This window comes from Pseudophryne corroboree, chromosome 8, assembly GCF_028390025.1.
Source record: "Pseudophryne corroboree isolate aPseCor3 chromosome 8, aPseCor3.hap2, whole genome shotgun sequence".
Lineage (NCBI taxonomy): Eukaryota > Metazoa > Chordata > Amphibia > Anura > Myobatrachidae > Pseudophryne > Pseudophryne corroboree.
The window spans coordinates 323,233,347-323,305,435 of NC_086451.1; positions in this window are offsets into that span (position 1 = coordinate 323,233,347).

A 72,089-nucleotide genomic window follows, 5' to 3' on the forward strand; every position below is an offset into this window, starting at 1 on the left:
TGGCAAGTGGCGGGATTCTGTGATTTCTTATGCCCCTATTGGTATTCTGTCCTCCAGTATCCCAAGCGCTGGGATCCCAATACCATCCCTATCGATTGAGTGGTGTTTTGTTGCATCAGAAATACAAATGATATGAAAACTATAAAAGAAGATGGTTTGCTACTTCATTCGAGTCATCTCAATAATGCCAGGTATCTTGTGCCATAAGATGTATAGGCACTAGGTGTATGCGGACATATCTATATATGTACTTTCTGTTTTACATACTGTATACTGTATGTAACTGACAAATATTTACTCATATGTCCAATTTTTTCTTTCTCTAATGTCTCCCCAATGTCCGATTTCCACAGACATTTATAAGGATCTCTCAAATTTTCATGATTTGTTAGCACAGCATAGAGATTTAAAACTGGCACTTTGTGGAAGCCTGCCTCAAACATATTGATTTAAAGAATGTAACACTTGAAACTGGGTATAACCAAACCACCATCCAGTGTTGGTCACTCCAAAACTGTATTCAAATTCTTTGTAGCTTTTTGGCCCCCCAAAAAAAAAAAAGTTTAACGGAAAAATAACTAGAGGAGGAGAAGATCGATGGGAATGTAATGTTGATCATGTGTACTGTAACTAGGCCAATTTACTGTTGTAAAGTAAAAGTGGGTAATTCACTAGTGCTATTGTTTTTTTTATACGAACACCACGGTACTGTAATTTAGTTTTTGCTTTTGTCATTTGAAAGTTAATTTGATTTGGGAAGTAATTCTCCAGTATCATAATCTGATTGGAATGGTACCAAGCACTAGACTTTGACTTTCAGGCTGTCGATGAAAGTTACATAGATGTATCCCAAAGTGGTATGGGCAAGATGCTGCCATTCAATGCCTTGCAGGTTCCTCAGCTCGCAGGTTATCATTATGTCTTGTGAACTACAGTAACTACTGTAATTATTCCTAAAAACAGTCCCTTAAAAAAAACTGTGGCTTCCTATTCCCCAAGGACCTCTATAAAACATTGTCTACACTCTTTTTAAATCTTAATTTAACATAAAAAATACATTCATATAACTGTCAACAAATTGATACAAGCCATATAATTTATTGTATTTACACCATGCTTGTGTAATTTATTTCTTGTAAATTACAGTTTTTCAATCCTAGAACATGAGCTTTTATTCTCTGTAATTTTCCCCTACTTTGACATTGGGTTATAAATTAATTCAAAACATTTGACAATATTAACAGGCATACTGTGAGCATTTATAAATAAAACTATTGCAAGTACTGAAGTTGTCAATTATATTTTAACCTGGAGTTAAAATATTTCCTAATTTTGTTTTCTTAATTCATTAGTGTTTTCCTTAATAGGAAATCATCTGCCATAGTGTTTTATAGTTGCAGTTATTTGTATTTCAGAAGGACGTTGTAAATTGTGAATTTATAGTAATTCAGTATCCCCATTTACAAAGCAATAGCCTCATAAACGTAAAACTCCTTTGACTCTTATATACTGTACTTTTTAAGGACAACATTGCTTATATTTATCAGATTCAACTTTCTTTTTATGAGAGCAATGTGCTACATACTGTTCGTCATTTTGTATGTAGTAAAGTAATGAGAAAAACTTCAAGCTTTATATTTCAATTCCAAGTTGATCGCAGCAGGATTTTTGTTCGCAATTGGGCAAAACCATGTGCACTGCAGGGGAGGCAGATATAACATGTGCAGAGAGAGTTAGATTTGGGTGTGGTGTGTTCAATCTGCAGTCTAATTTGCAGTGTAAAAATAAAGCAGCCAGTATTTACCCTGCACAGAAATAAAATAACCCACCCAAATCTAACTCTCTCTGCACATGTTATATCTGCCTCCCCTGCAGTGCACATGGTTTTGCCCAATTGCTATCAAAAATCCTGCTGCGATCAACTTGGAATTACCCCCATAGGGGGTAATTCCAAGTTGATCGCAGCAGGATTTTTGTTAGCAATTGGTCAAAACCATGGCCCTCATTCCGAATTGTTCGCTCTGTAATTTTCTTTGCATCGCAGCGATTTTCCGCTATTTGCGTATGCGCAATGTTCGCACTGCGACTGCGCCAAGTAAATTTGCTAAGAAGTTTGGTATTTTACTCACGGCATTACGAGGTTTTTTCTTCGTTCTGGTGATCGTTGTGTGATTGACAGGAAGTGGGTGTTTCTGGGCGGAAACTGGCCGTTTTATGGGAGCGTGTGAAAAACGCTGCCGTTTCTGGGAAAAACGCGGGAGTGGCTGGAGAAACGGGGGAGTGTCTGGGCGAACGCTGGGTGTGTTTGTGACGTCAAACCAGGAACGAAACTGACTGAACTGATCGCAGTGGCAGAGTAAGTCTCGAGCTACTCAGAAACTGCTTAGAAATTTCTATTCGCAATTTTGAGAATCTTTCGTTCGCAATTTTGCTAAGCTAAGATTCACTCCCAGTAGGCGGCGGCTTAGCGTGTTCAATGCTGCTAAAAGCATCTTGCGAGCGAACAACTCGGAATGAGGGCCCATGTGCACTGCAGAGGAGGCAGATATAACATGTGCAGAGAGAGATAGATTTGGGTGGGGTGTGTTCAATCTACAATCTAATTTGCAGTGCAAAAATAATGCAGCCAGTATTTACCCTGCACAGAAGCAAAATAACCCACACAAATCTAACTCTTTCTGCACATGTTATATCTGCCTCCCCTGCAGTGCACATGGTTTTGCCCAACTGCTAACAAAAATCCTGCTGCGATCAACTTGGAATTACCCCCATGGTTTTGCCCAACTGCTAACAAAGTTCCTGCTGCGATCAACTCAGAATTACCCCCCATCAGTGGCGTAACTACTGCCCCCGCAGCCCTCGCGGTGGCTTGGGGGCGAGGGGCTGCGGGGGCGCCACTGATTTACAGCAGACTGACATGCGGACGAGCGTCCGCATGTCAGTCTGCGGTCTCCTTCCCTCCGCCGCTTGTTGGAGGGACACGGAGGGCACAGCGCGTCTCCCTGTGTCCCAGTCCTGCATCATCTCCGGCGGCCGTGGGTCTAATAGGGGGAAGTGCCGTCCGTGAGCTCTAATTGGCTCACGAACCGGCACTTCCCCCTATTAGACCCGCGGCCGCCGGAGATGATGCAGCAGGAGGGACACAGGAGAGGCGAGCTGTGCCCTCCGTGTCCCTCCAAAAAGCAGCAGCGGGAGGGGGGGGGAATATCTGGCACTGGGGCATATATGGCACTGGGGGGGGGAATATCTGGCACTGGGGGCATATATGGCACTGGGGGGGAATATCTGGCACTGGGGGCATATATGGCACTGGGGGGGAATATCTGGCACTGGGGGAATATCTGGCACTGAGGGGGAATATATGGCACTGGGGGCATATGTGGCACTGGGGGGGTATATGTGTACCTGGCACATGGGGGGGGGGCTATATTTGGCACTGGGGCATGTGAGTACCTGGCACCGTGGGGGAATATCTGGCACTGGGGACATATGTGGCACTGGGAGCACAGCCCTAGCAACAAGGGCTACCTCCTAGCAACGAGCATGACACCTAGTGCATGAAACACCTGGCAACGAGCATGACACCCAGTGCATGAAACACCTGGCAACGAGCATGACACCCAGTGCATGAAACCCCTGGCAACGAGCATGACACCCTGAGCATGAAAACCCCTGGCACCGTGCATGGAACCAAGAGCATAACACCCCTGGCAACGAGCATGACACCCAGTGCATGAAACCCCTGACAACGAGCAGGTAATTGAAAAGTAATTAGAAGCCTTACTGTAGGACTTAATGTGTAATGGGCATTACGGTGTGTGGCATAATGTATCACGGACATTGCGGTGTGTGTCATAATGTGTCACAGGCATTACGGTGTATGGTATACTATATCGCGGGCATTGTGATATGTGGTATAATGTCTAAGGGTCATTGCAGTGTGTGGCATAATGTATCACGGACATTGCGGTGTGTGTCATAATGTGTCAGGCATTACGGTGTGTGGTATACTATATCACGGGCATTGTGGTATGTGGTATAATGTCTCAGGGTCATTGCAGTGTGGCATAATACATAACTGGCATTGCGGTGTGTGGCATAGGGTATAACGGGCAGGGCATTGCGGTATGTGTCACAGGCATTACAGTGTATGGTATACTATATCACGGGCATTGTGGTATAATGTCTCAAGGTCATTGCAGTGTGTGGCATAATGTGTCACAGGCATTGTATGTGCTATAATGTATCGGGCATTGCAGTGTGTGGCATAATGTATCATGGACATTGCGGTGTGTGTCATAATGTGTCACAGACATTGTATGTGCTATAATGTATCAGGGGCATTGCAGTGTGTAGCATAATGTATAACGGGCATTGCGATTCCTGTCATAATGTGTCACAGGCATTACGGTGTGTGGCATAATGTGTCACAGGCATTACGGTGTGTGGCATAATGTGTCGGGGGCATTACAGTGTGTGCATATTGTGTCATGTGCATTATTGTGTGCGGCATAATGTCTAAGGGCCATTGCAGTATGTGGCATAATGTATACTGGGCATTACTATAAGGAGGAAAAATGACAAATAATGTAAGGGGCATGAATCAGGATTATTTTTCTTTCCTGTGGTGGCCAACGTATGGGCGTGCAGGTTGCAAAACTGGGGTATAAGGTAGTCTTTTCCTGCAATGCCACGCCCCTTTATGCGAAACCACGGCCATTCCAACGAAACCACACCCCTTTTTTACCGGTAACTTGACTCTGTGTACCCTGATCTCTTTCTTTTCCTGGATGTCCCAGCGCTTTCTTAAACTTAGCATATCTAAAACTGAGCTGATCATCTTCCCTCCCTCCCACATAACCTCACCTCCCACAATTTCATTATCCATTGATGGCACTACTATCTCCTCTAGCTCCTAAGTGCGCTGTCTTGGAGTAATCCTCGACTCCTCCCTCTCCTTCAAAACACACATTCAGTAACTCTCACAAACCTGCCATTTCCATCTCAAAAACATCTCCATGATGACCCTTTCTCACCCAGGATTCTACCAAGACCTTTATCCACTCACTGGTCATTGGATTAGATTACTATAAATCTCCTCCAATCTGGCCTCCCTTAAAAATGCCTCTCTCCACTCCAATCTAACCTCAATGCTGCTACCCATCTCATCTTCCTCACCAACTGTACTACATTCACCTTCCCTCCCTTGCATGATTTCACTGGCCACCTTTCCCATTCAGAATCCAATTCAAGCATCTCATACTAACCTACAAAGCTCTCACCCACCCACTCTTCTCCCTCTTATATCTCTGACCTTATATCTCTTAACATTCTCCCCCATCCTCTTCACTCTGCTAATACACGCCATCTCTCCTTCCAACTGATTACCTCCACCCACTCCTACCTACAAGATTTTGCATGTGCTGCTCTCTATCTGCCTCCCCAATCCAACTCTCCACTTCTCTACAAAGTTTGAAATGGGCTCTCAAGACCCACTTCTTCACCAAACCCAGACAACTCTCCTTCTAACCCTCTTGTCTATACTCACTGTCTACTACTTCCGTGTCACCCTGCTCTGTCAGTCCTTCACCTGTCAGAGCAGGGCCTTCTTTCCTCATGTGCCTTTCCTTTTCTTACTTACACTATCTTATACTCCATACTCCCTTTGATTACACCTAACCCTTGGTTTTCCATACTTGTCCTATATTGTCTTGAACTGTAAGTTTTGTTTTCCTGTTTGATTATGTACTCTGCAATGGGCACTGCAGCTCCCTTGTGGCACCATATAAATAAAGGATAATAATAATAATAATAATAATAATAAAAAGGGATGACAGAGGCTAAGTGCATAGCCCCTTCCTCCCTTTGTTGGCTCTTCCCTCTCACACATGTAGGACCTCTGACTCTGCTGTGGGAGCAGCAAACAGCTAGAATGAAAGACCTTAAACAGGCAGCAGGTAGCATTTGTGTGCTAAGGTGTTATTTTGGGGGAGGAGTGTGTGTCTGGTGCTTCCGTAGTGTTAGCAGTGAATGCACAAGGGGAGGATGGGTGGCTGGGTGCTGCTGGGGTGTTAGTAGTGAATGCAGGTGAAGGAATGTGTGTGTCTAGGTGCTGATGGGTTTTAGTAGCTAAAGCAGGGGATGGTGTCAAGGTTCTCCTGGAGCATCAGCAGTGAATGCAGTAGGGAAGGTGTGTGTCTTGTGCTCCTGTGGTGTTGGCAGTGAATGCAATGGGGAGGGTGTGTGATGTGTGTCAGGGTGCTGCTGGGGTGTTGGCAGTGAATGCAGGGGGGAGAATGTGCATCTGGGTGTTGTTTTGGTGTTGGAAGTGAATCATACTTGATTCTTTAAAAATCTGATGCAGGTGGCCAGTGATGGGGCGAGGCCAGACTATTCATGTCATTAAGCCACACACCCTCACAACAAAATGCTGTTAATTACGTGTACAGTATATGAATAGCAGCAGGGCTAAAATTATGCAATTACATTGAATTGTACCACAATTCGAGGTATTGTTCTACCTGTTCTCCCCACCTCTCTTCACTCCACTTTTTCAGAATCCTGGGCAACTACCCAAAAAAAAATCTGGAGTCTCCTGCAGTTTCAAAGAGAGTAGATAGGTATGAAGTTAATGCAGGGAGTTAGCGTTTGTGTCTGGGTGCTGCTGGGATGATGGGAGTAAAGAGGAAAAGGGACAAATATCTGGGTTCTGCTCGGGCATTAGTAGTGAATGTGGGTGTAGGTGTGCCTATATGCTGCTGGGGTGTTGGTAGTGACTTTAAGTTGGGGGAGTGTGTGACAGAGTGCTGCTGGGATTGGGATGTTGATATTGAATGTGAGTGGAGAGTGGCACCAACAACTAGCTTGCCTCTAGACTCCTGGCATGAATTTGCACCCCGGAGTTAAATCACATTTGTCCATATATTGTAGCACAGTTTTTCACATAAATATCATATTTCATTTTCAGTCCATATGAATGATAAGTGTTTAGACTTACAAGAATATTACTATTGTGGTGTGGACTCAGTGTTGTGGTTCTCTGCAACAAACTAGGTTGAGGTGTTTGTCCCTTAACTATATTTTGTTGCTGAGAATAGGGTCATAAAAGTACTTCACTACATGGATTCTCTGAGGGAGTGCTGTAGTGTATAAGGACAGTCACATGCTATGCAATCAGAAGTCATTGTGGTATTGCAACTAAGCACTGCAGGACTTTGCCTCTTATATTATGTGATGGTTCAAGTTGTATCACACCTGAAACCCCTGCTTTCAAATATAAGTACATACAACAAAATACATGAATGTTTCAGACTATGGAAAATCACTCTCATTGTTATTGCACAAGATCTCTAAAATTACAAACACAATAAAATGCTAAATTATTGCTATATGTGTAATGTAGTAACCTTTAGGTGTAATATAGGTAATTATTGTCTTGCTGTGTGATTAAATTATGGCCCAGATTTATCAAGCCTTGAAGAGTGATAAATTGAATGGTGGTAAAGTACCAGCCAATCAGCTCATACCTGCCATGTTACAGGCTGTTTGGAAAATGACAGTTGGGGGCTGATTGGTTGGTACTTTATCATTGTGCAATTTATCACTCTCCAAGGCTTGATAAATATGAGGCTATGTTCTTATTTTAAAAATTTTGATCACTGGTACAAAAACAAACTTCAAAGAGAAGGCTTTTCAACCTAATCAGATGACCAAATGTGGGTTCTTGTCACTATGACCTGGCAGTAGATAAAGAATACATGTTAAAGTAGTTAATTAACTTAAATCTTAATTATTGATGTTTTAATATCCAACTTACTTAACTGGATAGTTCTCATTCTGGTTGAGAAGACACACCAATTGTGACTGCTCTACGATTATTCTTTAAGTTTGCAGCCTGTAAGTGTTCATATCTAAAATGATCTATTGCTAAGCCATTGGGTGAAAGCTGATTGAAGAAGCTTCAGCACATTATATACATTATAGAAGTACAATAGAATAGAGAGCATTATGTCATGACATGAATTTTAAAATGTGAATGTAAAATATTAGTCTAATGGGAATACTCAAAGCACCTACAAAGGCAAAGAAGAGGAACAAGTGATTTATTGTTATAGGTTAGTAATAATAATGCAATGGTGGCAGAGAATAACAGTTTACTGTATAGTATAAAGGTAAGCAGGGAAACCATGGCAATATTTTATGGAAGTACATGAGGACAAAACAGAAATCCCTAAAAAAAATCTGAGCACAAAGAGCATAATCATGATAAATTCATTTACTGAAGCAAAAAATAAAGACATGGGTATTGCTGCACTTTCTCAGAATATTTCATTTTCTCTGAACTGAATATACAATGTACAAGTCCCCTGCTTTTAAGATCACTACCCTGAACCACAGCCAGATGCTTCTGAGGAAACTGGGTTCTGCCCGGAGAAGCACGTCAAGCTTTTTCCCCCTAACTGTCTCCAGTCACCATCTACCTGAATTCCCTTTTGGACACATTGCACTTTTTTGGACTGAGGGGCCTAATTCAGACCTGGTCACTCGCTAGGGTTTTTTTGCACTGCTACGAACAGATAGTCGCCACCCATAGGTGAGTGTATTTTCGCTTTGCAAGTGTGCAAGCGCATGTGTAGCAGAACTGTATGAACAGATCTTGTGCAGTCTCTGAGTAGCCCAGGACTTATTCAGCCACTGCGATCACTTCAGCCTGTCCGGGACCGGAATTGACGTCAGGAACCCTCTCTGCAAATGTTCCCAAAAAACGGTCAGTTGCCACCCACAAACGGTTTCTTCCTGTCAATCTCCTTGTGATCGCCCGTGCAAATGGATAATTCGCACAAACCCATCACTGAGCAATGATATGCTTTGTACCTGTGTGATGCACCTGCGCAGTGCGGTTCATACGCATGCGCATTTCTGACCTGAATGCAGCGCTGCAAAAGACGCTAGCAAGCAATCTGGTCTGAATTACCCCCTGAGTCTTATCTCCTTTTATACCAGATTACGGATACCTACAGGATTTAAAAGTGGAACCCTCAACGCTTTGCAAATTGTCTACATCTGCCAAGGGATTGCCATGAATTATCCTCATGTGGGTAACATCTTATTTAACTAACTGGTTGAGAAACTATTGTGAGATTACTAAAGTCTTCCTGCTAGTGCATTGCTATCAATTGTGGTGATAATAATAAAGAGACAATGTTGGAGCATTTTTTTATATTTTAATACATTTTGTTATATTTTATGATCCTATCCATCTATTTTTAAATGTATTGAATGAGATGAAACAAGCAACACTGCTTTTATACTATCTATTTTCTAGTATAAAGGTAAGCAGGGAAACCATGGCAATATGTTATGGATGTACATGAGGACAAAACAGAAATCCCTAAAATAATCTGAGCACAAAGAGCATAATCGTGATAAATTCATTTCCTGGAGCAAAAAATAAGGACATGGGTATTATTGTTGCACTTTCTTAGAATATTTCATTTTCTCTGAACTGAATATATGATGTACTGTACATGTCCCCTGCCTTTGAGATCACTACCATGAACCACTTCTAGCATGGACATCACTCTCTTATTGGGGGTAATTCTGAGTTGATTGCAGCAGGAACTTTGTTAGCAGTTGGGCAAAACCATGTGCACTGCAGGGGAGGCAGATATAACATGTGCAGAGAGAGATAGATTTGAGTGGGTTATTTTGTTTCTGTGCAGGGTAAATACTGGCTGCATTATTTTTACACTGCAATTTAGATTGCAGATTGAACACACCACACCCAAATCTAACTCTGCACATGTTAAATCTGCCTCCCCTGCAGTGCACATGGATTTGCCCAACTGCTAACAAAGTTCCTGCTAACGCCTCCTTCAGCACACCTTGCCAAGGTATCCGGCTTTGGAAGCAGCTTTGGAAGCAGCTGCGGGTTTGGTCTCCCCACCAGCCGTCCATATCATCCACAGAGTTCGTAAGAGCAGCCGCGGGCTTGTCTTCCCCGCTAGCCGTCTATACCAACAAACGTCTCTTTACAGTGAATTTACGGCTCCCTCTCCCTTGCGGCATTCGCATCAGTGGGCACTGCAGGATACACCGCCGAGGACGCTCGGCTCTGGACCAGCCCACACAAGGAGAGGTATCAACTCTGTGTTTAATATCGGGTCAACCCGCCTTTGATGTTGTGGGACATACATCCAACTGACCTTTCACTGCATCTTCAGCATTCAGCTTTGTGGTCATTATTCCGAGTTTATTTGCCACTCATTGTTCTGAATATCAGCTGAGCTCCATATTATGTGTGGACTTTCATTTAGAGAACCAATACAGCTGTTACTCCTTTGAATGGGATATATTTATTTGAGGTGTGCTTTTTTTTCTTATAACATTTTAATGTTGCATTGTTACTATTTGATTATTAATCAATTATTTTATATTTATGGTTAATAAATCTATTCTATATACATCGGCTCTCATACCTTTTTATTGTCCTTTTCCCTGATTTATTGCGCAGCTGATTCTTTTGTTCAAATCCAAAATAAGACTTTTGGGCCGTAGACTTCGAAAGGCCAATCCATCGTATAGCTGCCGGTGGAAGACCCCCAGCCGCAGCCTGTGTAGCTGCCCCAATCCGCAAGGAATGGGTCCCATCCTCCGCAGCACCTAAACCTTTTGCCTATAGGCAGCGCCGAGCACAGCTGCAAATTGAAGCTTTGTAAGTGGCACTGCATCCGCATGCAACAATAACGGATCCCCAACTGAAGGGCGCAACAATAGCCACTCCCTCGCCAAGTGTACTGGGCAAGAAGCTTTCTCCGCCTGCCCCCTAAGAGTAACCCAGTGGCCACAGCCAGCCACATCTGTCCTAGGGCGTGCAATTTCACATAAAACAACAGCATCCCTTAGCCAAACATTCTTGAATGTCAAATCGGAAATGGCTGACGTCTGGCTGCTCACAACCAACTCACTAACTCCAAAAGCGGCAAAAAATGCGAAAGCCAAAGGTCGCCTAAAAGCAACAATTCCAGGACAGAGACTGCCAAACTAGGTAACACAACCAATTTAAGCCGAGCAATGGCTAAGCCATAGCAGCCTTGGACCTACTACTCACATAATGGTTCCACACAAAAGCAAACAAATAGTGCTCCAAAGACTGACTTAGTGGACCATTAATGACCCTAACCTTAGACAACTCCCAATCTTGCCTTGGTGCGTCACAAACACGAAGTGTGGGAGGAGCCATGGCCTTGCTAGACAACCCTGCTAAACCGACCCGATGGTCAGCCGGATTAAGGCGGGGACGGAGGAAATGACTGATGCCAACGAGAGGAATGAAAGGAGCAACGAGAGGAACGAAAGCCCCCCCGCCCACTGCCCTTCCAATCCAAGCCGGTGAAAGTGATGCGCTATGAGCCTAGCCATTTACGCGCACTCCCAAGAGAATCCGAATGACCACTTAACAGAAAAGAAAGGGAAGAAGCACTGGCATAAGAGGAATAAGAACAATATGCTCACCATTTCAAGGAGGGCCTGCCACATCTTCGGTCCTCTTCAGGGAACCCAAATCCCCAAGACACGGCAGCCCCAAGAAACCCAACGACGATCACGCCCCACTGCCTCCTGCAGACACCGACACCGTATCTCCACTCAACCTCCGACCCCTCCCTCATTGACATCGCCATTGCAGGACTTGACAACCCTGGAAATACAGACTATGGGGAATAAAAAAACAGGGTACAGCAGGCGTAACAACAGAACCAACAGCAGGCAAAGATGGAAAGGGAAGGGCACCACCCCACTGGGAACCTGGGGGGAGGGACGCAGGGGAGGCCTGGCAGCATAAAGGAGAATGACAGGGGAACCAGCACCGGTACCAACTGCAACATCCGAGAGTGCCCAGCAGGGACCCCGCAGCAGGCCCCGGTCCCAGGGACCCTGATTGTGGGGCTGATAACACCCCCTGCTGCCGACGTGCGTCGGGCAACCTAAACAATGGAGATAAGATGGCTGAGGGGAGCCCCTGTGAGCCACCCTCCTAAAAATGCCTTTCATCAAATGCAAGATGCCCACCTGAGAGACCCACTGTAGTGCCTGGAAGCGGGCTGACACGCTAGCAAATCGCTCCCCGCGTGAAGGACGCCGTTACCCAGTAACATGGTGTGGACGCAGGAGACCCCAGCGCCAGTGGCTGGAGCTCCATCGACTGCGCAGGCCCATGGCACCACACCGCCCCCCCACCCCAACGCTGTGAGTGGCACGGAACCAGCCAACGCCACTGGTGAGTAGCGTCCGCCGCCAGGCGCAGAAGCCGGGGAATGGGAGCGGGAACCGAGGGAGATGACGGGCGGGATACGACGGGCGGGAGACGCCGGGTGGGAGGCACCAAAAGCCGCGGGGGTCCCGGCCACTGAGGCAAGGACACGCACCCGAGGCCACCATTAGCCAGCCGTGGCAAGGGGATAAGCTGCATCCGCAAGCTGGCAGGGGGGGGGATCTCCCAGGATGGGGCATAGAGGGACAGGTGGCATAGCAAGGGAAAAGGGAGAGTGTAGGGAAGCGGAGGCTGGGAGAGGGGGATTAATAAACAGCATGGGACAAAGTAGAAGCAAAAAGGGGATGTAAATGGACCCACATGTACACTACAAGCAGCACCCACAGAGACTGTGTTACTTAGCCTTCCAAATGGCAAAGAGAAAGATGACCCCCAGGACCTGCCTATAAGTACTGCATTATACACCCCTCCTACAATCTCTCTAATAGGCAGACCAAAACACCTGACCACAAATGACATCACTAAGCTAGCACTGCTCTGTCTTTAACTCATTAGTCACAAAAAATCAGGGCGCTTATGTGGCTTCAGGATTAGGCAGCCTTCAGCTTGCCTCACAGTAGTTAACAATAAAAAAGAGACGTTTAACACAGATCCTTAAGGACATTATTCTTGCAATGATTAATTACCAGCAGTTCTGCAGCTATTTAATAGGAACTTCCTATCAAACTATATCTAAGGTTTTTCTGATCAACAGATAAAGGGGATCATTTCGACCAGATCGCTCGCTGCAGGTTCTCGCAGCGAAGCGATCGGGTTGGAACTATGCATGCGCTGGCGCTGCAGTGCGCCGGCGCATGCCAGCCGTCGTTGCCTATCGATCGCCTCTGAGGCAGAGGCGGTCGCTGGGTGGGAGGGGGCTGGACGGCGGCATTAAGCTGCTGTTTAGGGGGCGTGGTCCGGCCAACACAGGTGTTGGGGGGCAGGCCACGGCTGCTGCGTGACGTCCCACGCAACCACTGAGATAACATATTTGCTTGAACAAGTTAGGATGTGTTTAATGGACAGTCGTTTCCCAGTATGAGGGTGGGAAAATGATGGTCCAGGCTCCATATAGCTGCAGGTTGTGCAGCACGTACATTTATAACAGCCGGGTTTGCGTGCTAGAAAGGTTGTCTGAGGGGCAGAATGTAATCTGGTAATATCATTGACCGCAACTAGGTCCTTTAAATTGTGTCCACGTTTAAAACTGGACATGATGGTGGTATTTTTAAAGCTTTTTAAATCTGCATCATTAGTGACAATAGGCCAAAGTTCTCTTGTTTTTCTTACATTATATGAACTGTTTGAATGATACTGCTGAACAAAAACCATCTTGTCTTTAATGTTCTTTTTCGGTGCAGGGGTTAATAATTGTAATCTTGGTATGGCCAGAGCCTTATCCTTTGCTTTAATAAGATATTTATGTTGATAACCCTTAACCAGGAAGCAAAGTATCAAATCATCAATCGCCAAAGAAGCTTTTTGTATAGTATCTGATGTTCGACAAACTCGGATGAATTGAGAAAATGATAAGCTTTTGACTCAGGAAGGAGGGTGTTGACTGGTGGCATGTAAATAGGTGTTACGGTCAGTAACTTTGCGATATACATCTGTATGCAGCTGATTGTCTGTAAGTGAGACCATTACATCTAAAAAGTTGACACACTCATGACTTATAGTGTAAGTAAATTTGATATTCTCATCCTTAGTGTTGATATTATCGACGGCTTCAGCTAGCAAGGTTTGTGGACCTCTCCAAATCAGGAAGAGGTCGTCTATGTATCTGGTGATCCAGATAATACCCTCAAAAAATTATTTCTCCGAGAACAAAAGCTGTCGTTCCTTGCAAAACATGAAGGAGTTAGCGAACGTGGGGGCCACGCAGGACCCCATCGCACAACCCCTTTGTTGCAAATACCATTTGCCATCAAACATAAAATAATTTTGTTTGAGTGTCAACTCAAGAAGATGCATGTAAAAGTCTATGTCAGGACCTGTATAGTTATCACTAGTAGATATCAATTCATGAACTGCGGCAAGCCCCTCCTCATGTGGAATGTTGGTGTAGAATGACAGTACATCCATAGTGCAAAGAATACACCCAGTAGGTAATGATGAAAAATCTTGTATTTTGTTCAGAAATGTAGAGGTATCTTCAAGATAAATCTCTTGTTTTTGCACTATGGGTTGGAGATGTAAATCCAAATACTGAGATATCTTGTAATAAATTGAATCTCGGGGTGCAATTATGCGCCTACCAGGTGTGTTAGTACTGTTCTTATGTATTTTCAGGATGGTATAAAGAATACGAGCAATAGGAAAGTCTTGCATAAAGCTATTACATAATTCCGCCGAGATGATGCTCGCTTGTCTGGCCTCATATAAGATGGAATCTAATTCAGTTTGTATAGGGTGTTGGGTTCCTTATCTATACCTAAATAGACTGACGTATCTGACAATTGAGAATATATATCAGCTTTGTAATCATGAAGATTCATGACCACAACACCTCCCCCTTTGTCTGCGGAGCGGATGACGATGTTCGTATTCTGTCGCAAGTTGAACAATGCAGTTCTTTCTTCTTTGTAAATGTTACTGTATGAAGAGCATGGAGCCTTAGAATGTTTTTTGACTTCCTTATCTAGAGTCCTTGAAAAACCTCTTAAAGAAATGTTGTTTGAAAAAGGATCAAATTTTGATTTGGCTTTAATTTGCAGGGGAATGGTCGACTGTGACGGGCCAGAGGGAGCAGGGGATTTGTAAAAAAATTATTTTATACGTAGATTTCGTGAAAATTTGTAGGAGTCAGCATACCACTGGATTTCATCAAAGCGTCCGGACGGGATAAAAGATAGTCCCTTATTAAGAACATTTAATTCCTGAGTACTAAGAATACGATCAGATTATTTGTAAACCATGGTAATTTCTTGTTCCTTTGCTGCTTTTTTGAGGTTCCTCCTCCACTGGCCCCCATGGCCTTGTGCTGGTTTTCCTGGGATGCCCCGCTGTGCGTGGGTGCGAACCCCTAAACGGGTTTTTGCTGTACTTGATGTGGGTTGTTCATCCAATTCACTTTGTGAGGCGAATTCTGAACTAGAGGTATCAGTGTCAAATGTCCTAGGAGCCCTCCTTCTTTCTCTTAATCTCTTCTGACGTGTGGAATTAGGATTCTGGGGGTCATTCTGAGTTTGCTATGCTGCGATTTGTTGCAAAATGCGCATGCGTAAGGCACGCAGGGCACATGCGCTTAGTTATTTAACTAAAAACTTAGTAGATTTGCTATAGATTCTGCGGTGCTTTTCAGTCGCACTGCTGATCGGTGAGTGATTGACAGGAAAGGGGCGTTTCTGGGTGATAACTGAGCTTTTTCCTGGAGTGTGCTAAAAAACGCAGGCATGTCAGGGAAAAACGCGGGAGTGTCTGGAGAAACGGGGGAGTGGCTGGCCGAATGCAGGGCGTGTTTGTGACGTTAAACCAGGAACTAAACAGACTGAGCTGATCGCAATCTGTGAGTAGGTCTGGAGCTACTCAGATAACTGCAAATAATTATTTATTAGCAGTTCTGCTAATATTTCATTCGCACTTCTGCTAAGCTAAGATACACTCCCAGAGGGCGGCGGCCTAGCGTGTGCAATGCTGCTAAAAGCAGCTAGCGAGCGAACAACTCGGAATGAGGGCCTCTGTACCCAGGCATATACCTATCCCTCCTGGTAGTCTCGCTGTACAACTGATAATTTGTCCCTTTTATATATGACCAGATTTTGTTTTTCATATGTCCACTTGTACTGTGAGTTTATCCAGCCAATCGGATGTTGGTCAGTTTTCAAAATTTCCATATGGGTAGATTCAAATGTTGCTATCTCAGCCTTAATCAAACCTAACTCACGAGATGACTCCTCAATGTTTAGTAGTATAAGGTCGTAGCTGCACTTATTAAGTACAGCTACCCATCTCCTACAGAAGTCCTGGTTAAATTTCCCGATGGTTGGGATTTTCTTAATCCTGAACCCTCTAGGTATGTGCTTGATTCTGTGGTAATCAGAAAGGGTAACTCCATGCATAAAGTAGTCTAACTCCTTTTTCTTTAGTCTGATAATTTTATAGTATAATTACTCATTAGAAATGGATCCTCCTGTAGTGATTAGTAGAGATGAGCGGGTTCGGTTTCTCGGAAACCGAACCCCCCCGAACTTCAGCCTTTTTACACGGGTCCGAGGCAGACTCGGATCTTCCCGCCTTGCTCAGCTAACCCGAACGCGCCCGAACGTCATCATCCCGCTGTCGGATTCTCGCGAGGCTCGTATTCTATCGCGAGACTCGGATTCTATATAAGGTGCCGCGTGTCGCCGCCATTTTCACACGTGCATTGAGATTGATAGGGAGAGGACGTGGCTGGCGTCCTCTCCGTTTAGAGTAGAGTAGAGAGTAGAGAGTCTAGAGACACTTGATTTACTAATTTTGGGGAGCATATTAGGACGGAGTACTACTTGCTGATAGTGTGACCAGTGACCACCAGTTTAATTAATCCGTTCTCTGCCTGAAAAAAAACGATACACAGTGTGACACAGTCACATACCATATCTGTGCTCAGCCTCAGTGTGCCCTCAGTGTGCTGCATCATCTATGTAATACTGTATATCTGACTGTGCTGAGTGCTCACTGCTCACACAGCTTAATTGTGGGGGAGACTGGGGAGCAGTTATAGCAGGAGTACATATTTTAATAGTGCACACTTTTGCTGCCAGAGTGCCACTGCCAGTGCCAGTGTGACTGACCAGTGACCACTGACCACCAGTATATTGTGATCGTCGTGTGGTGTTTTTATTCTATAAACGCATTCTGCTGACAGTGTCCAGCAGGTCCGTCATTATATAATATATACCTGTCCGGCTGCAGTAGTGATATATATATATTTTTTATATCATTATCATCCAGTCTATATTAGCAGCAGACGCAGTACGGTAGTCCATGGCTGTAGCTACCTCTGTGTCGGCAGTAGCTCGTCCATCCATAATTGTATACCACCTACCCGTGGTGTTTTTTTTTTTTTCTATCTTCTTGATACTAGTAGCTTACTTTAGGAGTCTGCAGTGCTGAGCTGACAGTGTCCAGCAGGTCCGTCATTATATAATATATACCTGTCCGGCTGCAGTAGTGATATATATATATATATATATATTTTTTATATCATTATCATCCAGTCTATATTAGCAGCAGGCGCAGTACGGTAGTCCACGGCTGTAGCTACCTCTGTGTCGGCAGTCGCTAGTCCATCCATAATTGTATACCACCTACCTGTGGTGTTTTTTTTTTCTATCTTCTTGATACTACTAGTAGCTTACTTTAGGAGTCTGCAGTGCTGAGCTGACAGTGTCCAGCAGGTCCGTCATTATATAATATATACCTGTCCGGCTGCAGTAGTGATATATATATATATTTTTTATATCATTATCATCCAGTCTATATTAGCAGCAGACGCAGTACGGTAGTCCACGGCTGTAGCTACCTCTGTGTCGGCAGTCGCTAGTCCATCCATAATTGTATACCACCTACCTGTGGTGTTTTGTTTTTTTCTATCTTCTTGATACTACTAGTAGCTTACTTTAGGAGTCTGCAGTGCTGAGCTGACAGTGTCCAGCAGGTCCGTCATTATATAATATATACCTGTCCGGCTGCAGTAGTGATATATATATATATATATATATTTTTTATATCATTATCATCCAGTCTATATTAGCAGCAGACGCAGTACGGTAGTCCACGGCTGTAGATACCTCTGTGTCGGCAGTCGCTAGTCCATCCATAATTGTATACCACCTACCTGTGGTGTTTTTTTTTTCTATCTTCTTGATACTAGTAGCTTACTTTAGGAGTCTGCAGTGCTGAGCTGACAGTGTCCAGCAGGTCCGTCATTATATAATATATACCTGTCCGGCTGCAGTAGTAATATATATATATATATATATTTTTTATATCATTATCATCCAGTCTATATTAGCAGCAGACGCAGTACGGTAGTCCACGGCTGTAGCTACCTCTGTGTCGGCAGTCGCTAGTCCATCCATAATTGTATACCACCTACCTGTGGTGTTTTTTTTTTTTTCTATCTTCTTGATACTACTAGTAGCTTACTTTAGGAGTCTGCAGTGCTGAGCTGACAGTGTCCAGCAGGTCCGTCATTATATAATATATACCTGTCCGGCTGCAGTAGTGATATATATATATTTTTTTTATATCATTATCATCCAGTCTATATTAGCAGTAGACGCAGTACGGTAGTCCACGGCTGTAGCTACCTCTGTGTCGGCAGTCACTTGTCAATCCATAAGTATACTAGTATCCATCCATCTCCATTGTTTACCTGAGGTGCCTTTTAGTTGTGCCTATTAAAATATGGAGAACAAAAATGTTGAGGTTCCAAAAATAGGGAAAGATCAAGATCGACTTCCACCTCGTGCTGAAGCTGCTGCCACTAGTCATGGCCGAGATGATGAAATGCCAGCAACGTCGTCTGCCAAGGCCGATGCCCAATGTCATAGTACAGAGCATGTAAAATCCAAAACACCAAATATCAGTAAAAAAAGGACTCAAAAATCTAAAATAAAATTGTCGGAGGAGAAGCGTAAACTTGCCAATATGCCATTTACCACACGGAGTGGCAAGGAACGGCTGAGGCCCTGGCCTATGTTCATGGCTAGTGGTTCAGCTTCACATGAGGATGGAAGCACTCAGCCTCTCGCTAGAAAAATGAAAAGACTCAAGCTGGCAAAAGCACAGCAAAGAACTGTGCGTTCTTCGAAATCACAAATCCACAAGGAGAGTCCAATTGTGTCGTTTGCGATGCCTGACCTTCCCAACACTGGACGTGAAGAGCATGCGCCTTCCACCATTTGCACGCCCCCTGCAAGTGCTGGAAGGAGCACCCGCAGTCCAGTTCCTGATAGTCAGATTGAAGATGTCAGTGTTGAAGTACACCAGGATGAGGAGGATATGGGTGTTGCTGGCGCTGGGGAGGAAATTGACCAGGAGGATTCTGATGGTGAGGTGGTTTGTTTAAGTCAGGCACCCGGGGAGACACCTGTTGTCCGTGGGAGGAATAGGGCCATTGACATGCCTGGTGAAAATACCAAAAAATCAGCTCTTCGGTGTGGAAGTATTTCAACAGAAATGCGGACAACATTTGTCAAGCCGTGTGTTGCCTTTGTCAAGCTGTAATAAGTAGGGGTAAGGACGTTAACCACCTCGGAACATCCTCCCTTATACGTCACCTGCAGCGCATTCATCATAAGTCAGTGACAAGTTCAAAAACTTTGGGCAACAGCGGAAGCAGTCCACTGACCAGTAAATCCCTTCCTCTTGTAACCAAGCTCACGCAAACCACCCCACCAACTCCCTCAGTGTCAATTTCCTCCTTCCCCAGGAATGCCAATAGTCCTGCAGGCCATGTCACTGGCAATTATGACGAGTCCTCTCCTGCCTGGGATTTCTCCGATGCATCCTTGCGTGTAACGCCTACTGCTGCTGGCGCTGCTGTTGTTGCTGCTGGGAGTCGATGGTCATCCCAGAGGGGAAGTCGTACTCGTAAGACTACTTTTACTACTTCCACCAAGCAATTGACTGTCCAACAGTCCTTTGCGAGGAAGATGAAATATCACAGCAGTCATCCTGCTGCAAAGCGGATAACTGAGGCCTTGGCATCCTGGGCGGTGAGAAACGTGGTTCCGGTATCCATCATTACTCAAGAGGCAACTAGAGACTTGTTGGAGGTACTGTGTCCCCGGTACCAAATACCATCTAGGTTCCATTTCTCTAGGCAGGCGATACCGAAAATGTACACAGACCTCAGAAAAAGACTCACCAGTGTCCTAAAAAATGCAGTTGTACCCAATGTCCACTTAACCACGGACATGTGGACAAGTGGAGCAGGGAAGGCTCAGGACTATATGACTGTGACAGCCCACTGGGTAGATGTATGGACTCCCGCCGCAAGAACAGCAGCGGCGGCACCAGTAGCAGCATCTCGCAAACACCAAATCTTTCCTAGGCAGGCTACGCTTTGTATCACCGCTTTCCAGAATACGCACACAGCTAAAAATCTCTTACGGCAACTGAGGAAGATCATCGCAGAATGGCTTACCCCAATTGGACTCTCCTGTGGATTTGTGGCATCGGACAACGCCAGCAATATTGTGTGTGCATTAAATATGGGCAAATTCCAGCACGTCCCATGTTTTGCACATACCTTGAATTTGGTGGTGCAGAATTATTTAAAAAACGAGAGGGGCGTGCAAGAGATGCTGTCGGTGGCCAAAAGAATTGCGGGACACTTTCGGCATACAGGCACCACGTACAGAAGACTGGAGCAACACCAAAAATGCCTGAACCTGCCCTGCCATCATCTGAAGCAAGAAGTGGTAACGAGGTGGAATTCAACCCTCTATATGCTTCAGAGGTTGGAGGAGCAGCAAAAGGCCATTCAAGCCTATACAACTGAGCACGATATAGGAGGTGGAATGCACCTGTCTCAAGCGCAGTGGAGAATGATTTCAACGTTGTGCAAGGTTCTGCAACCTTTTGAACTTGCCACACGTGAAGTCAGTTCAGACACTGCCAGCCTGAGTCAGGTCATTCCCCTCATCAGGCTTTTGCAGAAAAAGCTGGAGACATTGAAGGAGGAGCTAACACAGAGCGATTCCGCTAGGCTTGTGGGACTTGTGGATGGAGCCCTTAATTCGCTTAACAAGGATTCACGGGTGGTCAATCTGTTGAAATCAGAGCACTACATTTTGTCCACCGTGCTCGATCCTAGATTTAAAACCTACCTTGGATCTCTCTTTCCGGCAGACACAAGTCTGCTGGGGTTCAAAGAACTGCTGGTGACAAAATTGTCAAGTCAAGCGGAACGCGACCTGTCAACATCTCCTCCTTCACATTCTCCCGCAACTGGGGGTGCGAGGAAAAGGCTCAGAATTCCGAGCCCACCCGCTGGCGGTGATGCAGGGCAGTCTGGAGCGACTGCTGATGCTGACATCTGGTCCGGACTGAAGGACCTGACAACGATTACGGACATGTCGTCTACTGTCACTGCATATGATTCTCTCCCCATTGAAAGAATGGTGGAGGATTATATGAGTGACCGCATCCAAGTAGGCACGTCAGACAGTCCGTACTTATACTGGCAGGAAAAAGAGGCAATTTGGAGGCCCTTGCAGAAACTGGCTTTATTCTACCTAAGTTGCCCTCCCACAAGTGTGTACTCCGAAAGAGTGTTTAGTGCCGCCGCTCACCTTGTCAGCAATCGGCGTACGAGGTTACATCCAGAAAATGTGGAGAAGATGATGTTCATTAACATGAATTATAATCAATTCCTCCGTGGAGACATTGACCAGCAGCAATTGCCTCCACAAAGTAGTACACAGGGAGCTGAGATGGTGGATTCCAGTGGGGACGAATTGATAATCTGTGAGGAGGAGGATGTACACGGTGATATATCGGAGGATGATGATGAGGTGGACATCTTGCCTCTGTAGAGCCAGTTTGTGCAAGGAGCGATTAATTGCTTCTTTTTTGGTGGGGGTCCAAACCAACCCGTCATTTCAGTCACAGTCGTGTGGCAGACCCTGTCACTGAAATGATGGGTTGGTTAAAGTGTGCATGTCCTGTTTATACAACATAAGGGTGGGTGGGTGGGCCCAAGGACAATTCCATCTTGCACCTCTTTTTTCTTTCATTTTTCTTTGCGTCATGTGCTGTTTGGGGGGTGTTTTTTGGAAGGGCCATCCTGCGTGACACTGCAGTGCCACTCCTAGATGGGCCAGGTGTTTGTGTCGGCCACTAGGGTCGCTTAGCTTACTCACACAGCTACCTCATTGCGCCTCTTTTTTTCTTTGCGTCATGTGCTGTTTGGGGGGTGTTTTTTGGAAGGGCCATCCTGCGTGACACTGCAGTGCCACTCCTAGATGGGCCAGGTGTTTGTGTCGGCCACTAGGGTCGCTTAGCTTACTCACACAGCTACCTCATTGCGCCTCTTTTTTTCTTTGCGTCATGTGCTGTTTGGGGAGTGTTTTTTGGAAGGGCCATCCTGCGTGACACTGCAGTGCCACTCCTAGATGGGCCAGGTGTTTGTGTCGGCCACTTGGGTCGCTTAGCTTAGCCATCCAGCGACCTCGGTGCAAATTTTAGGACTAAAAATAATATTGTGAGGTGTGAGGTGTTCAGAATAGACTGAAAATGAGTGGAAATTATGGTTATTGAGGTTAATAATACTTTGGGATCAAAATGACCCCCAAATTCTATGATTTAAGCTGTTTTTTAGGGTTTTTTGAAAAAAACACCCGAATCCAAAACACACCCGAATCCGACAAAAAAAATTCGGTGAGCTTTTGCCAAAACGCGTTCGAACCCAAAACACGGCCGCGGAACTGAACCCAAAACCAAAACACAAAACCCGAAAAATTTCCGGTGCTCATCACTAGTGATTAGATACTCTGGGAAGTAAATATCATGTGCTTCCGCTTCAGATATGCTAAGTGTCTCCCCAACTGGGAGTGGCATATTACGATAACCGCTGCCATCATGCAACATGTTGCTTGGTGACAAGCCAGGAAATCAACACACACCCATGTATTCTTATGCCAGTGAGAACATATAAACTCCACACCAATTTTGGTTCACCGTCGGAAAGTAAAGAGGCCGGTTGCCTTGCTGGATGGAAGGAGAGCAGTATGGCACAATCCACACAGAAATCCAAACACCATAGATATATAGCAGGTTGCTGGCACTCCGGTTCCCAAATGAAAATACTGACCTGGTGCCTTCAATAATCAGCTAGCAGCAGATAACACATATATCACAGGATAGCGGCACTCCAAGGGACTTACAATGATACATCAATAAAGGAGGCGATATAATGCCTTGAAGCCGGTTAACATTTCAGCTATATGGAGCCTGGACCGTTATTTTCCCACCCTCATACTGGGAAATGACTGTCCATTAAACACATCCTAACTTGTTCAAGCAAATATGTTATCTACTTTATCCGTTGTCCATGTGGTCTGCTATATATTGGAAAGACAACCTGCAGCTTTAAAGAAAGGATGGCAACACATAGGATGCCAATTAGACATGCACTGGTGGGATCGGATTCTGAACAACCGGTCACCAGACATTTTAAAGCTTTCCAACATAGTCTGGCGACCCTACGTTATAAAATAATAGACCTTGTCCTACTGAATGTTAGAGGTGGGGACAGAGCAAGAAGACTGTTACACCTCGATCTACAAATGGTTAATGGTATCAATCATGCGATCTCCCTAAAACTCTAAAGCAGCTAATTGTCTACCATAGGAACCAACACCTGTTCCTTAAAAGCATACAAACACAGGAAAAAAAAGACAATCTGCGCTAAGGGTGAAACTTCTCAAATCTCTGTTTCAATTGTAATGTACTGAGTGTTTCATAATCCTCTGTGATCCAATCCAGTATTCTGGTCACCTCCTATATCAACATCTTTCTGTCACGATCTTTTAAACCTCTCAGGGGATGTTTTGAGTGAAACAACACTACTTACATATTATTTCACTCTTGCATGCGATGAAAGGTTTCTTTACACACCGTACACCACACTGGCCCCTTCACTTCATTGAAGCATTGAAGCTTTGTAAGTGGCACTGCATATGCATGCAACAATAACGGATCCCCAACTGAAGGGCGCAACGATAGCCACTCCCTCGCCAAGTGTACTGGGCAAGATGCTTTCTCCGCCTGCCCCCTAAGTGTAACCCAGTGGCCACAGCCAGCCACATCCGTCCTAGGGCGTGCAATTTAACATAAAACAAAAGCATCCCTTAGCCAAACATTCTTGAATGTCAAACCGGTAATGGCTGACGTCTGGCTGCTCACAACCAACTCCCTAACTCCAAAAGCGCCAAAAAATGCGAAAGCCAAAGGTCGCCTAAAAGCAACAATTCCAGGACAGAGACTGCCAAACTAGGTAACACAACCAATTTAAGCCGCGCAATGGCTAAGCCATAGCAGCCTTGGAACTACCACTCACATGATGGTTCCACACAAAAGCAAAGAAATAGTGCTCCAAAGACTGACTTAGTGGACCATTAATGACCCTAACCTTAGACACCTCCCAATCTTGCCTTGGTGCGTCACAAACACGAAGTGTGGGAGGAGCCATGGCCTTGCTAGACAACCCTGCTAAACCGACCCGATGGTCAGCCGGATTAAGGCGGGGACGGAGGAAATTACTGATGCCAACGAGAGGAATGAAAGGAGCAACGAGAGGAACGAAAGCCCCCCGCCCACTGCCCTTCCAATCCAAGCCTGTGAAAGCGATGCGCTATGAGCCTAGCCATTTACGCGCACTCCCAAGAGAATCCGAATGACCACTTAACAGAAAAGAAAGGGAAGAAGCACTGGCATAAGAGGAATAAGTAACAATATGCTCACCATTTCAAGGAGGGCCTGCCACATCTTCGGTCCTCTTCAGGGAACCCGAATCCCCAAGACACGGCAGCCCCAAGAAACCCAACGACGATCACGCCCCACTGCCTCCTGCAGACACCGACACCGTATCTCCACTCAACCTCCGACTCCTACCTCATGGACATCCCACCTGCGGGACTTGACAACCCTGGAAATACAGACTATGGGGAATAAAAAAACAGGGTACAGCAGGCGTAACAACAGAACCAACAGCAGGCAAAGATGGAAAGGGAAGGGCACCACCCCACTGGGAACCAGGGGGGAGGGACGCAGGGGAGGCCTGGCAGCATAAAGGAGAATGACAGGGGAACCAGCGCCGGTACCAACTGCAACATCCGAGAGTGCCCAGCAGGGACCCCGCAGCAGGCCCCGGTCCCAGGGACCCTGATTGTGGGGCTGATAACACCCCCTGCTGCCGACATGCATCGGGCAACCTAAACAATGGAGATAAGATGGCTGAGGGGAGCCCCTGTGAGCCACCCTCCTAAAAATGCCCTTCATCAAATGCAAGATGCCCACCTGAGAGACCCACTGTAGTGCCTGGAAGCGGGCTGACACGCTAGCAAATCGCTCCCCGCGAGAAGGACGCCGGAACCCAGTAACATGGTGTGGACGCAGGAGACCCCAGCGCCAGTGGCTGGAGCTCCATCGACTGCGCAGGCCCATGGCACCACACCGCCCCCCCCCCCCCCACACCGCTGTGGGTAGCCCGGAACCAGCCAGCGCCACTGGTGAGTAGCGTCCGCCGCCAGGCGCAGAAGCCGGGGAATAGAAGCGGGAACCGAGGTAGATGACGGGCGGGATACGATGGGCGGGAGACGCCGGGTGGGAGGCACCAAAAGCCGCGGGGGTCCCGGCCACTGAGGCAAGGACACGCACCCGAGGCCACCATTAGCCAGCTGTGGCAAGGGGATAAGCTGCATCCGCAAGCTGGCAGGGGGGGGGGATCTCCCAGGATGGGGCATAGAGGGACAGGTGGGATAGCAAGGGAAAAGGGAGAGTGTAGGGAAGCAGAGGCTGGGAGAGGGGGATTAATAAACAGCATGGGACAAAGTAGAAGCAAAAAGGGGATGTAAATGGACCCACATGTACACTACAAGCAGCACCCACAGAGACTGTGTTACTTAGCCTTCCAAATGGCAAAGAGAAAGATGACCCCCAGGACCTGCCTATAAGTACTGCATTATACACCCCTCCTACAATCTCTCTAATAGGCAGACCAAAACACCTGACCACAAATGACATCACTAAGCTAGCACTGCTCTGTCTTTAACTCATTAGTCACAAAAAATCAGGGCGCTTATGTGGCTTCAGGCTTAGGCAGTCTTCAGCTTGCCTTACAGTTGTTAACAATAAAAAAGAGACGTTTAAAACAGATCCTTAAGGACATTATTCTTGCAATGATTAATTACCAGCAGTTCTGCAGCTATTTAATAGGAACTTCCTATCAAACTATATCTAAGGTTTTTCTGATCAACAGATAAAGGGGGTCATTTCGACCCGATCCCTCGCTGCAGGTTCTCGCAGCGAAGCGATCGGGTCGGAACTGTGCATGCGCTGGCGCAGCAGTGCGCCGGCGCATGCCAGCCGTCGTTGCCTATCGATCGCCTCTGAGGCAGAGGCGGTTGCTTGGTGGGAGGGGGCTGGATGGCGGCATTAAGCTGCTGTTTAGGGGGCGTGGTCCGGCCAACACAGGTGTTGGGGGGCAGGCCGCGGCTGCTGCGTGACGTCACACGCAGCCGCTGAGAGCCGGGGAGCGACGAGTAGCTCCCGGCCAGCATGCTAAAGCTGCACTGGTCGGAGCTACTCTTGAAGTGCAAAGGCATTGCCGCTGTGCGATGCCTTTGCACTTCTACGGGGAGGGGGGGTGGCACTGACATGCGGGGCGGACTAGCCCTGTGCTGGGCGTCCTTTCGCATGTCAGTGTGAATGATTGTAGCTGTGCTAAATTTAGCACAGCTACTATCAACACGGGATGACCCCCAAAGATGAGGAGACTTCATGAGGAGATATCATCCAATCTAGAAATCCTATAAATAAGGAATTGTACTATTAAACAGTTGAACTTAAATGAGAAAGCTTAATACTTACTTCCAGTATAATCTATAGATTATGATATTTATCTAAAGAAGGGAAACTAATCTTGTCGTCATAGTTTGAAGGCTCATTAATTTAATAACTAACACCCCTTAAGTCACCATAGACAAAACGCATTAGGGTGGAAAAAAAATATATATATATATCTTTCTTATTGATATATATTTTATGTTGTATTGACCTTGTATGATTTAAGAAGTGAATGGGTATACAAAAGAACCCCATGACTAACTGACATCGCTTTATATGTCTTAGAAAATGTCTATGTAATATGAACTTTTACTTGTATTTTAAAATAAAGAGAATATTTCTTATTATTTGGGTGTGACTGTATATAAGGTGATTAAAGCATCCTCACTCCATATCCACAATAGTAATAACTATTACATTTGAGCTCTCCTCAAAAAGTATATATATATATATATATATATATATATATATATAGCAGCTTGCTGGCACTCCGGTTCCCAAATGAAAATACTTCCCTGGTGCCTTCAATAATCTGCTAGCAGCAGACAACACACAGGATAGCGGCACTCTAAGGGACTTACAAGTAAACATCAATAGAGGAGGCGATATGATCCCTTGCAGCAGGTTAATGTTTCAGTTTAATAAAAACTTTCATCAGAACAATATGCTGTGTCAAAGAAACATACCTGTATACCAAGAAAACACCCGGTGAGACAAGCAGCGCGGACTCCGACTGCGGCTCCGAACAGGTGACGTCACGTGAGTGCAACGTGCGCTGTGCAGCGCCTCTTCCGGTCACGCCGTATCCTAGAGACAAACTAAACAAAACAAACCGTCACCATAGCAACAAGATAGCAGCTGCTATACATAATCGTGTCAGACTATACACTAATATAATTAAGCTAAATATAACTTAATAAGTCTGATACAAGCTAAGAACAAAAGCTATCAAGGTTAGGTATAAATCAATAATGGAACATTACAAAAAGCTACTCCAATTTAATTGCTCATTTAACCCCCTGGGCACAACAGTGTCCAAGGAGTAGATCTAGCGTGCCTCGAGGTGTAACAGTCTTCTTGCTCTGTCCCCACCTCTAACATTCAGTGTGACATGGTCTATTATTTTATAACGTAGGGTCGCCAGACTATGTTGGAAAGCTTTAAAATGTCTAGCGACCGGTTGTTCAGAATCCGATCCCTCCATGGCATGTCTAATTGACATCCTATGAGTTTCCATCCTTTCTTTAAAGCTGCAGGTTGTCTTTCCAATATATAGTAGACCACATGGACAACGGATAAAGTAGATAACATATTTGCTTGAACAAGTTAGGATGTGTTTAATGGACAGTCGTTTCCCAGTATGAGGGTGGGAAAATGATGGTCCAGGCTCCATATAGCTGCAGGTTGTGCAGCACGTACATTTATAACAGCCGGGTTTGCGTGCTAGAAAGGTTGTCTGAGGGGCAGAATGTAATCTGGTAATATCATTGACCACAACTAGGTCCTTTAAATTGTGTCCACGTTTAAAACTGGGCATGATGGTGGTATTTTTAAAGCTTTTTAAATCTGCATCATTAGTGACAATAGGCCAAAGTTCTCTTGTTTTTCTTACATTATATGAACTGTTTGAATGATACTGCTGAACATAAACCATCTTGTCTTTAATGTTCTTTTTCGGTGCAGGGGTTAATAATTGTAATCTTGGTATGGCCAGAGCCTTATCCTTTGCTTTAATAAGATATTTATGTTGATAACCCTTAACCAGGAAGCAAAGTATCAAATCATCAATCGCCAAAGAAGCTTTTTGTATAGTATCTGATGTTCGACAAACTCGGATGAATTGAGAAAATGATAAGCTTTTGACTCAGGAAGGAGGGTGTTGACTGGTGGCATGTAAATAGGTGTTACGGTCAGTAACTTTGCGATATACATCTGTATGCAGCTGATTGTCTGTAAGTGAGACCATTACATCTAAAAAGTTGACACACTCATGACTTATAGTGTAAGTAAATTTGATATTCTCATCCTTAGTGTTGATATTATCGACGGCTTCAGCTAGCAAGGTTTGTGGACCTCTCCAAATCAGGAAGAGGTCGTCTATGTATCTGGTGATCCAGATAATACCCTCAAAAAATTATTTATCCGAGAACAAAAGCTGTCGTTCCTTGCAAAACATGAAGGAGTTAGCGAACGTGGGGGCCACGCAGGACCCCATCGCACAACCCCTTTGTTGCAAATACCATTTGCCATCAAACATAAAATAATTTTGTTTGAGTGTCAACTCAAGAAGATGCATGTAAAAGTCTATGTCAGGACCTGTATAGTTATCACTAGTAGATATCAATTCATGAACTGCGGCAAGCCCCTCCTCATGTGGAATGTTGGTGTAGAATGACAGTACATCCATAGTGCAAAGAATACACCCAGTAGGTAATGATGAAAAATCTTGTATTTTGTTCAGAAATGTAGAGGTATCTTCAAGATAAATCTCTTGTTTTTGCACTATGGGTTGGAGATGTAAATCCAAATACTGAGATATCTTGTAATAAATTGAATCTCGGGGTGCAATTATGCGCCTACCAGGTGTGTTAGTACTGTTCTTATGTATTTTCAGGATGGTATAAAGAATACGAGCAATAGGAAAGTCTTGCATAAAGCTATTACATAATTCCGCCGAGATGATGCTCGCTTGTCTGGCCTCATATAAGATGGAATCTAATTCAGTTTTGTATAGGGTGGTGGGGTCCTTATCTATACCTAAATAGACTGACGTATCTGACAATTGAGAATATATATCAGCTTTGTAATCATGAAGATTCATGACCACAACACCTCCCCCTTTGTCTGTGGAGCGGATGACGATGTTCGTATACTGTCGCAAGTTGGACAATGCAGTTCTTTCTTCTTTGTAAATGTTACTGTATGAAGAGTGTGGAGCCTTAGAATGTTGTATAACTTCCTTATCTAGAGTCCTTGAAAAACATCTTAAAGAAATGTTGTTTGAAAAAGGATAACATTTTGATTTGGCTTTAATTTGCAGGGGAATGGTCGACTGTGACGGGCCAGAGGGAGCAGGTGATTTGTAAAAAAATTATTTTATACGTAGATTTCGTAAAAATCTGTAGGAGTCAGCATACCACTGGATTTCATCAAAGCGTCCGGACGGGATAAAAGATAGTCCCTTATTAAGAACATTTAATTCCTGAGTACTAAGAATACGATCAGATTATTTGTAAACCATGGTCATTTCTTGTTCCTTTGCTGCTTTTTTGAGGTTCCTCCTCCACTGGACCCAACGGCCTCGTGCTGGTTTTCCTGGGATGCCCCGCTGTGCGTGGGTGCGAACCCCTAAACGGGTTTTTGCTGTACTTGATGTGGGTTGTTCATCCAATTCACTTTGTGAGGCGAATTCTGAACTAGAGGTATCAGTGTCAAATGTCCTAGGAGCCCTCCTTCTTTCTCTAAATCTCTGCTGACGTGTGGAATTAGGATTCTGGGGGTCATTCTGAGTTTGCTATGCTGCGATTTGTTGCAAAATGCGCATGCGCAAGGCACGCAGGGCACATGCGCTTAGTTATTTAACTAAAAACTTAGTAGATTTGCTATAGATTCTGCGGTGCTTTTCAGTCGCACTGCTGATCGGTGAGTGATTGACAGGAAAGGGGCGTTTCTGGGTGGTAACTGAGCGTTTTCCGGGAGTGTGCTAAAAAACACAGGCATGTCAGGGAAAAACGCGGGAGTGTCTAGAGAAACGGGGGAGTGGCTGGCCGAACGCAGGGCGTGTTTGTGACGTCAAACCAGGAACTAAACGGACTGAGCTGATCGCAATCTGTGAGTAGGTCTGGAGCTACTCAGATAACTGCAAATAATTATTTATTAGCAGTTCTGCTAATCTTTCATTCGCACTTCTGCTAAGCTAAGATACACTCCCAGAGGGCGGCGGCCTAGCGTGTGCAATGCTGCTAAAAGCAGCTAGCGAGCGAACAACTCGGAATGAGGGCCTCTGTACCCAGGCATATACCTATCCCTCCTGGTAGTCTCGCTGTACAACTGATAATTTGTCCCTTTTATATATGACCAGATTTTGTTTGTATATGTCCACTTGTACTGTGAGTTTATCCAGCCAATCGGTTTGTTGGTCAGTTTTCAAAATTTCCATATGGGTAGATTCAAATGTTGCTATATCAGCCTTAATCAAACCTAACTCACAAGATGACTCCTCAATGACTAGTAGTATAAGGTCGTAGCTGCACTTATTAAGTACAGCTACCCATCTCCTACAGAAGTCCTGGTTAAATTTCCCGATGGTTGGGATTTTCTTAATCCTGAACCCTCTAGGTATGTGCTTGCTTCTGTGGTAATCAGAAAGGATAACTCCATGCATAAAGTAGTCTAACTCCTTTTTCTTTAGTCTGATAATTTTATAGTATAATTACTCATTAGAAATGGATCCTCCTGTAGTGAGTAGATACTCTGGGAAGTAAATATCTTGTGCTTCCGCTTCAGATATGCTAAGTGTCTCCCCAACTGGGAGTGGCATATTACGATAACCGCTGCCATCATGCAACATGTTGCTTGGTGACAAGCCAGGAAATCAACACACACCCATGTATTCTTATGCCAGTGAGAACATATAAACTCCACACCAATTTTGGTTCACCGTCGGAAAGTAAAGAGGCCGGTTGCCTTGCTGGATGGAAGGAGAGCAGTGTGGTACAATCCAGACAGAAATCCAAACACCATAGATATATAGCAGGTTGCTGGCACTCCGGTTCCCAAGTGAAAATACTGACCTGGTGCCTTCAATAATCAGCTAGCAGCAGATAACACATATATCACAGGATAGCGGCACTCCAAGGGACTTACAATGATACATCAATAAATGAGGCGATATAATGCCTTGCAGCCGGTTAACATTTCATTTATATGGAGCCTGGACCGTTATTTTCCCACCCTCATACTGGGAAATGACTGTCCATTAAACACATCCTAACTTGTTCAAGCAAATATGTTATCTACTTTATCCGTTGTCCATGTGGTCTGCTATATATTGGAAAGACAACCTGCAGCTTTAAAGAAAGGATGGCAACACATAGGATGCCAATTAGACATGCACTGGTGGGATCGGATTCTGAACAACCGGTCACCAGACATTTTAAAGCTTTCCAACATAGTCTGGCGACCCTACGTTATAAAATAATAGACCATGTCCTACTGAATGTTAGAGGTGAGGACAGAGCAAGAAGACTGTTACACCTCGAGCTACAAATGGTTAATGGTATCAATCATGCGTTCTCTCTAAAACTCTAGAGCAGCTAATTGTCTACGATAGGAACCAACACCTGTTCCTTAAAAGCATACAAACACAGGAAAATATAGACAATCTACGCTAAGGGTGAAACTTCTCAAATCTCTGTTTCAATTGTAATGTACTGAGTGGTTCATAATCCTCTGTGATCCAATCCAGTATTCTGGTCACCTCCTATATCAACATCTTTCTGTCACGATCTTTTAAACCTCTCAGGGGATGTTTTGAGTGAAACAACACTACTTACATATTATTTCACTCTTGCAAGCGATGAAAGGTTTCTTTACACACCGTACACCACACTGGCCCCTTCACTTCATTAAACGTGGGATAACTTACATTATATTTCTCTCCCGCGTACACATGAAGGTATCTTTAGCACTCCAAGGATACGTCAAAAAAGCTTTAATCTTCTAAAAAACCGCCACAACGTAGCATATCATAAAAGTCTCATAAAATACCAGAACAGTCTGTTAACAATTATATAAAACTTGGATCAGTCGGCTTGATCTTGAGGAAGGAGAGCAACGTCTCTGAAACGCGTTGATTATACCCGTACCTTCAGGAACGGCAGTCAAAACAGGAGAGGAGTCGAGTCAGCAGATCCACCAGCCGCGTGTATCCGCTAGCTGCAGAGGCGGATGCTAAAGCCAGTACATCAGGAGACCACAGGAGGGCAACAACCCAGCAGCAGGACCGCTACCTCCGCCTTTGTGCAAGGAGGAACAGGAGGAGCACTGCCAGAGCCCTGCAAAATGACCTCCAGCAAGCCACAAATGTGCATGTGCCTACTCAAACGATCAGAAACAGACTCCATGAGGGTGGTATGAGGGCCCGACGTCCACAGGTGGGGGTTGTGCTTACAGCCCAATACCGTGCAGGACGTTTGGCATTTGCCAGAGAACACCAAGATTGGCAAATTCGCCACTGGTGCCCTGTGCTCTTCACAGATGAAAGCAGGTTCTCACTGAGCACATGTGACACACGTGACAGGGTCTGGAGACGCCAAGGAGAACATTCTGCTGCCTGCAACATCCTCCAGCATGACCGGTTTGGCAGTGGGTCAGTAATTGTGTGGGTGGCTTTTCTTTGGGGGGCCGTACAACCCTCCATGTGCTCACCAGAGGTAACCTGACTGCCATTAGGTACCGTGATTGGAGATCCGCAGACTCCTTGTGAGACCATATGCTGGTGCGGTTGGCTCTGGGTTCCTCCTAATGCAAGATAATGCTAGACCTCATGTGGCTGGAGTGTGTCAGCAGTTCCTGCAAGATGAAGGCATTGATGCTATGGACTGGCCCACCCATTCTCCAGACCTGAATCCAATTGAGCACATCTGGGACATCATGTCTCGCTCCATCCACCAACAGACCACATTTCAACACAACAGACCTCCATTGCACCACAGACTGTCCAGGAGTTGGAGGATGCTTTAGTCCAGGTCTGGGAGATCCCTCAGGAGACCATCCGCCACCTCATCAGGAGCATGCCCAGGCATTGTAGGGAGGTCATACAGGCACGTGGAGGCCACACACACTACTGAGCCTCATTTTGACTTGTATTAAGGACATTACATCAAAGTTGAATCAGCCTGTAGTGTGTTTTTCCACTTTAATTTTGAGTGTGACTCCAAATCTAGACCTCCACGGGTTAATAAATTTGATTTCCATTGATAATTTTTGTGTGATTTTGTTGTCAGCCCATTCAACCATGTAAAAAACAAAGTATTTCATAAGAATATTTCATTCATTCAGATCTAGGATGTGTTATTTTAGTGTTCCCTTTATTTTTTTGAGCAGTATATATATATATATATATATATATATAAAAATAAATATATATATACATACATACATACATACATACATACATTATATCACATCTATACCCATCCTATTTTTCTTATCTAGAATAGACAGCAAAATCTCAACATGTTACAGGAAGCCTACTAAGTGCACCAACAAAAGATATTTAACTGTTTTTTTTTTTTTTTAGGGTTAAGGATTATTCTGCAGTATAATATAGGGAATATGTAAACAGGTCAAAATACATACTACCATTTATATGTATATCTAAAAATGTGAGGGATTGAGAAGCTACTGTACCTAGTATAATATCTTTGAAAGAATCTACTATATATATCTATGATTAGTTGTTATTATCTGTAACAATGTACAGTTATTAAATTATACATGCATCTATTGTGAGCTGTTCCACAGGAAAAACATACAAGACTAGTTTCCGGAGAACCATTTCAGAGGTTACAATTGTCATTTGCAAGATTACAAGTGTTGGTAATGTTCAACAAATGTCACACTTTATACCTTGAGTTAAAAGTTATACAGTAAAGAGAAACACTTAAGTATTTAAAGTAAACCACAAGATGTGTATCACAATTTATTTAGGCCTTATCCAATCAGACCCATAACACATACTAATAAGTAGCTTGAGTAGAGGCACTGATAACAGCTTGTTAACCCCCTCACTAGTGGAATAAAGGGAGGTTAAATAAAAATGTAAATATATATTGTGACATTAAATTATATTATTATATATTATAATAATAATAATAATAATAATAAATCTAATCTTGTTAATTTAGTTCAAAATAATGCATCTTAATAAAAATGTAAAATACTGTTTCCACATTGCTTGAATAAATAAGTATTGCCCTTTTTTGTCTAAAATAATTGTCAACAAAGAAACTTTTTCAGCTTAATACTAAAGGTGGGTAAACACTAGGCGACGTGCTCTATGAACGACGTTGCCTAATAGTTCTTTGACGACAGTACAAATTGAGCTGCATGCACGGCCAACAGCAAGGATCATTAACAACCCGCGGGGCCGCACACCGCTCGGCGGCAGCAGCATACACATGTGCAAAGAAAGTGAACAACGTCACTCAGGAAGGGTGAAAATGAGTGACGTCACTCATTTTCTCGGCAAGTGTGTATGCACCTTTACAGTACCTGTACTTTTGTTACAACCATACACAGTTCAATGAAATCTAAAGTACATAAATAAATAATTACATAAATAAATAAATAAATAAATAAATACAAGTTGACAGGCTGCTACCTGCTCTGTACTGCCCTGGAAACAAAATTAATAAAAATTAGGTAGTCTGGCTAGTTAACAGCCCATCAGTCATCTAAACAAAAAAGGATATACAGTACTGCATACTGTAGATCCTAAGTGTATTCAACCATTCAATACCACCAAATCTCCATTGTACTTGTGTTACTTTTTGTTCAGGTACTGTAGGTAAATATGTTTAATCTGAGCTTTTCTGAAAAGAGAATAAAACTTGTTATTCAATACACAATATTCTTTGATAGAAATTGTATATTCATGAAATACTCAGATCCTCATTTGAAAGTTCTTTAGACTAGGGTTAAATAAATCATAAAAAAATATTCTTCATGTAAACTGGAGGATCAAATTTCTGCCACCCTTTAAAAATTAATTCTTACCATACTGGAACGTATTATGTAATTATTGTAGAGAAATAAATCAGCAACATAGCAGTGTGAGTGGCATGTCCTACAGTGTGCTCCATTGATCACCTCACTGATCTTTAGATACCCCAAGGAGGGATCCCTATTAGCTGGGTCAAAGGAAAAATCAGACCTTTTTAAAGATGGGTTTTCAAATGCTTGATTGTGTAAGAAAGCAAAAAATAATTTCTCACTACAATAAAGCTATAAGATATGATTTTGTTGTTTGTAGTCATTTTGTTTTACTGTAAATAACATTCATTTGTGTTACTAAGTACTGTTTTTTTCACAGAATTTGACAGCAGATAAGAACCATTTGTCCCTTTTAGGGTGTGGATATCAGGTTTAGGAGATAGGGTGTATTAGGGGATCTGGGATTTGATGTTTGGTTAGGGTATTAGTGTAAGTAAGGGAATTAGGATCAGGATTTGTATTAAGGGTAGGGGTGTTAGTGTTAGGGTAGTATAATTAATTGTGAGGGTTACGATTTTAGTGTTAGGGTTTAGGATTAAGAGTGAGGGTTAGTGTATTAGTGTTAGATTATTAGTGTTTGCACATAATGTAATATGTTCTCTAAAAACAGTAAATAAAATTATCAATTATCTAGTAATAATCATATAGAAGTAGCTACTCTGGAGAGTTTGGGCAGTCACACTGTAATATCTCTTAAGTGTAGAGAGGAAATTGTGCAGCATATATTTCTCATGTAGTTCCTCTCCAACCCTGCACTGCATGATAGGAAGCTGTATGACTGACCACTGCCACCTGCTGCCGCATGATAGCAAAAATAAGGTACTACAGGTAAAATTGTCAGAGCGCAAAAGAAGAGGCAGTACATAATTCTAAGTGGTATAAGTCAGATATATAGCAGAAGGGTGCCTAAGCAAATTTAAATAATGGAGCACACTATAAAGCTACCATGCAACATAAAAAACTACACACATAATATGGACAACAATGGAAGTGCACTTATCCATGCATACTCTTATATTATTCAGATGTACAGCTTAATTCTGGAAATTACTAATTGTCTTGTTTGTTGGGGGTCATTCCGACCCAATCGCTCGCTGCAGTTTGTCGCAGCGCAGCGATCGGGTTGGAACTGCGCATGCGCCAGCACCGCAGTGCGCCAGCACCGCAATGCGCCAGCGCATGGCAACTTTCGTTACCTAGCGATCGCCTCTGAGACAAAAGCGGTCGCTAGGCGGGAGGGGGCTGAACGGCGGCATTAAGCCGCCATTTAGGGGGAGCGATCCGGCCAACGCAGGCGTGGCCAGACCATTGGGGGGGCGGGCCATGGCGGCTGCGTGACATGTCACGCAGCTGCTGCGGCCAGCAGAAGCAACGAGCAACTCCCGGCCAGCCGCAGGAGCTGCGCTGGCCTGGAGTTACTCCTCAAATACAAAGGCATCGCCTCTGTGCGATGCTTTGTATTTGTGTGGGGGGGTGGCACTGACATGCAGGGCGGATTAGCCCTGTGCTGGGCGTACCCCCGCATGTCTGAGTAAATGATCGTAGCTGTGCTAAATTTAGCACAGCTACGATCAACTCGGAATGACCCCGTTAGCAGTTGCTAGTAAATATTTATGATTATGGAAAAGCTCTTATTAGTAAAAATGGAAGTTAAATGTTGGAATATTTGTGTGCAGGTGTTGTGGTATGACAGAGTGAGTGTACTCACCAGAGTCAGCAAACAGCTCAGTTCTTAACCAGTGGAGTGGTTTATTGAAGTAGTAATATGAAGGTACAGTTACACAGACATCTAGCGGGATGAGGTGAAGATGCCGGCTGTCAGGATCCTGGGCACTGAAATCCCGCCGCTGGAATCCTGATGCCAGAATCCCAACACCGGAACTCCGAATGGGCCAGGAGACCGAAACTGGAATCCCAACTGCCGGCATTCTGACCATAAGTATGTCCTCAAGATTAGGTTTAGGCATCAGGGGGGGTAGGCTGCACGGGGGCAGGGGTTAGAGTAAGGCTGTGGGGAGGGTGGGTTAGGCAACCCCGGTGGAGGGTAGGGTCAGACTGTGGGGATGGGAGGGTTTGGGTTAGCCAGTGGGGATTGGGGGGTAGGATTAGGCACCTCCGGGGGGTGGTTAGGGTTAAGCACTAAAAGACATTTACTAACCACATATTTGTGTAAAGGTGTACTAACCAATCATCAATGCATACACTTGCCAAAACCGGTTTAATTCTGCCTCTGATCAGGCAGCTACAGTGACTACTTCCTTCAGCATGTGTTCCAAAGTCATCACTAGGTGTGTGTTGCTAAGCCCTACCCACTTCTCTGATGCTCAATCCCATCAGCCCTTACGTGAATTCAACCCTGAAATGCATAACTTCCTAATACAGTACATACTCATACAAGTGCTCCAATGAAGTAGTGCTACTGTGTCCACTAGTAAATAGAATTATAGATGTGAATGTGCTGCTGCCTGAAACACTGCAAGATTATTCGTTAACATCTTTATGGCAATTCCTAAAACAAGTATCTGGCAGTATTACATCATTAAAAACAGTCCTTCTATTAAACCAATTAGTGAGGCAGTGATGTGCTGCTGTCAGTGATGCAGTGATGTGGTGCTATGAGTGAGGTAGGGGTGTGCTGCTGTCAGTGAGGCAGTGAAGTGCTGCTGCGGGTCATGTGCTGCTGTCAGTGAGGCAGGGATGTGCTGATGCCAGTGAGGCAGGGATGTGCTGCTGTCAGGGATGCAGTGATGTGCTGCTGTCAGTGATGCAGGGATGTGCTGCTGCCAGTGAGGCAGGGATGTGCTGCTGTGAGTGATGTGCTGCTGTCAGTGAGGAAGTGATGTACTGCTGTCAGTGATGAAGGGATGTGCTGCTGTCAGTGAGGCAGGGATGTGCTGCTGTCAGTGAGGCAGGGATGTGCTGCTGCCAGTTAGGCAGGGATGTGCTGCTGTGAGTGATGTGCTGCTGTCAGTTCATTAACAGTGAGACAAGCAGAGTTCAAGGATACAGGTATGGGATTCAATTGGGTAATTCAAGCACAGGTCAAGAGCACTAGTCCTTGTGACAAACAGGCAGACTTTTAATAGACAGATATTTGATAGCAGCACAGAAAACATTGGAGAAAGGTAATGAAAAATAGGGGTAAATGTATTTTCTCTAATGTCCTAGAGGATGCTGGGGTCCATTTAGCACCATGGGGTATAGACGGGTCCGCAGGAGCCTTCAGCACTTTAAGACTTTTTTACAGTGTGTACTGGCTCCTCCCTCTATGCCCCTCCTCCAGACCTCAGTTTAGAAAATGTGCCCGGTGAGACTAGACGCACGCTAGTGGAGCTCTATAGAGTTCTACTGGAAAATACTTTATTAGGTGTTTTATTTTACAGGGAAGCTGCTGGCAACAGCTTCCCTGCTTCGTGGGACTTAGGGGAGGAAGTAGGAACCAACTTCTCATTAAGTTTCATGGCTCTGCTTCCGCTGACAGGACACCATTAGCTCCTGAGGGGTACTGAACATAGCCCAAGCCTGACTAGCGCTTACTCCCACAACACTGCCGCCACCCCCTAGCACAGCCAGAAGTCAGAAGAGTGGTGAGTCTATCACCGGAGACCTACAAGAGAGAGGCCCTCCGGTCATCGTTGGCGGCAAAAAGGTACAGCGCAGCGGCGGGACACTGCGCGAGCATGCATCTCAAAACACACATCTCTTCACAACAGGGTGCAGGGCGCGGGGGGGCACCCTGAGCTGCATGAAAAATCCTTACTCTCACTGGCAAAACGGTAAATACATGTATAGCCTCAGATTTACAAACCCCAGCCAGTATAAAAATAATTTTGCTGAGGAAGGATCGCGCCATTACAGGGGGTGGGGCTTCTCCTCAGACTTGCCAGACACTCATTTAGCACCATTTTTTTTTATCCTGCAGATCACAGAGAGAAGCTGACAGATGCTATTTTCCACCTCATAACAACGCTGAAACAAGTACCAGGGTGTTATAGAGAGGGGGGAGTGTTATTACATTAGGTGAGTGTGCATAATATTGAAATAAATCACTGAAGGTTTTGTATAATAAATATACATGTACAATTCTCTTCATAAAGGGCGCAGTGTGTGAACTGGCAAATCTCTCTGCGTTTCTCTGACAGATTTTAGAGTGGGTCTGTCACCGATAGCTTCCCTGGGTGATTATGGTGTGAAAGTGCACATTTGTGACATGTCAGACAATGGAGAGAGCTCTTCCCCTGAGGAAGCCATTTTATATACGCAGGAGTGTAATGTGGTGGCCCTTTCTTCACAGAAGGAGCCAGAGTTGGTGAGAAAATTACAAAGTAGTATGTCAAAGCTTTCTAGAAAATTCTCTGAGTCTGAACAACAGACAAAATACTGGATAAAGTCAGTGGAGGATGTACTATTTGCTGATCCCTCCACGTCATCCACACAGGACCCCTCAAGTACCCGAAAGAGATCACTTGTGCAGATTATGCAAGGTGACACAGACACAGATTCCGACACAGGTGTCGACACTGGGGATTTGAGAGGGGTGGACCCCAAGTTAGCAAAAAGCATTCAATGTATGATAATTGCTATTAGGGAGGTGTTAGAGATTACAGCAACAACACCTGAACCGAAGGAAAATGCTTATTTTAATTTAAATAAGAAACCGGTGATAACTTTTCCTCCTTCAAAGGAATTGAATACATTATTTGAAAAATCCTGGTCTAACCCAGAAAAGAAATTTCATATTCCAAGAAGAATACGTTTAGCGTACCCCTTTTCTGGGGAAGACAGGAAAAGATGGGGGTCACCCCCCATGGTAGGCACCTTAGTTTCTAGGTTGTCTAAGAAAATCATTTTACCTGACCCAGGGTCGGCTTCATTAAAGGAGCCTGCTGACCGTAAGTTAGAGATGACCTTAAAATCCCTTTATATGGCTACCAGAACGTTACTCAGGCCCACCATTGCTTGTGCATGGGTAGGTAACGCTATTGAAAAATGGTCAGACAACTTGCTAGCAAATATAGACACAGTTGATAAGGATGATATGGTCTTACCTCTCGGTCACATAAAGGATTCTGCAGGATACTTAGTGGAAGCTATGAAGGATATTGGTTTATCAGGATCAAAATCCTCAGCTATGGCGATGCAGATGCAGAATAAAAAAGGAATATTGAAGCGCTTCCCTATAAGGGTGAGGCGCTATTTGGGGACCAGCTGGATGCCATGATTTCAACGACTACCTCAGGTAAACCAGTATTTCTTCCTTATGCAGTGGCACCTGCAAAGAAAGCATATCATTCGCATCCGATGCAGGCCTTTCGGCCCAACAAACACAAAAAAGCAAAAGGTACCCCCTTCTTCGCAGGAAGAGGGTGGGGAAGAGGTAGGAAACCTACAACAGCATCATGATCGCAGGAGCAGAAGTCAGCCGCTGCTTCTGCTAAAACCACATGACGCTGGGGCTCCCCTGCGGGAGTCCGCTCATGTGGGGGCACATCTAAAACTCTTCAGTCAGATCAGGGTACAATCAGATCTGGATCCTTGGATACTACAAATAGTATCCCATGGTTACAAGTTAGAGTTTCAAGATCTCCCCATGCCGATTTTTCAAATCAGCCTTACCAGTTTCTGTTCAAGACAGAAGAAATATAATGGAAGCAATACAGAAATTATGTCATGATGACGTAATTACCTTAGTCCCTTGACTACAACAGGAAAAGGGATTTTATTCAAGCCTGTTTGTGGTACCGAAGCCGGACGGCTCGGTCAGACCTATTTTAAACCTAAAATCTTTGAATCTTTACCTAAAAAGGTTTAAATTCAAGATGGAGTCCCTGAGAGCAGTAATCTCCAGCTTGGAGGAGAAGGAATTTATGGTGTCGGTGGACATCAAGGATGCTTACTTGCATGTTCCCATTTACCCTTCACATCAAGCATACCTGAGGTTTGCGTTTCAGGGCTGCCACTACCAGTTCCAGACATTGCCATTCGGGCTCTCCACAGCACCGAGAGTATTCACCAAGGTGATGGCAGAGATGATGGTTCTCCTCGCAAGAAAGCAGTCAACATAATTCCTTGCCTGGACAATATCCTGATAAAAGCAAGATCCAGGAAGAAGTTAGTGCAGAACATTGCACTATCTCTGATGGTGCTTCAACAGCACGGTTGGATCATAAACTTTCCGTAATCACAGTTGGAACCGACGATGAGATTATAATTTCTGGGATTGATACTGGACACCGAGGTACAGAAAGTATTTCTACCGATGGAAAAGGCTCTGGAAATCCAGAAGATGGTCAAACAAATTTTTAAACCAGCATGTGTGTTGATTCATCAGTGCATCCGCCTGCTGGGGAAGATGGTAGCAGCCAACAAGGCTCTACAGTATGGCCGATTCCATGCCAGCGTGTTCCAGTGGGATCTACTGGACAAGTGGTCCGGATCGCATCTACACATGCACCAGAGGATACTCCTGTCAACAAAAGCCAGAATCTCGCTCCTGTGGTGGCTACGCAGTTCTCACCTCCTAGAGGGACGCAGGTTCGGGATTCAAGCCTGGATCCTAGTGACCACGGATGCAAGTCTCCGAGGTTTGGGAGCAGTCAGGCAAGGGGAAAGCTTCCAAGGAAGATGGTCAAGTCAAGAAATACTTCTTCACATAAACATTCTGGAGTTGAGATCTGTTTACAACAGCCTTCTACAAGCCGCACATCTTCTTCAAGATCGTCCCATACAGATCCAGTCAGACAATGTAACAGCAGTGGCTTACATAAACCGTCAGGGCGGAACAAAAAGCAGAGCGGCAATGGCAGAGGTAAAAAAATACTCATCTGGGCAGAAAGACATGCAAGAGCTCTGTCAGCAATCTTCATTCCCGTAGTGGACATTCCCGAAGTGGACTTCCTCAGCAAACACGATCTCCATTCGGGAGAATGGGGCCTCCACCAAGAAGTATTTGCAGAAGTAGCAAGTCGTTGGGGTGTTCCTCAAGTAGACATGATGGCATCTCGTCTCAACAAGAAGCTTCAGAAATATTGTACCAGGTCAAGAGACCCACAAGCAATAGCATTGGATGCACTGGTGACCCAGTGGGAGCTCCAGTCCGTGTATGTGTTCCCTCCACTTCCACTAATACCAAAAATTCTCAACATCATAAGAAGAGCAAAAGTTTGGGCGATCCTCATTGTCCCAGACTGGCCAAGGAGGGCTTGGTATCCAGATCTTCAGGAGTTACTGATAGAAGATCTTCAGCCTCTTCCTCTTCGCGAGGACCTGCTTCAGCAGGGGCCATTTTTGTTTATCAAGACTTACCGCGGTTATGTTTGATGGCATGGCTGTTGAGCGCCAGATCCTAGCCCAAAAGGGTATTCCCAACAAAGTCATTCCCACACTTATTCAGTTCAGGAAAGGAGTAACATCTAGACATTACCATCGTATTTGGAGAAAATATATATCTTGGTGTGAATTCAAGAATTCTCCAACGGTGGAGTTTCAATTAGGATGTCTTCTCCTATTTCTACAGGCTGGTGTGGATGCAGGTTTAAGATTGGGATCTATCAAGGTCCAAATTTCGGCCTTGTCCATTTTCTTTCAGAAACAGTTGGCTTCCCTTCCTGAGGTTCAAACGTTCGTGAAAGGGGTTATGCACATCCAACCACCATTTGTGCCTCCTACGGCACCATGGGATCTTAACGCTGTGTTGCAGTTCCTTAAATCAGATTGGTTTGAACCTCTGCAAGAGGTTGAGTTAAAGTTTCTCACTTGGAAAGTGGTCATGCTGTTGGCCTTGGCATCCGCAAGACGGGTGTCTGAGTTAGGGGCCTTGTCTCACAAGAGCCCTTATTTGATCTTTCATGAAGATAGGGCTGAACTAAGAACGCGTCAGCAATTTCTTCCAAAGGTTGTGTCTGCTTTCCATATGAACCAACCTATTGTGGTCACAGTGGCTACTGACACCTCAGCTGTTTCAAAGTCCTTGGATGTGGTCAAAGCTTTGAAGTCTTTTGTCACGGGAACAGCTCATATAAGGAAAACAGAAGCACTGTTTATCCTGTATGATCCCAACAAGATTGGGTGCCCTGCTTCTAAGCAGATGATTGCACGCTGGATCAGATGTACGATTCAGCATGCTCATTCCACAGCAGGATTGCCGATACCGAGTTTGGTAAAGGCCCACTCTACGAGGAAAGTGGGTTCTTCCTGGGCGGCTGCCCGGGGTGTCTCAGCTTTACAGCTTTGCCGAGCAGCTACTTGGTCAGGGGCAAACACTTTTGCTAAGTTTTACAAGTTTGACACCGTGGCTGCTGACGACCTTAAATTTGGTCAGTCAGATCTGCAGGAACATCTGCACTCTCCTACCTATACTGGGAGCTTTGGTACATCCCCATGGTACTAAATGGACCCCAGCATCCTATAGGACATTAGAGAAAATAGGATTTTAATATACCTACCGGTAAATCCTTTTCTCGTAGTCCGTAGAGGATGCTGGGCGCCCGCCCAGTGCTCCTTTTTCCTGCATTATATTTTTTCTTCTTACACAAGTTATCACGTGTTAATTTGTTATTCAGCAGTTGCTGTAAAGTTACTCATGCTCATTGGCATGTTTTGAGTTGTATGCCATGTTGTGCGGCATGGTTGAATGGGGTGAGCTGGTGTGAATCTCGCCACTAGCTTAAAGTAAATCCTTCTCTCGAAGTTTGTCCGTCTCCTCGGGCACAGTTCCTATACTGAGGTCTGGAGGAGGGGCATAGAGGGAGGAGCCAGTTCACACTGTAAAAAAATCTTAAAGTGCCGATGGCTCCCGTGGAGCCATCTATACCCCATGGTACTAAATGGACCCCAGCATCCTCTACGGACTACGAGAAAAGGATTTACCAGTAGGTATATTAAAATCCTATTACATCAACGTGGATATTGCTGCTATAACACTTGCTGCTTCGCCTCATTACCAAGGCGAAGCAGGAAGCCAATCTGACAAGATGTACTAACATCTTGTCTGCTGAAGCAGGGGAGTGTAAACTTCCCCCGCTGCTGATCCCCCTGCAGAGCACACAGCGCATCAGCTCAGTGATTATTTGCTGTGTCTCCCAGCCCTGCCGGCTACACGATGCACGGTGCAAATGACGCAGCCCAGAGTCTGGATGCCTCCACAGCCAGAGATAGCTCTGTCACTGCTGTGGACATTGGGAAACGCCACCTGCAGCTGAAGATATTGATAGCTGCAGGTGTCGGAACGGTCAGCACACATTGTCCTGGATATTGTCGCGCTATCTTATAGATAGCAGTGCTGATATGGACAGGGGTGCTTCAATGAGCCCACACCACCACTGTCATAAATGGGGTAGAAGCGGTATTAGTGCACATAACGTGCGCTGATACCACTTCTGCCCCTAACAAAGGATAATACATTTACCCCCATAACTCTAATGTTGCAGCAACCAGAGTGAGGTTTAAATAGTCAACCCAATCTCAAATCTCCTGCCACAGCAGTCAACTGACTATCGATTTTTAATGTTAGCAGAAACCAAGCTCTTATACACAAAGGGTGTACCAGCATCAGTATAATGCACTCCTCTACTTTCAGCAAGAGGCTGGGAAGATGAGGCTAGCTGGAGAGGTGATATACTGGGCTGAGTAATTAGGCACCGAAAGCATTTTATGACAACTCTTCTAATGTGTACTATTGTGACTAGTCAGATCATTCTGTTTTCAGCTCAAACCGCAACTATGTTTGTATCCCAATTTTAATTCTGGACAAAATGGATGAATAGCCATGCTCATCTTATTGCGATGTTGCAACACGACTTGCTGCACAGCATGGTAGGCTGCGACTAATCACAGCCGGCAATCGCTCCATTAATTCCTTCCTTTTGGAGTTAGTGGAGCGATTGCCAGCTGCAAATAGTCGCAGCCTGGCATGCCATGCAGCAAGTTGTGTTGCAGCAGGTTGTATAGCAGCAAAGATGAGCATGGCTACATCGGTATCACGGGTCGGTTTTGGATCAAGTTAGGGCTTGGTCCATACTTGCCTACCTGACCCTCTCCATGAGGGAGAAAATGCTCTGTACCTGGACTTTCCTGGTAATGTATGATTGCCATCACCTGTGGTGAGCTAGTTAATTGATAAGAAAGGTGTTTCACCACAGGTGATGGCAATCATACATTACCAGGAAAGTCCAGGAACAGAGCATTTTCTCCCTCATGGAGAGGGTCAGGTAGGCAAGTATGGCTTGGTCTCTCTGTGTATATAAATGCTACTCTCAAGGATGCAACAGAGCCAGTATTTATACAGTATAGTAGTCACCACTCTTGTTATATCAAAACATGGCTTCTTAATTTGGTCCCTCAAAAATTTTGTGATTAGCAAATCAATCTTAAATCCTTGAAAATGCAATTTAATTCTAAAAGTATCGGTAAGAATATTAAAAATCTTAATGCACCCTTTTGTGACATTACTTTGTTATTAACTAAATTATATATTGTACCTGGGTAATAGAATTTTCTAAAAAATCTAATTATTTTGGACCCAGATGATTTTGTCAGTCCCTGGGAAGTTGGTCAAAAATACACACAGCTTGAGTGACCTCAGCTGTCTCAAATGAGGTACTGGAGAGAGCTTTTAAAGTCCATTAGCCAGCTGGAGACCTCAGATCTTTCTACGTAATTGGCAAAGGCTAATATATTGTGACAGATGGGGAAAGGCAGAGATACCAAAATATGTTATTCCAATTAAACCACACTTCGAAAAGAATGCTCTAAAAGATTTTTTTTTCCATTTTCATAAACAGGAGATACTTCTGTTCACATAAACTTTATAAGCATTACAAAACTGTGTACCTTTAATTAAGTTGAATAAATCTGTTTTCAGCCTGGTAGGCAATTAAATAAAATGTTTAGAATAGTACATAATAATTTGTCTAATCTAAGAAACATTTGAATGTAAAATGGTTGAATGATATTTGAAATCACAGTATTTCAGGTTTTTTTTTCCCCAGAATAAACTTCATTTGAAAAAAAATTAATTTAGAACCGTTTTTAATGAACTACCCAAGCTTGCACATATCACAAGACCTCTATATAGCACAATCATATCATATTCTGTCACTGGTCAATAAGTGGGTCCCACCAATGCACTGTAGAAAATATAGGGAAAAAAACACAAATATTATTTTATTTTCAATGTGTCTCTAAGCAACAAATATAGCATTGCAGGCAATTCAAATTTCCTTGAAAACATTTTAGTTGATTGTTTGTTTGATATAATGATCAAATAAATAACACTTATATACAATTATTCAAGTTCGGCAAGAGGAAAATTATAAAGTAAATCTTGTATCTAATATACTCCTGCAGTACTTCCATATATTAGCATCTTGACACATTTCCTCAGAATCACTTGTGAAATCTGATCTAGCTTTTCACTAGTTTGAGTAATTATTTTTAAATGTTCATGATATCTAGATTCATTATATTAGATCCACAGTATGTAACAACACCTGAGAGAGCTTCAAATAACCAAACACTGCTCCACACCTAATAGTAAATGTATATTTTGCAATTGAAACATACATTTCACAAAATTGGGAGTAAGTATATTTGATGTACACCTGATTTTTGCTATTTTGCAAAAAAAATTACTAAAAAAATTATCAGCATTTAAAGTCATAAATTTAGCATTTAGTATATTAATTTCACATCTGTGAATTTGGACTCAAATGCATTCAACTTAAACATGACCCTCATCATAATTAATACGTGAAGTAAGAACTGGGCACAAGGGGCCTAATTCAGATGCGGCCGCAAAGCAGCTATTGTACGCAAATCGGTCGATGTTTCTTTCAGCGCTTGCATCTGAACCACACTCCTCACATGCAGTTATCGAATTTCAATGGAAGTCGCACCAAGGAATTAGTCTCAAAGTGAGTGAAAGGTAGACAGCATTTGGGGGTGGAAATGCGGAATGATCAGATAAACGCAGGCGTGTCATGGATGTTCAGATGGCATTTTCTAGGCATGTATAAATTAGCAGTTGTGATCCTACTTGCTACCTGAGAGCCCTCTGCATCCCAGGAGAGAAGCTCAGCCTTCGGGTTTTTCAGAGGTACTCAGACTCTGCGACATTCCCCGATTTGTGATGATGGCACTGATGCGTCACCAGACGTTTGTCGGAGGACGAAGAAGATGCAACAGCAGTGGGTGTCCCCATGCTCCTGTTAGCTTCTGCCAATATTAGCATAAAATCGCAATTAAGAAAGTCAAAAGATACAGTACTGTAGCAACAGCAATGGCAAGAACAACCACATCTGAATCAGGCCCAAGGTGTTCTCACTTGTTCCCACTACAGTAGTTATCTGGCACAGATATAAAATGAAGGAAAGCTAAATAAATAAATGTCTTGTACATGTAGAATTTACAACACATTGGTAAATATTGGATAACAATTACATTTATTAAACTATGGGGGTCATTCCGAGTTGATCGCACGTAGCAACTTTTTGCTGCTCGTGCAATCAACCTAACGCCGCCTATGGGGGAGTGTATTTTAGCATAGCAGGGCTGTGATCGCTTGTGCAGCCCTGCTATGCTAAAAAAGTTTCAAGTAAAACAAGACTAGCCCTGCAGCTACTTACCCAGTGCGACGGATCCAGCGATGAAGGTCCCGGCTGTGACGTCAGACATCCGCCCGCCAAACGCCTGGACATGCCTGAGTTGGACTCACCATGCCTGGAAAATGGTGAATATCCGCCCTGGAACGCCTCCCGCCTGTCTGTCTTCTTGCAATCGCCGCTGCAAAAATAACAATAGAGAATAAAGACAGAAAGTCAACAGAATATTACACTGGCAGATTTAACTAGAGATGTGCGGCGGGCACTTTTTGGTTTTGTGTTTTGGTTTTGGATCTAAATCCCCGCTCGAGTTTTGAATCTGGACTGGATTTGCCAAAACCACCCTTTTGGGTTTTGGTTTTGGATCTGGATGATTTTTCAAAAAAACATAAAAACGGCTAAAATCACATAATTTGGGGGTCATTTTGATCCTACGGTATTATTAACCTCTATAACATTCATTTCCACTAATTTCCAGTCTATTCTGAACACCTCACACCTCACAATAATGTTTTTAGGCCTAAAGGCTGCACAGAGGTAGCTGGATGACTAAGCTAAGTGACACAAGTAGGCGGCACAAACACCTGGCCCATCTAGGAGTGGCACTGCAGTGGTAGACAGGATGGCAGTTTTAAAAACTAGGCCCCAAAGAGCACATAATGCAAAGAAAAAAAGAGGTGCAATGAGGTAGCTGTATGACTAAACTAAGCAACACAAGTGGGCGGCACAAACACCTGGCCCATCTAGGAGTGGCACTGCAGTAGCAGACAGGATGGCACTTTTAAAAACTGGGCCCCAAAGAGCACATATTGCAAAAAAAGAGGTGCAAGATGGAATTGTCCTTGGGCCCTCCCACAAACTTTTATGTTGTATAAAAAGGACATGCACACTTTAACAAACCAATCATTTCAGCAACACGACTGTGGCTGAAACTATTGATTTATTTGAGCCCCCCACCATAATAGTAGCAATTAATATCTCCTTGCACAAACTGGCTCTACAGTGGCAAGAGGTCGCCCTCATCCTCAGATTACCCCCTTCAGTGATTACATCCTCATCCTCTCAGAGAAATAATATTCAAACAAAACAACATAATTTAGGTATCAGTGGACTGCTTAAGCTTTTACCCAAAGTTTCTGAACTTGACAATGACATATGATGAATGCGCTGCAGGTGACGTAAAAGGGAAGATGTTCCTAGGTGGTTAACGTCCTTACCCCTACTTATTATGGATTGACAAAGGCAAGAGATGGCTTGACACCTGTTTTCCGGATTTGTGGAAAAATAATTCCACACTGAAGAGGTAGGTATTTTGCCCATCCATGACAATGGGCTTTTTAATCCCATGGCCAACAACTGTCTCCACTGGTGCCTTATTCAAACAAACCACATCATCATCAGAATCCTCATCATCAACTTTCTCCACAGCACCAGCTGCACCCATAGCCTCCTCATCCTGGTGTACTTCTACAGTGACATCCTCAATCTCAATATCAGGAACTGGACTGGCAGTGCTCTCCCAGCAATTGCAGGGGGCATGCAAATGGTGGTAGAAGCCTCCTCTTCCTATACAGTGTTGTGAAGGTCAAGTCTAGACATCGCATCCGCAGACAGTGCCAGCACCCCTGTATTTCCACAACACCCCTGTAATTTTACAGCATACAAGACAGGGCCAGTGTACATTGATTTTCACTGTACCCTAGAACAATTACAGCATACAAGACAGGGCCAGTGGTCATTAATTTTCACTGCAAGCTAGAATAATTACAGCATAATAGACAGGGCCAGTGTACATTGATTTTCACTGTACCCTAGCATAATTACAGCATAGAAGACAGGGCCAGTGTACATTGATTTCATCTGCACCCTAGAATTATTACAGCATACAAGACAGGGCCAGTGTACATTGATTTTCATTGCACCCCAGAATTTTTACAACATACAGGGCCAGTGTAATGTTATTTGAACAGCAACACCCCCATATTTTACAGCATACAGCAGTGTGCTTTTAATTTTTAACAACTGCACCCCTGAATTTTTATAGCATACAGGGCCAGTGTAATATTTGAACAGCAACACCCCTACATTTTACAGCATATAGCAGTGTGCTTCTAATTTTTAACTTCACCTCTGACTTTTTACAACATAGAGGCTCAGCAGCACCCCAACATTTTACAGCATACAGGAGCAGTGTGCTTTTATTTTTTAACAACTGCACACCTGAATTTTTAAAACATACAGGGCCAGCAGCACCCCTATTTTTTCAAGCATACAGGAGGACAGTGCCCCTGCACCCTGTACAACATTATGACAGCCAGGACAGCAACACCCATGTACAGCTGCAGCACATGAAACACCAGTGACAGCCATAGACAGCACCCCTAACACAGCACAGGTGCACCACAGTGACTGCAGCTTCACCCCTGCAGGGCACACACTAACTCCACCCAATGCCACCACCCACACAGAAAGACAGACATCTGTATCCCTCACTCTCCGAGTCCAGAGTGAAAATGGCGGCAACGTGCGGCTATATGGAATACAAAACCCGCAAGATTCCGACAGCGGGATTATTACGTTTTGCCTCATTCTGGTTTACGAGTCTGGCGGGAAGTCCCAAGTCAGTCTTGGATCCGGGCTCAGAGCATGAAGATTCAGTGTGGCTCGGTTCTCATGGAACCAAATCCGCTCATCTCTAGTTTTTGATTATTTTGTCTATCTGTAATGAGGAGCCTATGCTTTATTCAACTTTTAGTACTGTTCATGTGTTAGTTAATGAATAATTACATGTATATAGTTATATCTGACAGTTTACATTGCAATTCTGTGAGTTCAAGTTCCAATGATACATTCAATCAATGCAATTCCCGTATCTCTTTTATTACTTGTTGAATAATACAGATGGATCTGCCCTCATCTATAGTGGCTCCATCGCAAACATGCACTCCCATCACGACTAGGCAATCTGGCACCTAGGCACGCTACAGAAGTGCACTGGGACCCTCCCATTACAGCAAGTGGAGCGCATGCATGCCACAGGCATGTGCGCGGCCCAGATTCTGTAGTAGGCACACCTAGGCAGGTGCGCCCTGACACAGATGGAGCCATGATTAGCGTGTCTCCATCTGTAGCTACATCAGAAATAATTAATAAATGCCAACTTGCAGAATGGATGGATTCTTGTAACACTACTATAGTAACAACAATTCCGTTGTAGAAGTTTGTACAATGAGCTGTTCTAGAAAATTAGATTAGTGGCAGTATCATTCTTCCCGCACTAGTGTTGCAATCTGTTCAAACGGGAATGTGCATTTTACTTTGTATTGATCACAAACTGATACTTTTATTTGATTGGAATTAGTAACATCTGTAGTGTTATATTTTACACAGTATCCAGATATACTTGATTGATATTTCTGGATTCTCCACAGTGTGTTTTTCCCTGTACAGTAGTGTGTAAAATTGTTTCTTTTTCTCTTCTATAATCAAGCATATATTAATAGTTATTTCGTGTTCATTTTATGTGAGACATATAAGTAAAGTTATGCTATTATTACTATTAGTAATTTTCTGGTTATCATGAGGACTCAGTAATGTAATGCTGGTGTTAAGGGTTGCCCACTTCTGGCCCTCTTAGTGAGATAGCAATGGTGTATTAATAGAGATATTCTTTGACATTAGCTTGCTAGCGATGTATACACATCCCGCTCTATTTATGCAATCTATTTACCTGACATTTGTTGTATACCATCTGTTTAATTTATAGCGATATAGTAAGACCAGAGCGCTCCTCAAAAAACAACCATTAATATTAAACCTTTTAGGCTCTTATTGGTAAGGGGCCTTTTTGGGGGAAACTGCCTAAGATAAGACACTTGAATTGGATAATACTTCAATAATAATAATATTGTGGTTGGAAAATACCACATTATTCAACAAATAGCACAGGAGGAACTCATATATATAAATATAGATGAAGTCCAGATACTGGTGGACGAAATGCGTTGGGACTGCCTGCTGATACCTCCATTAATGGACAGATAAGCTCTCTATATGTTTTTAATCTTGTACGTGTGTTTTTCAGCAATTGTATGTCATTGCTTTTATTAAATTTGTATGTTTTCACCTTTCACTACTGAGGCTGCTAAGTGTTTCTTGGGAATAGCTTGATCCCTAATTTGCCTCATGATAACATGCAGTGATATCATACAATATTTGTATATGGTACACACTATGTTTGCTATTTTTTCTTCTTTTTCATACTTCATGTTCTGAACGATGGTCATCTGACTGAAGTTCTTCTAACCAGATAAGTGTATTGGGTCTATATGATCTTCATATTCTATTGTATGCTCATCTGAATCATTACGCTTTTGGGCGCTTCTATTCACCATTTCTTATATATATGTGTATATGTGTGTGTATGTGTATGTATATATATATATATATATATATATATAAAATTATAAAATATCAGTAATACAAATAGATTGAACCTCAATTCACTAGACAAGAGCAATAGCCCACCTCACCCTATTCAGTTTTCCCATTTCCAGCATAGTTTTTGAAACAAAAGGGTTTACTGTGACTTTTGAATCACCCTGTATATCTGGATAGTGTGTGGAATATAACACTACAGATATGACTAATTCCAATCAAATAATAGTATCAGTTTGTGATCAATACAAAGAAAAATGCACATTCTAGAATGAACAGATTGCAAAACTTGTGCGGGAGGAATGATACCGCCACTAATCTAATTTGCTAGAACAGCTCATTGTACAAACTTCTACAACAGAATTGTTGTTACTATAAATAGTTACAAAGATAAAGTAACTTCATTCATGAGGTGTTACAAGTATCCATTTATACTGCAAGTTGCAGTTTATTAATTGTTTCTGATGTAGCTACTATTCAACAAGTAGAAAAAGAGATACGGGAATTGCATTGATTGAATGTTTCATTGAAAGTTGAACTCACAGCAATACAAAGTTAACTGTGAGATACAGTACAACTATATTCATGTAATTATTCATTAACTTACTAACACATGAACAGAACTAAAAGTTGAAGAGAACATAGGCTCCTCATTATAGATAAAGTAATCATAAATTGCCATTTACAGCAAGTTGATATGTGAAACCTGACAGTGTAATATTCTTTGGATGTTCTCTCTTTATTTTTTATTGTTATTTTTGCACATTTATTATTCTGGGTTTCTTTATATTTCGCTAGTTTTAATGAGCATACTATTACAAGTTAAATTTATATATTAGTGATTACTTCTAATGATATGACTTATAGTTATTGTAGAATTTGAAGAATCCGTGAGTACCCCATTAAGGAATACTTTCTTTCTTTTTGGTCTCAAAAGACAGAGGAGCAGATTTATTAAGCTTGGTGAAGTGATAAATTGGAAGGTGATAAAGGATCAGCCAGTCAGCTCCTGTCATTTTTCAAACCCAGCCTGTGACATGGTAGTTAGGATTTGATTGTTTGGTGCTTTATCACCTTCCACTTTATCACTTCACCGAGCTTAATAAATCTGCCCCAGATTGACCAAGATGTAAAAAAAAAATATATGTAACAAAATTATGGTGTAAATTAAAGGTAGGAGGGCAGATTTTTTTATGTAGTGTAATTATTCCCGGAATATGATGTGGTGTCAGATAAGTTCTAGACAACAAAAAAATAAAAATACCCCTATTCTAATTTCCGGTTTAAAAAAGTAAGACCTTATTCTGGTGTTGATGGGAACATACTACGTAAAGTACTCTTTGGCCAACTTTACACCAGGAGCATCAAAACTATGGCCCATGGGCCAATTGAGGTGGCTCTTCACCCCTGCAATTCAGCCCCCTGACTGGCTCAAGAAAGGTAAGATTGTCCCAAGATAAGTAAGAATGACCCTTTTACCATTGGAGTCCCAATGTGGCTGACATACTGTACAGTACATTCATCAAACTCTGAAGCCCACTAAGCCCCACTCCTTCCTATTGTAAAGAGGGAATCATTTGGATCCTTCCACCTCCTCAAGCTCTCTACTGTATGTGTGCACCAAGTAAGTTCATGCAAGTACAGTTACACTGCGTGTCAGGGTAAACTTTCATTACTGCTAAATAACAACAATAGGGTGTATTTTAAAGATTGTGCGACAGATGCTTTATAGAGCAGCTCTCCTGGTGCCATACCAATACTGAATGGAAGCCTGCCATAACTTGAGGTACTTAAATTCAGTGGGGAAACAACATGTTACACTGAATAGAACCCTAAAAAAAATGCAGGTGCACACTCTAAGCACTATGAATACTGGTAACCAAAACAATTATAAATGTTTTGATTACCAGTATTCTTATTGCTTAGAGTGTGCACTTGCATTTTTATTCCTGCATGGTACTACAAGTATCAGATAACAGATGGTGAGAAAAAGGATTGTCTAATATGGTGCCATATTAGACAATCCTTTTTCTCCCCATCTGTCATCTGTTTCATTAATTGTTATAGGCAGCACCCCTGAGATCTTAAGAGAATCATATCAGGACTACAAATTCACGGAACTAATAGAATTAAACTTGTGCAGAAGTTCCCTTCCTTTTCTGCTTCACTACAAGTATCAGCATGGTAACACCTATTATGTGTTAAATTAGGGGTGCATTCCAGCCCCCCACCCCGTTCCTCAGTATTTGTGTATATGATGTACCCTTCAAGATATACCCTTGAAAATAGTGACTCATTCTGCCTGGACTAGAATAACTCCCATCTACCCTTAAGTGATTTATTTTAGTTTAGGTCCTTACATTGCAGTTAACATATTAGAATAGACACTGTTATAGGTAAGTCCTGGATTAATTTATGTAAGTGTCAGTATTAGGGAAGTTAGCGACTCACCTGATGACATGCTGTGTTGGCAGGCACCTTATTTGTATGCCATGTTAATTGTAGAGTTAGTGTATATAATTATTTTGATTATTAGAATTTTTGTACTGTGAGTGTGCACCTGCATTATCTTTTTTTCTGCCTGGCACTACAAGTCTCTGTAAGGTTACACCTCTTATTATGTTTAAAATTAGGGTGTGCAGTTGTCACTGTTTCCAATTAGAGACTGATTTGCCAAGATAATATGACATAATTAATTCTTATGAAAAGTATATGGTAAAAGTGTGTACAGTATTTTAAATAAGAACCCTTTTATTGTAATGTGCATTCATTACTGTATCTCATGTTATTTTTCTTTGTAGATTTTCTAGTCTATTTGGTTTTATCCTTGTAGCTAGCTGATGAAAAGTGTATCCTTGAGGCTTATTTAAGCTGAGGTTCAAGTATTATAGTACTTTTGCTTAAATGATACCGATACTGTTTACTTATTGATTTTTGTATGTGTGTTGTCCTTTGTTCTCCTGGGTTGTCCTTGGACAACACAGAAATGCTTTTACCACAATACTTAAACCTTAGTACAAGCCCACGCTCTAATATTAAGCCAAAGTCCAAAATTACACTTCTAAAAAAAAAATGCCCTTACACAGTGTACTTTTGAGAAATATTTGTGTTTCTCAGGACAATTTTATTTGCGGTTATTTGGGATACAGTTGCCAGTCATGCTTTGTAAGTCAGGAAGAAGGCCCAGCGGTGTCTAAAAGCATGCCTAAAAGCTGCACACTTACACTATGTCTCTATGAAATGTATTTATGCTTTCAATCCCTAATGCTTACATAAAGATTATATACTTTTGGAAAATGGTTGCCATGTTACATATTTGTTCTTTGCTCTAAATTCCTCAATTGTGTTTGAAGTTATTGCAGATTAAATTGTTAGAGTTATTTATAGATTAGACTTGAATGAGCAGTATTATAGATGTAACATAGGTGGACTGCAAGTGTTAGTATGCATGTCCCTACAGAGTCAATTGTCTTTTTGTCACTTTACACATTCACATTTTGGACCACTATCCCCCTAATTGAACTAATAATATAGATTAGAAAAGAATAGAATATATGACAAGAGCAAACTCATATTAGAAACATGGTATTTTTGTTAATAAATCTCACATTGCTGAAAAAAAGTATTTTACTGTACATGATTATCATTATTAGTGCAAACAGTATCAAAGATTGCAATACAATTGGGCAAAGTTATTGCACAGAAGTACTTTTCTTTATTCCTCCATGGAATATCCACAGTACAATATCTTTAAATATATGAATAGTAGGCAAAGGAAAATCCCAAGGTTAGACAGGCTAAGCCAGAAATAGCACTTGCTGTTTTTTTACATCAGCAGAAAGTAGTTCACACTGAACATAAAGTCACAGAAGGCAAAGAACAACGAATATACATATTCACTTAAATACATTATTCAGCATTGTATGATTCTATGGCAAAATCCTGCTGCCTGAACAGGAAGGCCCTGCTTTTACAATGTTGATTTTGTTATTTAGTTAGCAAACTATTAAGCGACACCATTTCTGAGTGCATTTACATAATTTACATCACATAGTGATTAAAATATGTTTCTCCGGCTGGGTCCACAGGTTATCCACAGGATAACATTGGGATATGCCGGTGCGACAGCAGAAATGGCACCCCAACAGTCACCAGCTTTCTGGCATCCAAGGATGCATCGGGGCTTCTCCATATAATCCCGTCCACTGACTCAGTCAAATCCGTTTTTTGTTTGGTGCGGCTGAAGCTTTTATTATTTTATTTTTATAGTCTTACTATGTTTTTTGAGTGACTTTTCTTAACAGTGTCTTAAACACATGCTAGAAAGAATCACTCCAACAGCTCTCCACCGGGTCGCAACAATGTGTACCTTTGCGGTACAGTGCTGTCTCGGCGGGCGTCTGTGTTGGATGATTCTAGCAGGTCCAGCAGACATTACCAGGCTGTGGTCGGAGCATGGGGAGAAGGTAAGTCATCGGCTTCCTCTTACTAGGGGGTTCCGGACACAGCTTCACTGTATTGGAGGAGACTACAAACAGTGGTTGATGTGCCACCACTCTTAAGTGCGACAGCGCTATGCTTTAGAGATCATAGGTGCGAGGACTAGGTTGAGGCCGCGATCCTTGGAGTTTAAGTCAATGGGGGAGTTAACCGCTCTCCTGGTTGCCCCTCCCCCAAGTTCATGACCAGTTTCCGCGCGTCTCCCGTCAATGAACTAATGACCTCACTTCCGTCTCAGACACAACCACGAGGGTACTCGGCCGCAGCTTAGATGCTGCGGTTGTGTACACTAGAGTTGCTGCCTAGACCGAGTCGCAGACCATAGTGTCTGCATACACTTATCGTTCACTGAGCATCTGTGTCCATTAGTGAGTGTCTGTGTCTCTCATCAGTTATCAGAGAGGCAGTGTACACTAGTAGCGTCTGAATCCACTCAGCGTCTTTCGAGCGTATTGAGCGATCATGGAAGTGTGGTGAGTCTCCCTGTATCCCACTCTGCTGAGAAAGGGTTACACAGTACTAAAATTCTTTCTACTTGTTAGTATGAATTGTTAATTTTGGTACACATTGCATATGAGGCCTGTACAGTACTGTTGTTTTCTGCATAATAATGTCTGAAATACTTGTTATAAGAGCTGTTAAAAAAACACAATTACAGTAATTGTACTCTTACTTACTTGTAAAGTAATGTTTGTGATTGATTATATTCTCATATGACAATGTCTAAAATTTAACATGTGACTGACTGCTAGTTTGATGGCTGACTTTTATATGTCTGTCAGTATTGTTTCTGAACCTCAAATCAGGTACACGGATTTGTGCTCAGATTGATATCACTTCTATATCTATATAAGTGATTTTCAGTCACAAAAGAGTGTAGTATTTGTAAAAATTGATTATTTATCTTGTCTGTGAGTGGCAAAAGTGATGAGGAAACTTTATCAGGCCCTACACCCTTAACATGCTTATCTGGTATAGTGATTTTGCATGGAATAGCCCAGTATCTTACTTATGAGGGGCAATGCCCTGCAAGAGGGGAGTGGTCACACAGACCTTGTCTGCAATTGCTGGCAGATTAGCACCTGCAGTTCCACCCCCGGGAATAGGTTACACTATTAACCCATACATGCAGCTTTCTCCTTATGGTGTCAGCAGTTTTTACAGATAGCAAGGCTATTAAAACCAGGGTAGAAACATCCATGTTACAGACTACACAAGATGAATTCAAATACCCCATATGATGATCAGATATAGCTGACCTTATTGATGCATGAAGGCTATTATGTCTCTGGAAGAATCAGCCAAAGCAGTGTCAAAATCTAAGGCACATGCATTTAAACAGTTCTCCAGTGATGCAATTGCAGTGCGTTGTACTTATAAGACAGTGTCTGTTGAGCAATGCTAAAGGTTGTGAGTTCAAGCCGGGCCTGGAGCAGCTTTGTTAACTGTTTTAGGGATTCTTACTATCCCTTTCCAGCTGCAGACTGTTCAAAAAGAGAAGTTCCTCCTAGAGTAGATGCACATGTTGTTCGACTTGTTTGTAAATCTATTTTATCATTGCCAGCTACTTCACTAAATGATGTCACAGATAGAAGAGTAGTTTCTTTAAAAAAAATATATTTTCTCTCTCAGGGGCAGTGACAAGGCATGCTATGGCTTTAGCCTGGATGGCAAGGTCAAAGGTAGAATGGGGGAGGAACTAGAGAATGGCCTCTCCCCTCCTACCAGGGAGCGGGAGTCTTATCTAGGCCGTATAAGACAAGCTGCGCAATATTTGAAAAAGCAGCAATTGATATGGGTACGATTGCTTCTAAAGCATCAGCCTTGACAGTAGCCGCATGTAGAGCAGTTTGGCTACGCACTTGGAAAGCGAATGCAGAATCCAAGAAAGCTTTTGAAGCGTTGCCTTTCACTGGTGATATTTTGTTTGGAAAATAATTGACAGATATTCTAGAATCGGAAGCTAAATCCAAAAAAGTCAGATTTCCGGCTAGTTGTAACCCTAAGACTAGGGGTGCAAAATTTCGGCCATTTCGATGGCAAGGCAAAGCAAAAGCGAAAGAGGAGTCTAAACAACCCCAGTTCAATAAATCTGCCAGGAGTAGGAAGCAATGGGCTAGTAGAAGGCCAGCTTCCAAGCCAGAACAGAAGCCATCAGTCTGAGGGTACGGGCCTCCGCCTGGAGGATTCCAGGGTTGGGGGCCGACTCCTTCAATTTGCACACATATGGCAGCAGTCGATGAAAGATGCTTGGGTGCAGAAGGTGGTATCTCTCGGTTATGGTTACCCCTTCAGGAGGCAGCCTCCTCAGAAGTTTTTTTGCACCAGTCCATCTCAAATAGAATCAAAAGCCAGGGCCTTGCAAGAAGCAGATCAGAAATTGCTTCAGTCTGGTGTAATTGTCCCAGTACCCCGACACAATGGGGACAGGGTTTTTACTCCAATATTTTCTTGATTCAGAAACCAAATGGGTCGTTCCGACCAATCCTCAATCTCAGAATGTTAAACAAATACATTTGGGTTCCAGGGTTTTACATGGAGATGTTACACTCCATAGTTTTGGCCATGGAACCGGGAGATTACATGGTATCTCTAAATATACAGGATGCTTACCTACATGTGCCCATAGCACGGTCGCATCAATGTTACCTCAGGTTTGCTATCCTCCAGCAACATTTTCAGTTCCAAGCTTTGCCCTTCGGGCAAGCAACAGCGCCAAGGGTGTTTACCAAAATTATGGTGGTTATGGCAGCTTATCTCCGCAAGCAGGGGATAATAATATTTCCATACCTCGTTGACCTTTTAATCCTAGCACAATTGCAGGAATTACTTTTGAGACATCTTCAACAGACAATAGTTTGTCTACAAAAACACGGGTGGATCATAAACTGGGAAAGGTCGTCTCTGAATCCGTCACAACGGATGGTTCATTTGGGGGCCATATTGGACTCAGGTCTACAGAGAATTTTCTTAGCAGAGAAAAAGATATCCAAGGTGCAGGTAATGTCTCAGGAGTCGTTGCACAGTAAGACAATGTCAGTCCATGAAGCAATGCGACTGTTGGGTCTGATGGTGTCAACCTTCGACATGGTGGAATATGCGCAATTCCACTCCAGGACTCTACATCACCTTATTCTGACCAAATGGAATGGAAATTATAAGACAATAATAAAAAAACAAACAAACACAGATATAAATCTCCCGGTAAACGTAAAAAGGTTTCTAGCTTGGTGGCTACAGACGAACCAGTTAAACAAGGGGAGACCCTTTTGGATAAAGGAATGGCAAGTCCTGACAACAGATGCCAGTCTTCAGAGCTGGGGAGAGGTGCTCGAAATCCTGTGGTTCCAGGGAAAATGGACCATAAAGGAAAATCACCTGCCAATAAATCTGTTGGAAATAAGGGCCATATATATATGACTCTAGTTCAGGCAAAGGACAGTTTGCAAGGAAGTCCAGTCCAAATCCACTCAGACAATGCAACATCAGTAGCGTACCTCAATCATCAGGGAGGAACTCACAGCAAAAGACTGGTGGAGGAAGTAACTCACTTACTAAGGTGGGCAGAGCTCCAACTTCCAGCATTGTTAGCAGTGTTTGTTCCAGGAGTACTGAACTGGGAAGCAGTTTTTCTCAGTCGACACACCATTCAGGATACCGAATGGGCAGTACATCCAGAAATGTTTCAGACCATAGTAAACAGATGGGGTCTGCCAGAGAGAGATCTCATGGCATCTCGTCTGAACAACAAAGTTCCATTATACGGATCAAGAACAAAGGATCCTGGAGTGATCCTTGTAGATGCACTGTCAGTGAATTGGAAGTTTCATCTGGCATATCTGTTTCCTCCAATCTCCCTGTTGCCCAGGGTAGTGAGAAAAATAAAGCAAGCAAAGGGAGCCATAATTCTAATAGCTCCAGCCTAGCCCAGAAGGTATTGGTACACAGATCTATTAATGATGTCTGTGGAAGCTCCAATACTGCTTCCTCAACGTCCAGGTCTACTAATGCCGGGTCCTTGTTATCACAGCCATCTGGATCGTCTGTCTTTGACGGCGTGGTTATTGAGACCTCTATCCTTGAAGCTAGAGGATTTACAAAACAAGTAATTCAAACTATGCTTAGAGCAAGAAAGCCTTCTTCAGCTCGTAATTATCATCGAATATGGCAAGTCTATATTCATTGGTGTAGTGAAAAAAGTTTGAATCCAAGATCTTTTAAAGTATCCAGGATTTTGGATTTCCTTCAAGCAGGATTGGGTAAAGGGTTGAAAGTAGCTTCCGTGAGAGTTCAAGTATCAGCATTAATTGTATGGTTTCAGAGAAAGATTGCTGACTTACAGGATGTGCATACTTTCTTTCAGGGAGTTTTACACATTCAACCTCCATTTGTTCCTCCTGCAGCTCCCTGGGATTTGAATCTAGTTCTTAAAATCCTTCAGGGACCTCCGTTTGAACCACTTAAGAGAGCAGATCTTAAATGGTTGACGGCTAAAGTGCTCTTTCTACTGGCAATGGCGGCAGCTAGAAGTGTCAGATTTAGGAGCACTGTCGTGTAAGTCTCCTTTTCTAATATTTTTTCCAGATAAGGCAGTTCTCAGAACAAGATCTGGTTATCTTCCAAAGGTGGTTTCAAAGTTTCACCTTAACGAGGAGATTGTAGTCCCAGATTTTCAGGTATCGGGACTTTCTGAGGGAGAAGCGTCGCTGGACATGGTCCGGGCGTTAAGAATCTATGTAGATCGTACTAGTGCCATCAGAAAAACAGATTCTCTCTTCATTCTCTACGGATTTCATAGAAGAGGATGGCCTGCTAGTAAACAGACGCTGGCAAGATGGCTCCGAATGCTAATTTCAGAAGCTTATTCTCATGCTGATCTCCCTACTCTGGTTAATGTCTCTGCTCACTCTACATGTAGGTAGGTCCTTCATGGGCAGCACAACATGGTGCTTCAGCAGAACAGATTTGTAAGGCAACCACATGGTCTTCCATTAACAATTTCATTAGACATTAGTCCATGGCTACTGTTGCCTCTCATGACACTGAATTCGGGTGAAAGGTTCTCCTGTCTAATCAGGAGCATCCCCACCACTAAAACTGGCTTTGGGAATCCCAATGTTATCCTGTGGATAACCTGTGGACCCAGACGGAGAAATAGACATTATGGTAAGAACTTACCATTGATAACATGATTTCTCCTATGTCCACAGGTATCCACAGGGGTCCCACCCTGATGCACCTGATTTGAGGATCTTTACAATCACTAAACCTCTTCCCTCTTGCATGGAAGGGTGTGCATGTGTGTTCTTATCGCCTGAATAGGTTTTTACCTGATGCTCCTGCCTAAATTGCTGTGGAAATAACTGATTTGACTGAGTCAGTGGGCAGGATTATATGGAGAAGCCCCGATGCATCCTGGGAGGCCAGAAAGCTCGGGACTGTTTGGTGCCATTTCCGCTGTCGCTCCGGCATATCCTAATGTTATTCTGTGGATACCTGTGGACATAGGAGAAATCACGTTATCAACGGTAAGTTCTTAACATAACGTCTATTTTTCAAACTGTTTATAAGACATATTGCCCAGCACATCACAGTGATAATACATGTTACCTGCCTAGGTGACCACCTAGATAAGAAATCCCATAAATAGTAATGAGGAGGCCCTCAAATAGCTTTATACATGTGAAGTAAAGGCACATCAGTCAGAAAGTCAGCTGATGAAAATTAGGTTATCAAGCTAGTTATCCAGTGTTAGGACTGGTGTCATGGGATGTTAGGGTGTAGAGATCAGTGAGAGTAAGTGAAACATTTTAGGTAATAAAATCCTGCACTCTCATCAGTGTATAATAGATTACTGTGCTCTAGTGCCCTCCAACAATACATTAATGACACATACTTATACCCCAAGATAATGACCTCCTGTTAACACTTACCTGGAAGGTTCAACTGTCTGTTACTGTTGTGATCCATGCATTAAACATGCAATGTCGCTCAGTCAGTGACATCATCCAGCAGAGCCCTACAGGAATGGTCTGTGTGATCGGTTATAACATACATAAAATCTTGCAATATATGTGCAAATTACAGTACATCAAACTTCTTAAAAAATAAACCAGAGTACAACATAACAAACAATGAAAACAACATTCTATTGCAACAAATTGTCTTTGGCTGTTATTTATTGATACTAAAAGAAGTTTATAATTCATTTCATATCTATGGTCTGAAAATGACACAGTAAGTATATATATAATAAAATAAGTAATGTGTGTGTATATATATATATATATATATATATATATATATATATAAACAAATAATGATAAAGGCAACGAAACAGGTATCGGTGCATTACTGCACGCGGGTCCTGGGAAAGATGGTGGCTTCTTACGAAGCAATTCCTTTCGGCAGGTTCCATGCCAGAATCTTTCAGTGGGACCTGTTGGACCAATGGTCCGGATCGCATCTTCAGATGCATCGCCTAATAACCCTGTCTCCAAGAACCAGGGTGTCTCTGCTGTGGTGGCTGCAGAGTGCTCATCTTCTAGAGGGCCGCAGATTCTGCATACAGGACTGGGTCCTGGTGACCACGGATGCCAGCCTTTGAGGCTGGGGGGCAGTCACACAGGGAAGAAATTTCCAAGGACTATGGTCGAGTCAGGAGACTTCCCTACACATAAATATTCTGGAAGAGCGTGGTACCCGGAACTTCAAGAGATGATCTCAGAGGACCCATGGCCTCTGCCGCTCAGACAGGACCTGCTGCAGCAGGGGCCCTGTCTGTTCCAAGACTTACCGCGGCTGCGTTTGACGGCATGGCGGTTGAACCCCGGATCCTGAAGGAAAAGGGCATTCCGGAGGAGGTCATTCCTACGCTGATTAAAGCCAGGAAAGATGTAACTGCAAAGCATTATCACCGCATATGGCGGAAATATGTTGCTTGGTGTGAGGCCAAAAAGGCCCCAACAGAGGAATTTCAACTAGGTCGATTTCTGCATTTCCTACAAGCAGGAGTGTTTATGGGCCTGAAATTAGGCTCCATTAAGGTACAGATCTCGGCTCTGTTGATTTTCTTCCAGAAAGAACTAGCTTCACTACCTGAAGTTCAGACGTTTGTGAAAGGAGTGCTGCATATTCAGACCCCGTTTGTGCCTCCAGTGGCACCTTGGGATCTCAACGTGGTGTTGAGATTCTTAAAATCACATTGGTTTGAGCCACTTAAAACCGTGGATCTAAAATATCTCACGTGGAAAGTGGTCATGTTATTGGCCTTGGCTTCAGCCAGGCGTGTGTCAGAATTGGCGGCTTTGTCATGTAAAAGCCCTTATCTGATTTTCCATATGGATAGGGCGGAATTGAGGACTCGTCCCCAGTTTCTCCCTAAGGTGGTATCAGCTTTTCACTTGAACCAACCTATTGTGGTGCCTGCGGCTACTAGGGACTTGGAGGATACCAAGTTGCTGGACGTAGTCAGGGCCTTGAAAATTTATGTTTCCAGGACGGCTGGAGTCAGGAAAACTGACTCGCTATTTATCCTGTATGCACCCAACAAGCTGGGTGCTCCTGCTTCTAAGCAGACTATTGCTCGCTGGATTTGTAGCACAATTCAGCTGGCGCATTCTGCGGCTGGACTGCCGCATCCTAACTCAGTAAAAGCCCATTCCACAAGGAAGGTGGGCTCATCTTGGGCGGCTGCCCGAGGGGTCTCGGCTTTACAACTTTGCCGAGCTGCAACTTGGTCAGGGGCAAACACGTTTGCAAAATTCTACAAATTTGATACCCTGGCTGAGGAGGACCTTGAGTTCTCTCATTCGGTGCTGCAGAGTCATCCGCACTCTCCCGCCCGTTTGGGAGCTTTGGTATAATCCCCATGGTCCTTTCAGAGTTCCCAGCATCCACTAGGACGTCAGAGAAAATAAGATTTTACTCACCGGTAAATCTATTTCTCGTAGTCCGTAGTGGATGCTGGGCGCCCGTCCCAAGTGCGGATTGTCTGCAATACTTGTACATAGTTATTGTTAACTAAAGGGTTATTGTTGAGCCATCTGTTGAGAGGCTCAGTTGTTTTTCATACTGTTAAACTGGGTATAGTATCACGAGTTATACGGTGTGATTGGTGTGGCTGGTAAGAGTCTTACCCGGGATTCAAAATCCTTCCTTATTATGTCAGCTCATCCGGGCACAGTGTCCTAACTGAGCTTGGAGGAGGGTCATAGTGGGAGGAGCCAGTGCCCACCAGGTGACCTAAAAGCTTTCTTTAGTTGTGCCCAGTCTCCAGCGGAGCCGCTATTCCCCCTAAACTAACGCGTTTGCTTCGGCCAGGTGTGTGTCAGAATTGGCGGCTTTGTCATGTAAAAGACCTTATCTGATTTTCCATATGGATAGGGCAGAATTGAGGACTCGTCCCCAGTTTCTCCCTAAGGTGGTATCAGCTTTTCACTTGAACCAACCTATTGTAGTGCCTGCGGCTACTAGGGACTTGGAAGATTCCAAGTTACTGGACGTAGTCAGGGCCTTAAAAATTTATATTTCCAGGACGGCTGGAGTCAGGAAAACTGACTCGCTTTTTATCCTGTAGGCACCCAACAAAATAGCTGCTCCTGCTTCTAAGCAGACTATTGCTCGCTGAATTTGTAGCACAATTCAGCTGGAGCATTCTGCGGCTGGATTGCTGCATCCTAAATCAGTAAAAGCCCATTCCACGAGAAAAGTGGGCTCATCTTGGGCGGCTGCCCGAGGGGTCTTGGCTTTACAACTTTGCCGATCTGCAACTTGGTCAGGGGCAAACACGTTTGCTAAATTCTACAAATTTGATACCCTGGCTGAGGAGGACCTTGAGTTCTCTCATTCGGTGCTGCAGAGTCATCCGCACTCTCCCGCCCGTTTGGGAGCTTTGGTATAATTCCCATGGTCCTTACGGAGTTCCCAGCATCCACTAGGATGTCAGAGAAAATAAGATTTTACTCACCGTTAAATCTATTTCTCGTAGTCCGTAGTGGATGCTGGGCGCCCATCCCAAGTGCGGATTGTCTGCAATACTTGTATGTAGTTATTGCCTAACTAAGGGTTATTGTTGAGCTATCTGTTGAGAGGCTCAGTTATATTTCATACTGTTAACTGGGTATAGTATCACGAGTTATACGGTGTGATTGGTGTGGCTGGTATGAGTCTTACCCGGGATTCAAAATCCTTCCTTATTGTGTCAGCTCTTCCGGGCACAGTATCCTAACTGAGGTCTGGAGGAGGGTCATAGTGGGAGGAGCCAGTGCACACCAGATAGTACCTAATCTTTCTTTTAGAGTGCCCAGTCTCCTGCGGAGCCCGTCTATTGCCCCGTCAGTTGCCTTGCCGATTACTCCTTCAGACAGGGAGGCTGTGCTAGCGGCAATTCACAAGCTGTATTCACAGCAGGTGATAATCAAGGTGCCCCTACTTCAACAAGGATGGGGTTACTATTCCACACTGTTTGTGGTACCGAAACCGGACGGTTCGGTGAGACCCTTTTTAAATTTGAAATCCTTGAACACATACATAAAAAAATTCAAGTTCAAGATGGAATCGCTCAGGGCGGTTATTGCAATCCTGGACGAGGGGGATTACATGGTATCCCTGGACATCAAGGATGCTTACCTGCATGTCCCCATTTACTATCCTCACCAGGAGTACCTCAGATTTGTGGTACAGGATTGCCATTACCAATTCCAGACGCTGCCGTTTGGACTCTCCACGGCACCGAGGGTGTTTACCAAGGTAATGGCGGAAATGATGATACTCCCTCGAGGAAAGGGAGTTTTAATTATCCCGTACTTGGACGATCTCCTAATAAAGGCGAGGTCCAAGGAGCAGTTGTTGGTGGGAGTAGCACTATCTCAGGAGGTGCTACACCAGCACGGTTGGATTCTGAATATTCCAAAATCACAGCTGGTTCCGACGACACGTCTACTGTTCCTGGGTATGATTCTGGATACAGTCCAGAAAAAAGTGTTTCTCCCGGAGGAGAAAGCCAAGGAGCTGTCATCTCTAGTCAGAGACCTCCTGAAACCAAAACAGGTATCGGTGCATCACTGCACGCGGGTCCTGGGAAAGATGGTGGCTTCTTACGAAGCAATTCCTTTCGGCAGGTTCCATGCCAGAATCTTTCAGTGGGACCTGTTGGACCAATGGTCCGGATCGCATCTTCAGATGCATCGCCTAATAAATATTTTGGAACTAAGGGCCATTTACAATGCCCTAAGTCAGACAAAATCCCTGCTTCTACACCAGCCGGTACTGATCCAGTCAGACAACATCACGGCAGTCGCCCATGTAAATCGACAGGGCGGCACAAGAAGCAGGATGGCAATGGCAGAAGCCACAAGGATTCTCCGATGGGCGGAAAATCACGTACTAGCACTGTCAGCAGTGTTCATTCCGGGAGTGGACAACTGGGAAGCAGACTTTCTCAGCAGGCACGACCTCCACCCGGGAGAGTGGGGACTTCATCCAGAAGTCTTCACGCTGATTGTAAATCGATGGGAACGGCCACAGGTGGACATGATGGCGTCCCGCCTAAACAAAAAACTAGAGAGATATTGCGCCAGGTCAAGGGACCCTCAGGCGATAGCTGTGGACGCTCTAGTGACACCGTGGGTGTACCAGTAAGTTTATGTGTTCCCTCCTCTGCCTCTCATACCAAGGGTACTGAGAATAATAAGAAAACGAGGAGTAAGAACAATACTCGTGGTTCCGGATTGGCCAAGATGAGCGTGGTACCCGGAACTTCAAGAGATAATCTCAGAGGACCCATGGCCTCTGCTGCTCAGACAGGACCTGCTGCAGCAGGGGCCCTGTCTGTTCCAAGACAAAGCATTATCACCGCATATGGCGGAAATATGTTGCTTGGTGTGAGGCCAAAAAGGCCCCAACAGAGGAATTTCAACTAGGTCGATTTCTGCATTTCCTACAAGCAGGAGTGACTATGGGCCTGAAATTAGGCTCCATTAAGGTACAGATCTCGGCTCTGTCGATTTTCTTCCAGAAAGAACTAGCTTCACTACCTGAAGTTCAGACGTTTGTGAAAGGAGTGCTGCATATTCAGCCCCCGTTTGTGCCTCCAGTGGCACCTTGGGATCTCAACGTGGTGTTGAGTTTCTTAAAATCACATTGGTTTGAGCCACTTAAAACCGTGGATCTAAAATATCTCACGTGGAAAGTGGTCATGTTATTGGCCTTGGCTTCAGCCAGGCGTGTGTCAGAATTGGCAGCTTTGTCATGTAAAAGCCCTTATCTGATTTTCCATATGGATAGGGCGGAATTGAGGACTCGTCCCCAGTTTCTCCCTAAGGTGGTATCAGCTTTTAACCTGAACCAACCTATTGTGGTGCCTGCGGCTACTAGGGACTTGGAGGATTCCAAGTTACTGGACGTAGTCAGGGCCTTGAAAATTTATGTTTCCAGGACGGCTAGAGTCAGGAAAACTGACTCGCTATTTATCCTGTATGCACCCAACAAACTGGGTGCTCCTGCTTCTAAGCAGACTATTGCTCGCTGGATTTGTAGCACAATTCAGCTGGCGCATTCTGCGGCTGGACTGCCGCATCTTAAATCAGTAAAAGCCCATTCCACAAGGAAGGTGGGTTCATCTTGGGCGGCTGCCCGAGGGGTCTCGGCTTTACAACTTTGCCGAGCTGCTACTGGGTCAGGGGCAAACACGTTTGCAAAATTCTACAAATTTGATACCCTGGCTGAGGAGGACCTTGAGTTCTCTCATTCGGTGCTGCAGAGTCATCCGCACTCTCCCGCCCGTTTGGGAGCTTTGGTATAATCCCCATGGTCCTTTCGGAGTTCCCAGCATCCACTAGGACGTCAGAGAAAATAAGATTTTACTCACCGGTAAATCTATTTCTCGTAGTCCGTAGTGGATGCTGGGCGCCCATCCCAAGTGCGGATTGTCTGCAATACTTGTACATAGTTATTGTTAACTAAAGGGTTATTGTTGAGCCATCTGTTGAGAGGCTCAGTTGTTTTCATACTGTTAAACTGGGTATAGTATCACGAGTTATACGGTGTGATTGGTGTGGCTGGTAAGAGTCTTACCCGGGATTCAAAATCCTTCCTTATTATGTCAGCTCATCCGGGCACAGTGTCCTAACTGAGGCTTGGAGGAGGGTCATGGTGGGAGGAGCCAGTGCACACCAGGTGACCTAAAAGCTTTCTTTAGTTGTGCCCAGTCTCCTGCGGAGCCGTTATTCCCAAGCCAACGCGTTTCGTCATTATGACTTCGTCAGGGGTTGTTTGACGAAGTCATAGTGACGAAACGCGTTGGACGTGGCTTGGGAAGGACGTGTTCGTTTCACTCCAGGAACACTGATCCGTTGGCTGAGACGCTAAACTGAAATTGCACCTGCCAGTGCTGTACGGGATGAGCCGCTGCGAGCTGCTCTGGAGGCAGCAGGGATTCGTCTGCACACTGGTGATTTCTTACCTCGATGTATGTGAGCTTGTTACTTTTTAGTTAAATCTTGTGATACTTTGACTCACTGGGTGCGCCTTCATTTTCTTTCAGCTTTCATATATATATATATATATATATATATATATGATGAGTTCTAACGCCTTGGCCACTCCTATGCACAATGAATGCTCTGGGCCTCACACAAGTCATTCCCTCTGGTACACATAAAAGGGGTCACACTGTTGCTATAACAGGGATGTGACAGCTACAATGGTTATTATTGCCATTGTGCGAATATGGCCCTTGGTTTAATAAGAATATTAGTGAAAAGTGGTTGTAGACTGCCAAGTGATGTCCCACAGAGTTCTATACTATGTCACTTTCTTTTTTCCAGGTATTGATAACCCAAAAACAACTTTAAATGGCTGTCTAGCTGAGCTATAGGAGTGGATGAGTGCCAGTTGGCTGTGACTCACCCCTGATAAAACAGAAGTCTTTACAATAAGTCACATGACAAGACTGCAGAATAGCCAACCAACAGGACTTACACTTGGGGATTCCGAATTACAAAACACTGAACATTTGCAGAATCTTGGTTTTGTCCTGGATATTGGCTTGACATTTATACATCAGGTATCAACCACAATCAAATGCTCATTATTTCATTTGAGAAAGATAACCACAATCAGGCACTTAATTCTCTCAGAAGATCTGCCTAAAGTCATACTTGCATTTGTCATTACACCTAGAATACTACAATGCCTTGGTCTCCCAGAAAAATAATTTCACCACTTGCAGATTGAACAAAATGCACCTGCCAGGCTATTAACCAACCTGTCACACTCCAGTCACATAACACCCATTCTCTACTCCCTTCACTGGCTACCTGTAAGATGGCAAATTGTTTTCAAGATTGGCTTACTCAGTTTCAAAGTTCTACATAACCAGGACCCAAGGTACTTGAAGAAGCTTCTGATTTCTTACCGTCCCACTTAATTACTATAATATGTAGATGAAGAACTATTAACAGTAATGTTCCAAGAATCTCTGTAAAGTCATCTGGGGGACGAGCTTTAAGTTTTGTGGCTCTGACTCTATGGAACTCTCTTCCCTGCACAGTTTGAGAAGCCCCCACTCTAGAATTCTTTAAAAAAAATAATACTTACCTATTTACTTAAGTCAGGCATGTCCAAACTGCGGCCCTCCAGCTGTTGTGAAACTACATATCCCAGCATGCCCTGACACAGTTTTGTTGTCAGAGAATGCTAAAGCTGTGTCAGGGCATGCTGGGATGTGTAGTTTCTCAACAGCTGGAGGGCCGCAGTCTGGACATACCTGACTTAAGTACTTAACTAATATCTACTGTTAAGCTGATTTGATATTTTGTGCTGCAAAGGCAATTGTAAAGCAGTTTGAGTTCTGTTAGGAGAAATGTGCTATATAAATATATATATATATATATATATATATATATATATACAAATTCACAAGTGCTGGCACTCCATTGCAAAAAACATTACTTGCCCTGGTGCCCTCCCGGGTCTGCTGCACCCCAATCTATCCAGTCTGTATAGGGTGGCACTCACTGTACGTAAATGAAGGACTGTCTGAGTCAGTTCAATTCAACATTTCGGTTTATCACCTTTATCAAGAACTCCATACATACCAAAGAACAAACATGTCTTTTATGCACGCCTCAGCCCCCTGCTCTCCCGAGTGCGCCAGCCCGGCGGTGCATCCCTCATCAGATAACTCTAGCTGGACAAGATATAGATCAGCCGGTGGCTCGCCACTTTAGAGAGAAGAGACATTCTTTGGCAACTTTATCGTATAAAATAATTGACCATGTACCTATTATGAAGCGGGGAGGTGATCGAGAAATAAGATTATTTCAGGTGGAATCCTATTTGATCCACACGTTGAACACCTTAAGCCCTTTGGGCCTTAATGAAACGATTTCCCTATCTTGCTTTTTGGAATAATTTGACACTGTTCCTTTTTTGTTCGAACTTTTTGTTTTCAGATGCTAGCAGGTACACTGGTAGGTCAGATGGGTTATGCACAGAATGGAAGCAATAGTTACACTGGTGGTCGTATACTCGGTGGTGGCCTTGGTGCATGACCTGGGTGTCGGTTTGTGTCTAATAGGTCATTGACAGGCTGTAGTCACTGCTTTGCCAACAGGGGCCACATAGTTATTATCTGATGAATATATTAGGGGACACCCGTTAAATAGATGTTAGGGTGCACTGACCTGTGCCTTTGGTGCTCCATCTTATATATCTGGATCAGGGTAGGAATTTATGTAAGACAGCCAATTGATTAATTTACAGCCCAGTTTTGGGATTTGTTATACATATAGGTTAGATATTGGTAAACATAGATGTCCTTCAGACAGTATGGCCAGCGGATTTCCGTATATTTGCAGCATTATGCAGCAGCATTTTTATGTCAAGTACATGTTGTGTTT